Genomic DNA, 72,089 nt, shown 5'->3' on the forward strand with positions numbered 1-72,089 from the left:
ATACTCTTTTTATTCGATCTAATTCTAGCTCCAACTCAAGAATATGGGACATATGAAAAGTTGAGATATCGGGTGTTTCGGATAGGCCGACCTTCGATCATGGCCAAACTGAGGTATCTTCGAGATCGATTTAAGCTGATATTTCGAGAAAGTTTTATGCTTGATATTGTTGTCCAATTTATGCTAGCTAAGAAAATTTCAAAATCCGCATGACAACTTGCTTAAGCAGATAAGGCAAAAAATAATGATGTATCTTTCTAGATAAAGTAGGAAATAACAAAAGTATTTTGGCTAATAAGGTAAGGCTAAAAATTTGATTCTTCAGACTCCTCACGATACTTCTGCCCTCACTTATGAATAGAAGACCAAAAGGAACTCTTGAGGTATGCAATCACTTCTCTCTTTATACTCGCTCTTTCTCTTCTATTCTATAATTTTCTGATTTAAGCATCGGAGGATCTCCATCGGAGTCAATTCTGATGAAGGACTTATTTTGTAGGCCAAACCAACGTTGCTCAATACTAGCCACATCCCTTCTTCGTTCGATATGGCCGCAGTCAGAAAACTAGCGGCAACAGGATGGATATCCATTATCCTCTGGCTCTTTAGCATTAGTTAAGAATCATCATCATCGAAATAAATCCAATTAGTAGTTGCTAAAACAAATTATCTCTTGGTATTCACTTTTAATGTCTAATTTGATTTGCACGTTGGGTAGCTTCACTGGTCAGTGAGATATCATGCATACCATCATGAAATTTATGTAGATTATCTTTTTTTTTGTTTGTTTGTTTATTTGTTTGTTTGTTTGCTCCAATCCAGAAGTAGAAGGTAAAATACTAGATACAACAAATAGATAGATATCCGAAACTCTATTGTATGCGGGCAAAACTTATTCCTTTGGCATCTGTACTAATAGTATGGTTAAAAGCTGCTTGGCTGGATATTTGTGCTATTATAAACTGGTTTTCAAGCCATAAAATCAATCTATAAGGTGATTTCCTAACAGTGGTCACGTGGATTTCTAATCCTGCTCCTTGTAGGTCTTCTAATCTACTACTGTTCCATGACATTCTAGTTTGGAAACAATTGTTCTCAACAAATATTCTCTCGTGTTCCAAAGGAACAAAACAGGATTGCTCATTGGCTCTCCAGGAAGGCACTTTTAGGTGGTAATTTTTCTCGTCTACGGAGGCGGTTCACCTGTAGGTCGCTGCGAACCAGCGAGACCGCGAACCCACGAACCGCACGATGGGCCCGTTGATCAGATCCAACGGCATATTGTGGATTGCATGCGCCGGCGTCGCGCCTCCTCGTCTATTCCATCGAAAAGAGTATATAATTACCTACCTGCCCCTGATCCCGATGCCTCCCCCATTTCTCATCGCCGGTCGGTTCTTTTATTTTCCCTATCGGCTCTTGGAGCACCGTTCTCTTCTTCCCTCGGAGACCCCATCCGAGTTCTAGGGTTTCTGCTTTTCCAATCGATCTCTTGGGTTTCCTAAGACTTCAATCCTTTTACCCATGGCGGAGGTGGTCGACATGCCCACCGAAGCCCTAGATCGCCGGCGGGACCGTCCGCAGGAAAGGCGAGAAGCCCGACTGACGGATCTCCACCCCCGCCACCGCCTCCCTTGAGAAGAAGGGACAGGGATTCGAGGGAGAGAAGGGACGACAGGGACGACCGACCTCCGAACAGGCGGGACGATTACCACGACGTCAGGAACCGGTCGCCTCCACTCCCGCCGCCTCCGGCGCTCGGGCCTTCGAGGGGGGAGAGAGATCGGGAGTACCGGAGGCGCAGCAGCCCCAGCCCGCCGCCTCACGGTCACCGCAGACACTCACCTCCCCGCCGTTCCCCTCCACCTGGGCCCTTTAAGCGGTCCCGGAGGGATGATGGCGGATACGACCGGCGGCGGGGTAGTCCTAGAGGAGGCTATGGCTCAGACGACAGAAGGTGAGTAAAGCAATTGGTTCTCTGAGTATGAAATTGGCGAGTAAGGAAATTGGGTTTTTTAGTATCAAATCACCAATTTCGCTTATAAGATACGTTCTTGTCAGTGGTAATCACTATGGGAGGCTGTTTTCTGTTGCTGATACTCTGCTTTTGCTTGTAGGTATGGCTATGATTATGGTGGAGGGTATGATCGAGGTGGCCCGGGAAGCAGAGGTGGGTATGCTGATGAAAGGCCTTATGGCCGTCACATGAATCGTCCATCAGGTAATTATCGACACAGTTCTATTCACCACATTTTCGCATCAAATGCTGTCACCAATCGCAAAATAATCTTTGCCTCCATCAGCCTCTGTACCTCTGTTGTCCATTGTTAAATCACTTGATAACATACATGTCAGCCGTAATACGTTTTCTTGGTGCACCATATTTAAAATGTAAAACGAAGAATTGAGCAAAACAAGCCTTCACCGAATGTGTTTAAGTAGCTGAACATTGTATTTTGTCCTCCTTCAAATTCCATATGTTTTGGATAAGTTACCTCTTCCAGCCTGTTGTTTGCCTTGCATCTCTGCTCCCTTGCTCCACTCTCCATCACATTCAATCCTGTCTCCCTGTAGATGTGCTTGATCCTGATAACTGCCAGTGTCTTCTACTTATCATTCAGATTTCCCACTCATCATTATCTGCCCATGTCACCATGTCCAGCCAGAGTAGCCATCAACGCATGTATTGGTGGCTGTTAGAAACTTAGAATATACATTGAGGATGCATTTGGTTGCGGGTTGAATGATGGTTGGAATCCTTTAACACTTATTTCATTTTAAGCTGCCCAATGCTAAGCTTCCTATTTATTTGAAAGACGAAATGGACATTTTAAAAGGTTTGCAAGCTACTTTCCATATACTCAGAGTAAAAGTTTGCAAGCTACTTTCCCTATACTCAGAGTAAACTATTTCATCCCATACGATGAAGTAGTTCATTTCTAAGTGGGTTGAGAAAGTAAGTCAATCCATTTAGTCTAGGATACCATATTTTGCAACCAAACACCACCAAAAAGTGACAAAGAAGGGCGAACCTTAATTGAGGTTCTCTTATAGCCTAGTACCTCATCCAAAAAAAGGGCTAGACAAAAGTTATTAATTAGGATCTTTGGCTTTGCTTGCTTACCCAAAACTTGTCTCACGCACATGGCATGGAACGGAACGCATGCTGTAGAACTGAACATATGCTTGATTCTCACATATTTCCTCATTTAAGCTCCGACGACATTGTCAAGGAAAGGGCAATTGTACCTCACCCAAAAAAGGCTAGACAAAAGTTATTAATTAGGGTCATTGGCTTTGCTTCCATACCCAAAACTTGTTCCCATGCACATGACATGGAACTGAATGCATGCTGTAGAACTGAACATATGCTTGGTTCTCATATATTTCCTTATTTAAGCTCCAACAACATTGTCAGGGAAAGGGCAATCATAATTACCATGATTTGCTCTTGGTTAGTTCTAAAAGGGCAATGCTGTGGTATTCCCTAGCCACATAAGTAACAGATTGCGTTGGCTTTGATATCATTTGCGACGACTTAAGACCTGGCCTAAAGAGGTTTAGCTAGAAGTTACTAACTGCGGTCATTGGCCCTGCTTAAGTATATAAGGCCTCTCCAATGTACACTAGATCTAGGGCAAAACACATGCCCACCTAGATCCTCATAGGTTCATACATATTGTGCTCCACATGTTCCTAGCTAATTTATTATAATCATTTCAATCCGATGCTTAACTTGGTGGCTCTCTTCTAGTATACTGGATGATGTCTCAATACTTAAAGCATCTAATAGACTAGGAAGTCCATTCTTAAATGGCTTTCCTACTAAAAGAAGAAAATCAGCCCAGCTATCACCAATCTGGTTCAGAAATTTGATTTTGTTGCCTTTTACATCTTCTTTAGATCCCTTTTTTCTGAATGATGGATTACTCTCACTGTATCTAAACTTTTATTTGATGATGCATTGGCTGTTACCACCCTGAGTGATCTCAAGGACAGAGCACTTATTAATTTCTATTTTTAGAATTAGCAATAAATGGTACATTGAAATCAAGGGTTTTAATTATATCAGCCACCCTGGAAGGCGTCTGGTACCATGATGGACCTATATCTTGGTTTATCTCGGCATTGATAGGAAATTTTAAAAAAATAGGAAAGAAGCGAGTTTTCTAGGATCTCAGCTGATATTATAGGAATCAATATTTCTGAGATTTGAATTAATATGGTAAACTCCCATTAACCTTCATCTTAAGAAAATAATTTGATTGTCTAATAAACTAAATATAAATTTAAGATTCTAAAAGGCATGTTAGGAAATCTCAACCAATACTTTGATATCTAACAGCTAATACATTGGGAATACATTGGGACATGCTAGTATATGACAGCCAGTATAGTCTTGGCCAGGATATAGGTTTTCTTGTCATATTGGTAATTGCCCAATTATGGCGATACAAACTCATATACTGGCTGAGAACTGTCATAGTGAACAATACAAATGAGATGTAAGAAAGTTGAAAGAGCAAGTGGGAAAACAACATTAGCCAAACCCTGGAAATCTTGCTGCCATGTTTTAAAAGGGATCAGGGAATAGGAAAGTAAAGAACTCTTAAATCTGCAAATAGAACAGGTCTAAGAAAACTGTCGTCCTAATTAAAAATGGTTGATTTTTAAAGATGCACATCACATATTTAAAGGGACGAGCACTCATCAACTTCACTCAATTTTTTCTTCAGACAAGTTCTACGAACTGTATTATGGATGCTATTGACTTGGCAAATCATACATTATCAGCTAGCATTTTGGATTAACTGTAAAAAGAAACTAGAAAACCAGAAGGCAAGATTTTTGACTATTAATGTACTTTGTCAATGTTTTCTTCCTCTAGCTGTTATTCCTTAAACCCCTTTCTCTATTGCTTTTGCTGTATTGCATCATGGAATGATGATTTTTTTTCCTAATGTAAATACTTCTACTCAGCTGTGGCTGCTTGTCTTGCATTGAGTATTTATATGAAATTCAGAATTATGATAAAAAAGACATGCCATAATTGGAGATGTAAAGAGCCTTCACTTTTTTCATCCCCTCCAAACCCCCCCCCCCTTTTTTCCATATGAGATTCTCAGTGAAGCAACAGATAACACACACACACACCCAAAACAAAAAGGGGTAAATTTCCCTTGAATCTGCCAGGCACCATTTAGCTTTGCTTGTCATCACTGATAACCCAGATTTTACATGGGGAGACTAGGAAGACTAAATGAATATATGAATTACCTAGAAATATAAACAGTATCAACCTGACAATCCATTAAGCTCATTTCATCGGTAGACTAATGATTCCTTTGGTACTATTCTTCTTATAATCTTATAGCTTTAGCCTTGAAAAGGACAAATGATGAATATTATATTTTTGGATGTCATATAAGGCTGTCTTCAGAATTTGTAATTTGGATTGAAAAATGCTGAAGTTGATTGTGTTGGTGTGTTTTTTCATTTGGAACATCATTTTTATTCTAAACTTACTTTTTTGGCAGCTGCACAGTTATGCACCCACTTCAAAATATTGGAATTACTGTTTTGAAGGTGAATTGAGTTGCTAACCTATACAGATTGATAACAGTTTGAAATATAAATATCACTCATGTATTGAATTACACAGGAAAAAAGAAGTTATACATGCATGCATGGTTGTAGCATTCCTTCATGATTTAGATCTGAAGCTGATAGAACTACTGTATTATGAGGGAGCACACGAACTCAATCAATTATTTTCTTGCCTTATTTTTTAATACACAGGGATTCATATTGTTGAATTGCTCATGCAGAAAATATTTGTTCTTGTGAAAAAGTTGTTTTTACCCATGTTTTTATTGCGCTTGGTCCTTTCTGTATGTCATTCTTTCAATGCTCATTATTGAAAAAAATTATCAGTTTTTAGTCATTTACTGTTATGCTGGTAAAAGTTCCTTTGAAAAATTATAAAATAATGGAAGTAATTGAATATCTCTTTTAAACTTCAGACATGCTCAATGTCAAGGATCATGGCATTCTCTTATTTCTGTTTGTATTGAATGATTTCTTATTCTTATTCTTTTCCTTCTTTGAGTAAATCAATACTCAGATTGGGCTGATTCAGGACGTGGAGGTTTCGGTGATGGAGCAGAGGTCATTCAAAGGTTTGTAACATGCCACGTCTATATCTGGAACCTGGTTTAGCTTCTATCATAGCCCAGTATGAGGGATCTGATTAATGTTTTCTTGTCATTCTGCTAGTTGTTTAATATCTTAGCTATTTGTTTAAATTAATGTTCTTTTTCCTTGTTAGTGGTGCACTGGTTAGTGTTTTTTTTTTTTTTAAAACAGTGAAACTCCTTTCATATGCATTTGTTCATGATTAACGTAACATGTAAGCTCTATAATGGTCTCAAGTGTTAGTTAGTCTATATGCTGAAGAAAGGACATGATTAACTCTTCGCTTTATTGGTTGTATTATTGCTCTGACATTTCTATGCCATCTGAAGGCACTTGCCAAAGCGGTAGTAACTAGGAAGTATGTTGATTATGGAATTCCATACTAGGCCGAACCACCCGGTACATTTTATTTCGCATCATACTGGTAGCATACCGGTACATCGAATACACAGGTGTACCGTACCGTATTGCATACCGATACTATAGTGGGATTTTACTGGTACGGGGTGTGGTATCGAGACGGTGAACCTTGGTGCTGATTAAGTCACTATTTGATCAGATAGCAGGATTAAAATAGGGTGCCACTATGCTTTCTTTTTTTTTTTCTTAGAGGGGGAAAAAACAAATGTTGAGTCTTTGCCTGTATATGCATCTTGACTTTCTATGTGGATTGTTAAAAGTGTTTGTTAATGTACTCTACTTTAAAAGAAAACAAACTTCTCTTGTCATTAATCAATTGGTTTGTCAACTTTTTGTTTCTCCAAGTTTTCAACCTATGTTTCATTTCATAAATCTATTGATGTATACAAGAGGCAATAAACTTGTGGCTTTTATTTTTGGATTTTCTGTTCTGTCCTCCTTCAGCAATAAATTTATAAGCATTTCTATGCCATCTCAAGACACTGGAAGACATAGTAAATAGGAAGCATGCTGATTAAATCATTATTTTATCAGATAGCATGATTCGTTAAAATAGAATTTCATTATGTTTTCTACAAACAAAAAACTTACATTGAGCCTTTAATGTTTTGTTGCGATGGGAGGAATATCATTTTGATGTTCTTAAGAATTCATGATAAAGAGTGCAAGGATCCACTCTTCGTGGAAATGATTCTTTGACATATGCCTGAGATGGCAAGATGAACGAAAGTTGTCATTCTTTGCAAAAGGTGGTGATTGACATGGGATAATCTTGGGTGTCCATTAGGTCGGTGGACATGGATCTTTGGTAATCTGCGATCCACTACAAGCTTTTTATGGCTACATCTAATTGCTTCAATATCGGATATACTGTTGCTAATCAAAACCTGAATTTTACTTATGAAATGATGTTGCATGCTTAATCCTCTTCTTTTAATGTTCTTCCACCTCATTTTTTCAACATCAGTTATATTATTGCTAATCAAAACCTGAATTTTACTCTGGCAATGATGTTCGCACTTTCCATCTTTTTTCTTTCAATCTTCTTCTACCTCATTTTTCTATTTTTGTTCTTTGTTTCCTCTCTTCTTCCTTTATCATTTTTCCTGGAAAGGCGTGGAGCTGGAGCTGATCTGCTGTCTGTTTCTGGGAACCTGTGTCAAAATTAGCATTCCACTCTTTGATATCTTGTTGCTATGGTATCAAATGTGCTTAGGATCATTTAATATTGTCCCTAGATGTCCCAGAACTTTTCCTTCTCTCTTCAGATTTTTGGATGTTGGAACCTCAGTTTTATCTTATTCATGAGTTCTACCTAAGATCACATCAATAACTTGGATCTTTGTTTCCTTGTTTAGAACCCACATTGAACTCTGTTCAAGGATATACATGCACTTCAATCAAAATTCTTTGATGTTATTTTTCCTTTTTGTATCTAATTGCTGTGTTTGGTTTTGTGGAGGTTATTTGGCCTTGTCATTCAAATTTGGTTGAAGGTTGGAATTGACTATGAGTTTTCTTTTGCAATTTTTTTCTTCACCTTGGGCACGTTATGATCAATATAATTTGCTTTTTTATTATTTTTCTCCCAGGGAAGGATTGATGTCCTACAAGCAGTTCATCCAAGAGCTTGAAGATGATATTTTACCTGCTGAAGCTGAGCGCAGGTATCTAAAATAGAGCACAGCTGATATTATCTAATAATTTGATGTATGTCATGCAAGCATTTGGATTTGTGCTCTCATAATTGTTTTAGTTAGTTTATTGATGGTATTGGCTGTTATTCTACATAGTCTGATGATATAAGGCTGCATTATTTTTTATTCACTATATACCCAAAAATTTATCATGGTTGTGTAGGTATGAGGAGTACAGGTCAGAGTACATTTCAACTCAGAAACGTACTTATTTCGACACACACAAGGATGAAGAATGGTACTGTTACCTTTAGTCAATATATATTCCTGATTATGGTTGCAGATTTTTACCTATAGTGCTCATTTTTTCTATCTGAATATCTGTTGAAGTGATGCCTATGTGTCTTGACTCAGGCTGAAAGACAAATATCATCCGACCAACTTAGTGATGGTTATCGAAAGGTTAGTTGTTGGTGTACATGTCTGTGGTATAACCTAGTGCAAGGATTCTTGATCATTTGGAGGACGATTTCTACCCCATGCCATATTGTGTACTGACTTGCATCATTCTTACTGCATTCCATCCTAGTTATGTAATTTTCCTGCTGATCATGCTTCTTGCACACTCTCTTTACAGGCGGAATGAACATGCAAGATCAACTGCAAAGGAATTCTTGCTTGATCTGCAGAGTGGAACATTGGACCTGTAAGATAATTCTCTGCAGTCCTAGTTTTTGGTTGCCCATTCATTTTCTTGGTTTGACCCTTCTCTTCTTATCTCCTATGGCATGCAGGGGCCCAGGATTAACATCCCCGGTGGTAAGCAAATCTGGAAATGGTAGTGATCCAAACTCTGAGGATGAAATGGACTCTAGTGGCAAAAGGAGAAGGCATGCTAGGGGCCCGGCAAAAGAAAATGATCTGGTTTCAGCTGCTCCCAGAGCTCACCCCATTAGTTCTGAACCTCAAAGAATTCAAATTGACATAGAACAAGCTCAGGCACTGGTCCGTAAACTTGACACCGAGAAGGGTATTGTGGACAATGTTTTATCCAGCAGTGATCATGATAAATTGGATGGAGAGAAATCCCATGGTGGATCTATGGGGCCAATTATAATAATACGAGGCCTGACTACTGTCAAGGGTCTTGAGGGTGTTGAGCTGTTGGATACCCTAATTACTTATTTGTGGCGTGTCCATGGCATAGATTACTATGGCATGTCTGAGACAAATGAGGCCAAGGGCCTCCGGCATGTGAGAGCTGACAGTAAGAGCTTTGATGGATCTAATACCAGTGGAGCTGATTGGGAGAAGAAACTTGATTCACTCTGGCAGGAAAGACTGTGTGGCTGGGATCCCCTGGAAGTTTTGACAGCCAAGGATAAAATTGATGCTGCAGCAGTTGAGGCTCTGGATCCTTATGTGAGGAAAATAAGAGATGAAAAATATGGTTGGAAGTATGGCTGTGGAGCCAAGGGCTGCACGAAGCTTTTCCATGCTGCTGAGTTTGTTCATAAGCATCTTAGACTCAAACACCCTGACCTTGTGGTGGAGCTGACCTCAAAAGTGCGGGAAGATCTGTATTTTCAAAATTATATGAAGTATGTTAACTAATTACATCTTGTAAGAAGACTAAAAAGTTATGATTGAATTATTGAAGACAAATATGCTAGTTATTTGTCTCTTTCTCCACTGCAGTGATCCAAATGCACCTGGTGGAACGCCTGTCATGCAGCAATCTGCACCGGTAGGACTCCTTTTGTGAGTAACAATGCTATTTGGGCGTTTGACTCTTTCACGCACAAGCCCTTCACTTGTATGCTTTTTTAGTAATCCTAAATATCTATGCTTTCTGCATTATATTTAATAAGCACTTATTAGTGAGGTGCTTGTACTTTGTTTAGTTGACTCCCAACGGGAAAAATAATCTTAAGGCGCCTTCAGGGAGCCCGTAACAGTGTGAGTTACATTTGCAACTTGACTTCTGGTGCATCTTGTTGTGCGTGGGGCTTTCAAATATATCTTCTTCTAGTTGTTCAAGTTACATTTTAGGTCAATAACAGTAAATTGTTGTTGAATATTTTTCTGAAATATCTTATATTTGTTTGTAACATATTTTAGATTCATGAGATGGTAATCAGAATTTGAGCTGTTTGAACTTTTCTCTGTATTGACTGTCTACAAGCTGTCTGAGGTTACTGCATTTGGAGTTCAGAGACCTCAGCAGTGAAATTTTAAAATTACAGGATTGCATGCTGAAACAAACAATTTACGTTTCCGAAGTAGCGGCTTGTTAGTATATAATGTACTTAAAATTCTGCAGAAATGGAACAGCATTTAGAAGTGTTTAACAATGAGTGGCAGCTGTTATAAAGCACTAGCGAGATGGGATGTATATCTCAAAGGTTCTGTTTGGGAGTTAGGATATTTTATACATCTTCACAATTGGAAATTGCAAGACTGAAGTTCTATATCCTCCTGGTTTTGCCTTTTTTGATTGTTTTGCACTTTTGCTTTATTCTTTGTGATTAGATGCCACATTCTTTTGTTTTAAACTGTCAATTTGTACAGAACATTGTCATTTTATTAGGAGAGAGATGTTGTATTCTTATGGAACTTTATCATCTGGGGAACAGCAGTCCTATATTGTGTGATAGGTAAAATTTTATCAGCTGTGAATTTTCAGTCTTGCGAGATGATTGACAACAGGACATTTCTTTCATTTTGCATTTTCTCAATCCAGTCTGGTGTTTGGACTTTTAGCCCTTTTATTTCTTTTATTTCTTTTCATTTTTATTATCCTATGAAATATAATTCACAGAATTATCTGTGGTTCTGCTTTGTCCTTTAATTATTTCCTCTGTGTGACCTGTATGCACATACATATAAATAAAAAGAAACAACGCTTAGCACTCATGCATGGCATGTACCAAATACCTGTTTCTTGTAATTAACCGTGCCAGGGTACGCTTACTCTTGTCGTATTACTGCACTTTTTTTGCAGAAGGCCAAGGCACCAAGACGCAGATCAGTTTTAGATAACCGTCTTAGAGATGAACGTGGCAACCGTAGGGAGCATGACAGGGCTGATAGGGATGATGACAGGTATGATAGGGCTGATCACTCACCATCCCATGATGCAAATGGTGGTGCGGAAGGGGGGAGTCATGATGAACCAATGTATGATGCATTTGGTGTACAAGGGCTGCATGGAGGTCCTTTTCCTGCCGATATTCCCCCTCCACCAGTATTGATGCCTGTACCTGGTGCTGGGTAAGTCCATAGTTTGTAGAGTTCCATGCGTACCTACCTGATATTTGCTTCACTTCTTATCATCCAGTATCTTTTGTAGTCCATTGGGACCTTTTGTTCCTGCACCACCAGAAGTTGCCATGCGCATGCTGAGGGAGCAGGGTGGTCCATCGTCATTTGAAGCAAATGGTGGCCCTCGTGGTAGGAAAGGATTGCTCGGTCCACAAGCGGGTGGTTCAGCACCAATTCTTGCTGTACCTCCAGCATTTCGGCACGATCCTCGTCGCATTCGAAGGTTATTGTTTGTTTATAAATATATAATGACCTGCACTCATTGATACTCTAATTAACCACTTGCAGACTTCTGGGATGGGTTGATAATGATTCAGACTGCATCTCTTAGGCTTATCTTAGACAAATGAGATTATAGGTTTTGTATGACTGCAACTTGTAGCAGTCAATCCCTAGAAAGCATATGGATGCAATAACAATAATTGTTTATTAATAAAGGTTTGAAGACTAGTTTATAGATATTGGATCATCTAGTTAGGATTATTAGATCTTGTGTAGGTTTTGGTAGGGTAGTGAGCTCCAGATGAACAAATGAATAGAACCTCTGTAGCACATCCATTTCCTGCTGTATGTTTGCAGATTTTAAGGTTGTATTTTGCAAGTATTAGCAACAAAGTGTGGATGTAAAAGCCATTTATTTATTCTTTGTTTATTTGTTTCCAGTCCAAAAAAACTGCAGAGAACCATCTTTGATGGGCATTAATATAGGTAGTAGTTTTACCAATATAATAGACTGTGCTAGTTCTCCAAGTGAACAAGTCTGTCTATATGTTATTTCGACTTTCCTCATGAAGGAAATCTATGAAGGGCTTTATTGAGAATTAGTTTCTTAGAATAATGAGGATTTATAAGAATACTTGTACTCATCAGGTGTGCTTAAGTTACTTCTGGGTGTTTGCTGCTTTCTTTCATGTTGCAAAACTTGGAAATAAGATCATGATGGTTGAAAATTGAAACAATAATTTATCAGGGAAGATTGGAGCAAACATATTGAAACTGAAAAATATTGAGAAAAGATAATAGTTAACTCACAGTCTTCATCAACTCAGATGAGCTTATGGTGGAGCATCAAGAAATGAAGTTTGGTGGGCTCTAGGAGAGATGTGCATGAACAATAAGTTGAAATTATTGAATGTTAGCAGTAACGATGACACAACTAGTGCAATCTTTGTTGTGGGCTTATACTGTGGACTGGCTGCAAACCCATGTCATTTTACGCCAGTTATAGATGGATGAGCTGCTAATATTTGGGAGGATATACCCTGGTGTGTCCTATTTGTAGAGAAGAGGACAAGATCAAATGCTAAATTGGATCCTTAAGGGACGTCTTTGACCACAGGGGCTAAATATTAGTAGAATGATGATAAGAGTATGGGATGCAACTGTAGTGGAAATGGAAATGAAATTGAAGTTCAAGTCAAAATTGATGGACAAAAATCATTGCAGTGTTTGATTTCTTTAGCTAGGACTATTATGCAAAAAGTGTGTTAGATGAAAATGCATGCAACGGAGTGGAGTTGGATTTTCTGGCATTATGTAATCGAAGTGCACCTTGGCAATTTGGGGAAAGATTCTATAAAATGGCAAATGAGATCCACAATATTTTCTGGTTCAGAATGTTGGGCAATAAAGAGGGTAAAAGATGCACAATAGTGTCACAAAAAGCGAGAATAATGCAATCATTTTGTGGTAAATCTGGGATGAATATATTGTGCAGTAACTGAATGAGCAAATTTTGGGAGCTGCATCAATTGTGGGCTAAGTGATGGGAGTAATCATTAAGATGGTATAAGTATGGGCAATGTAGAATTAATGTGGGAGCAAGGAAGAGTAGTAGAATGTGAAGAATCCTTGGAAGATGAACAGTTGTGTGGAGGTGTTTGAGAAAGCTCTCAATAACTTCAGAGGAAGCCTAAGAGTGATGCCAGATGTGGATCGGCAAAGGAGACAGCAAATATGTGGGAAAGGGCTTGATGGGTATGGTCACAAATCACAATTATGCAAGTGGTTGCTAAGTACTGGAACCAACTTTTCTCTCATAATTAGTAGTGGTTGTAATTGGTTTACCTACTGCATGTGTACATCTCTCTCAACCAAAAAAAAAAAAAAAAAAAAAAGAACATGTATTTGTGTTTCATTGCTTGCTATTCATTTGTCGTGTTTTATAGTTGAGATGGTTTGTGTATTCATAGGGGTTTAGTTGAGCCGAGTTGAGTGAAGTCATTAGAGGCTTGAGCTTGACTCGATTCAAAAAATATTTGGGCTCGAAACTTGACTCGAGATCAATTAAGCCTTAATATCCCAAGTTCGAGCTTGACTCGATAAAAAAGGCAATACTCGAAAATGACTCGACTCAAATATCGATTGAGCTATACTCGAGCTCAAGTTTGATTCTTAGCCAATTCATAATGTATATAATATAAATAAAAATAATATTATTAAAAATATATATAAATTTGAATAGGCTCGCGAGCTTTGAGTTGAGTATCTTGCTACTCGAGCTTGATAGTAGCTGAGTCGAGTTGAGTTTGGACTTGAGTTGAGCTTGAGTAGCTTGACTTATTTGTGACCTTGGTATTCAGTAAGGTGAGTCTTGAGCCTGAATAAAAAGGTAGAGGGTTGACGATATATCATATAAGCATGTTAAACCTTGATGTTGAATCAAATTTGGTATTTGTAAATGCCTTGGGGCCTCTGCATCTGGAAGTTATGAGAAGGATATAGAAAAACTTAGGACTCATTAGGTAGACAGGAACAGGAGGGGGGATGTGTGGTCAATGGAAAAATGAAGGAATCCCTCTTGTTTGGTTGGAGTTTTCAAAGGAAAGAGATTAGAAGGTGGCATTCTCATGGGAACAAACTTCCCATATTTTATAGGAAAGAGAAACACATGTGGACATGGGTTTTGGCTTTCCCGTAGGAAAGACATTGGGATTTTTTTTTTTTCTAAAAGTGCCTTTAAAGCTATGAATAGAATAGGGTAAGATATTTTTCTTTATTAAGGATATAATAGGTGCTCTGGAATATAAGTAGATGCTCAACGACATATAAGTTACTCTGGAATTTGTTACTTTCCTGTAGTCAACTAAATATTCCAAAACCACTTCCCCAGGCATTATATTCCTAAGAATAAATTTTTTCCAGGAAAAACATTCTAAAGAGGGAATTTTCTTTCTGCAAACCAAACAAGCCCTTAAGGTAACAATAAAGGGGCCTCAAGGGAAAGCATGGTGGATGTGGATTTATAATGCTGACCAAATAATTGTGATAATGTTAGGTGTTGTGGTTTATCTTGTGTAAGATCTTGCTATATTTGTTTCATGTTTTTGTTGGCAGCAAGTTCTTAACCTGAATCTAAGTTATGTTTAATTAAGGTTTTGGCTTTATATGCATAAGATGCAGCTGTTATTCTAAATTCTGGTTTCTAACTTATTAAATATGTTATTATATTTTTTGTGATAATCTATAATCTATTCAATTATTTATTTTAGTACTTAATTTGAATATAGATGGTTGTCTTCCTAAATACTAGGATGCTTTCATATTTCTGACTAACATCTATCATGTAGTTTTAGCTATTCTTTGTTAACTATTGTTATATTTGCATCAGCTATGTACTTTGAAAGCATTTTTCCAATCCTACGTGCTCTTCGAATACCTGCTTCTTTCTTTATGCATGCTCGTCCGATCCTGTCTTTTGATTGCAGTTACCAAGACCTCGATGCCCCAGAGGATGAAGTTACTGTTATAGATTACAGGAGCTTGTAGACTCTTCATTTGCTGTTATACTTTGGAAGCATATTTGTATCATAATTGAGTAAAAGCTCAAAAGCATGCCTGTAGTCTAATTGCGATTGACTTCCTGTAGTCTAATTGCAATTGACTTCGTTTGATGGATTTATGCACTTTTGTACCATAGCTATGTGAGATCCTTTGGTCATGCTCTTGTATGCTGCAGGAAGAGGTGACATTAATAAATATAATCTGATCAGGATTCTTGATGTGTTTGCATATGGAATACCAAGTATCCACATTGTCAGATCGTATAACTGTTTCTTCTTTTTAAGTCAGTTTCCCATCTTGGCTGTGGCCCAGAACGCTTGAATGCCCTTTTTTTCTAACTAGAAAAAATAGGGCAGTACGATGCACGAACCTCCTAATCATTGCGAGGTCAGGGAAGCATTCTGCGTGTGGAGAGGTTGTTTCCGGATTTTAAACTCCTGACCTTCAAATCACAATGAGGCAATTATATTGTTGCGATTTAGAATCTCGTGATTTAAAACATCTCATAAAAAGCTGTGTTATCATGAAAATAAGGATGGTTCCGGACTGAAGGTTTTGTTAGTTTGTGCAACAGTGTCAGATAGTTTGGTTGCCGGTTGCCCTATGTGTATTTGTGCATATATATCACGAAGTTGATGAGCTGATTTTTTCCTTTTTTTTTTTTTTTTGGTAAAAGAGGACCTGATTCAAGGACCTAAATGAGCAATCTCAGAAGCATGTGGTGTGGGTATGTTCGATTCTTACGTGTATGATTTAAAGTTCTAAAACTAGTTGCATGAAGTTCGGGCACAGGAGGTCAATTCAAGAGCAAAAACTATCAAACTTTACAAAAAAAAAAAAAAAAGAGAGAGAGAGAGAGAGGAAAAGTTAGCCTGCAGCTCGCACGACAGCAAGAGGATTTCCTGTAGACGTGTGAGACGTTTCGCTCTGCCTTGTAAATCCCTTACAGAAATTCAACAAAATTCAAATAATAGGAGTTAATGCATTCATTCCCAATTCAGTTGTTATTTCCACCATGGATTTAAAGAGTTAATCAATGTGATTTTTCAGTGGGCACTGGCGACAGAAGTACAGAGAATCTGCTATGATGAATGCTTCCATCAACCAGCTGGACGCCATGTAAGCCTTCTTGCAGGGTCTCTAGGTTTCCCACAGTTCACCCCAGAACCGAGATATATTTTCTAGGTTTCCCACAGTTCACCCCAGAACCGAGATATATTTTGGACAAACGATCCAAATATCCATATGCATGTATAAATATCAAAATGATTAATAGATGATCAAATTATTTATCTATTAATATAGATCTATAAATAATTTAAATATTTATCTTGTCACGCTTCAAATTCGGACATAAATGATCATGCTATCGAAGGATAGGATCCACGATAACACGAAGCCAAAATTCATTTTCTTAAATATAAAAATAGGTGCATCATAAATAAAAGTAATAATAAAGTTCAATTCAAATATTTAATTAAATCAAAATTGGTTCAGAGCATCTAAATTTAAAAATAAAAAAAAATAATCCAAGCCTCAAAATTCATAATAACTACAATCCATAAACATAAACTGAATTTTCAGTACAAAATTTCCAAGCTTGCTTTGCTGATCTACAAGCCTGAATTCTCTTTTTATCAGTCCTAGCCTTATTTCTCTGTACATGAAAAATAAAATAAAAAGAATATGAGCTACACTAGCTCAGTAGGTAGACTTCCGCTTACTTACCGGATCAAGCATAAATTTTCTATGATAATGCATCATTTAGCAAATAATAATTATTGTAAAAATAAATATTTCATAGAGTATATAATAAAATAAGTTATAAGCTCATCATGCATGCATAAATCATGTATATTTCACAATCATAAATCATAAATCATTTCCGTCGTGTATTCGTGTCATGTTTCAAAAAATTGCTCACAGATGTTCGTGCTAAGGTTACTATTATACTTGTGACAGGGTCATTTTTCTTAATCGACAGAGTTCTTAATTCATTTGCCAACTTTATACCCACTGACAGGGCCATGTTTCATGTGTATGCTAACTCCGGATGTCGACCTTCCCGAAGAGATTCGTTCATAGCTATCTGAGAGCCTTTGAAGTTTTTATATCTTTTTCTTAAAACATACGTATACATAAATGGAAAGAAACAATGAAATTCATACTTCATAATCATGCTATTTTCATAAAATATATTTATGAAATCAATACTCATAATAAAATATAATTTTTGACTTTACATATGCTGATCCTTAATTTATGAAAAATATGATTTCATCTGTAACAATTCTTTGCATAAAATATGATCATTTAAAAATAAATAAGGAGCATAAGATCCACTTACCTCGATCGTCCTAGATCTTTTAATTTTCCTTAAATGAATCAGAGAGTCCTATTTAAAATATTAAATCATCATTAAATTTTATTTTATATATTTAATAAAATTACATAATATAAGAAGATAACTGACTTGATGATCAGTCCAATAAATCTCCTCTTCGGCTCTAAATCGATTCAAGATCATAGGTCCCTAGGAGTGAAAAAGATGGCCTAATAGGAGATCCATAGGACTTCTTAGAGAGAGAAAGGAGGAGAGAGAAAATTTTAGAGAGAGAAAGGAGGAGAGAGAAATTTTAATTTTAGAGAGAGAAATCAATGGTTTAGATTTAAGAGAGAGATGAGAGAAATTTTTTTTTTCTTTCTTTTTCCCATGGCCTTCTTTGGATGAAACAGGGGACCTAAAGGTCCCCTTAACTTTGACTGGCCGATCATGGCCATACCCTGCACGGTGGTGGCCGACGGCGAGGGGCGGTCCTCCCGAGCTCGGAGAGGCCAAGGCCGGCGGTCGGCGGTGATCGTTGGTGCCATAAAAATCAGAGAAAAGAAGAAGCCGAACAGGAGCTTTCTTCTCCGACGAAATCCGATGACACTTATTGCCGGCAGTCGTGCCCACAGGTATGAAAAAGAAGGGAGAGGAGAGAGGAAGAGGAAAGAGGGACTACCTCAAGCTCCAGTGACCATGCCGGCGAAAAATTGCGGTGAGCACGAGTCGAGGGGCCGCGGCTTCAATCGGAGAAATCGGGGAGGAAGAGAGGGAGAAAGATCGGTGAGGGATTCTTAGGAAGGGAGAAGGCCTTTTTATAGAGAGCCCTAGGACCTCTGGTGGTCCTAGGACTCCCGATCCCATCGAGGCTCATCGGAGAAGAAGACTCTTATCGGGAGTCTTCTTCCCGATTTCTCTCTTTTCTTTTCTTTTTTTTTTTGATGGGCTTCTGGGCTGGGCTTAAGGCCCAAAGATCGATTATTACATTCTACCCTCCTTAAAAAAAATTTCGTTCTCGAAACTTAATGTACCTTTATTTTCAAATAAGTGAGGATATCTTGACTTCATATCATCTTCAAGCTCCCATATAGCTTCTCTCTCTTCATGATTACTCCAATGAATCTTCACATATGGAATGATGCACCGTCTTAGAACTTGCTCTTTTCGATCAATAATTTAGAAAAAAAATTCTTCATAGGTTAAGTCTTGATGAACTTGCAATGGCTCATACTTTACCAATTATTTGGATCAGGTATAAACTTTCTCAGTAGTGAAACATGAAAAACATTGTGCACTTTGGATGAATCTAGTGGTAAAGCTAGTTCGTAAGCAACATCTCCTACTCGGCTCAAAATTTCAAAAGGTCCAATATATCGCGGACTCAGCAGGTCATGTCTCCCAAACCTCATGACACCCTTAGTAGGTGATACTTTTAGAAAAACATGCTCACCGACCTAAAATTCTAATTCTCTTCTTTTTCTATTTGTCCAACTCTTCTGTCTATCCTGTGCTGCCTTGAGTCTTCTCTTGATCAGATAAATTTTTTCTCTAGCATCTTGAACTAACTCGGGACCTATTAATTTCTTTTCACCCACTTCATCCCAATACAGAGGAGATCTACACTTTCTTCCATATAGGGCTTCATAGGGTGCTATCCGGATACTAGAATGAAAACTGTTATTATATGCAAATTCAATCAGTGTCACATGATTATCCCAATATCCTCCGAAATCAAAAGTACAAGCTCTTAACATATCCTTAAGAGTTTGAATTGTCCTTTCAGATTAGCCATCGGTCTGAGGATGAAAAGCAGTACTAAGCCTCAATTCTATCCCCAAAGCATCTTGAAAATTTTTTCAAAATCTAGATACGAATCATGGATCTCGATCAGACACAATACTTATTGGAACACCATGCAGACATACAATTCTATCAATATACATCCGGGCTAACTTATCAAGTGGAGTACCAACTCGAAAAGGTAGAAAGTGAGCTGATTTAGTAAGCCGATCAACAATCACCCACAATGCATCATTTTTTCTTACTGTCCTTGGAAGTCCTATAATGAAATCCATCGTGATATGCTTCCATTTTCATTCTAGTATCTCTAATGATTTTAGCAAACCAGCAGGTCTTTGATATTCGACTTTCACTTGCTGGCATACCAAGCATTGAGATACAAATCGAGTTATCTCCTGCTTCATTCCATTCCACCAGAAATATTGTTTTAAATCTCTATACATCTTTGTACTATCGGGATGAAAGGAGAAATAAGATTTGTGGCTTCTTCCAAAATTTTCTTCTTTAGTTCAGGATCTCCTGGTATACATAATCTGTTCCCAAAATAAAGAGTTCCATCTGTATGTAGCCTAAGCTCAGTTCATAACCCTTTCTCCATGTCTTTCTTAAACTGACACAAACGAATATCATTTTGTTGGGCCGCTTTTATCTGTTTGATCAATGCTGATTGTACCATTAAATTGGCTAACACATTCTTAACATCGGTATAAGTTACTTCAATTTGCAAATCTTTAAGATCCCTCAAAATTTATTGCTGAAAAGATAGCAGTCATCACATTTGCTGAAGACTTCCTACTAAGTGCATCTGCCATCACATTGGCTTTTTCAGGATGATATTTAATATTTAGATCATAATCTTTTAATAGTTCAAGCCACCTTCTTTGCCTCATATTCAGCTCTTTTTGCGTAAATAAGTATTTTAAGCTCTTATGATCAGTAAAGATTTCACATGATTTTCCATATAAATAATATCGCCAAATCTTTAAAGCAAAAATAATAGCTGCTAACTTCAAATCATGTGTCGGATAATTCTGCTCATAGATTTTTAGTTGTCGAGAAGCATAAGCTATGACCTTATCGTTCTACATCAATGTACAACCTAATTTCTTCTTGGAAGCATCACTATAAATGACAAATCCTCCATTATTAGATGGTAAAGTAAGAACTGGGGCAGATATCAATCGTTACTTCAGATCTTGAAAACTCGCTCACATTCACTGCTCCATTCAAATTTTATTCATTTCTGAGTCAAGCGGGTTAGAGGAATTGCAATTTAAGAAAATTTCTTGACGAATTTTCTATAATAACCAGTCAAGCCTAAGAAGATTCTAACTTCCGTCACATTAGTCGGACGAGGCTAATTTACCATGGCTTCTATCTTCTTTGGATTGACTGAGATTCCTTCTTTAGATATTACATGGCCGAGGAAGACAACACTATCCAACCAGAACTCACACTTACTAAGCTTGGCGAAGAGCTTCTCTTCTCTCAAGGTCTGAAACACAATCCTCAAATATCTCTTATGTTCCTCTATACTTTTAGAATAAACTAGGATATCATCAATAAAAACAACAACGAATTGATCTAGATACGGCTTGAAAATCTTGTTCATCATATCCATAAAAGTAGCCGGTGTATTGGTTAGTCCAAAAGGCATTACTAAAAATTCATAATGGCCATATCTGGTTCTGAATGCAGTCTTAGGTACATCTTCATCTCTAATTCTTAGTTGATAATAGCTTGATCATAAGTTAATTTTGGAGAAAACTTGTGCACCCTGAAGTTGATCAAATAAGTCATCTATTCGAGGAAGAAGATATTTATTCTTTATGGTTACCTTGTTCAACTCCCGATAGTCAATGCATAAATGCATGCTCCCATCTTTCTTTTTCACAAAGAATATAGGAGCTCCCCAGGGTGATATACTTGATCGAACAAACTTTTTATTCAAAAGTTCTTGCAGTTGATCCTTTAATTCTCATAATTCTACGAGAACCATCCGATAAGGAGGTTTTGATATAGGTTCGATCCCTGGTGTGATATCAATTTTAAATTCAACCTCACGATCTGGAGGCAGCCTGGGTAGTTCATCTGGAAAAATATCAGAAAATTCTTGGCCAATTGGGATATCGTCCAACTTTATCTTTTCCTTCTCGGCATCCACTGCATGGGCCAAAAATGCTTTGCATCCTTTCCTCAAAGCTTTTCTTGTATTTATGATTGAGATAACACTCAAAGATTATTTGGGTTCTGTATTATAAACTTCGCCTTGAAAGAAAAATTATGGTTCATCCAGAATTTAAAATATCACTCTTTTTCTAAAACAATCAATATGAGCATGGTACGAAGATAATCAGTTCATCCCAAGAATAATGTCAAAATCATGCATATTTAACTGAATCAAATCTGCTGCTAATTCTTTTTTTTTCTATTTGGATTATGCAATTCTTAAAAATAATGTTAGCAACAGTAATACTTTTAAGAGGTGTGCTAACATATAATGGTTCATTTAATTTCTCAGGCACACAATTCAAAGAAGTAGCAAACTTGAGAGATATAAAAGAGTGAGAAGAGTCGGAATCGAATAGCACACAAGCATGAATAGAATTGACTGGGATAATACCTGTCACCACTTGATCACTTACGTTGGCCTCCTGTTGGTTTAAAGCAAACACTCGTGCATTCTCTTTCTGTTTTTGATTAACTGGTTTGTTAGGTCTAGAGTCATCTTTTTTCTTATTTAGGCAATCACGAGCCATATGTCCTTTCTCGCCACATAAGAAGTATGCTTCTATCCTCTTGAGATAAGGTCCATTATGATTTTTTTCACAGTATGAGCAGGATATAGATTCTTTCTTCTTATCAGAGTTATTATTTTCAAAATTTTTCTGCTGATCCTTTAGATTTTCTACTGATCTCGATCTCTTCCTATCTCCTCTTTCTAGATCTGATCTTTTCAATTCAGACTCCACTTTCAAAGCTCGCTCCAGTACGTCTTTGTAGTTGTTGAAAATATGAGAAGACAGACGGGATCGAATTCCATATCTTAGATCTTGTTCGAATCTGTTAGCTTTACTCCTTTCGAACTCCATAAGCTGGGGGCAGAAGTGGCCTAGCTCATTAAATTTGTTAGCATATTCTAACACTGTCATATTATCCTTTTGCTTTAAGGCTAGAAACTCTTTTTTTTTACCAATCTCATTGTCCCAAAAAAGTACTGATCATAAAATATCTCTTTGAACTCTTCCCAAGTGAGTTGATCATTATTATGCCCATAGACAGCTTTTATTGCAGTCCACCAAAACTCAGCATTCCCTTTTAACATAGGAATGGCTAATCTGACCTTCACATTCTCAGGATACTGCAGGACATTAAACATCTTCTCCATCTCTCGAATCCATGTCTCTGCAGTCATAAAATCAGATCCACCCTCAAATAGAGGTGGGTTGAGCCTTCTGAATCTCTCATAGTATGACTCCATAGATAATGTAGGTCGAGGAGCAGCTTGTGCCTGCTGCTGGATAAGCTGAGCCACCACTTGACATACACCAGCAATATCTGTCTGAGTGGCTGGTGCATCAGGAGCCCGCTCAACTGGTTGATTGGCAGCTCCCCGTGACGTCAATCTTGCTCCCTTGTCCTAGCAACCATATTTACCAAGATCTCGTCCTCCCTGTCGCTCATCGCTTCCTAGTCAAATGCTAACATTATTACATTTTTTATAACAGAGCTGTAGTATGGTTAATAAATTTTTTTTATCCTTCTTTATTCATTTAAGTCAGAGTCTAACTATACGTAACCTAACTACCCACTGTTAGGTTTTAAGTTCTACCCATGATTAAACCTATCACTCTGATACCATAAAATGTCATGTCCCAAATTCGGGACATAACACGGCCATGCTACCGAGGGATGGAGCCCACGATAACACGAAGTCAAAATTCATCTTCTTAAATATAATAATAGGTGCATCATAAATAAAAATAATAATAAAGTTCAATTCAAATATTTAATTAAACCAAAACTGGTTCAGAGCATCTAAATCCAAAGGTAAAAAAAAAATAATCCAAGCATCAAAATCCATAATAGCTACAATCCATAAACATAAACTGAATTTTTAGTATAAAATTTCCAAGCTTGCTTTGCTGATCTCCAAGCCTGGATTCCCTTTTCACCAGTCCTAGCCTTATTTCTCTGTACATAAAAAAGAACACAAAAAGAATATGAGCTACACTAGCTCAGTAAGTAGACTTTCGCTTCCTTACCGGATCAAGCATAAATTTTCTATGATAATACATCATTTAGCAAATAATAATTATTATAAAAATAAATATTTAATAGTGCATATAATAAAATAAGTTATAAGCTCATCATGCATACATAAATCATGTATATTTCACAATCATGAATCATAAATCATTTCTGTCATGTATTCGTGTCATGTTTCAAAAAATTACTCACAGATATTCATGCTAAGATCACTATTATACCTATGATAGGATCATGTTTCTTAATCGACAGAGTTCTTAATTCATGTGCTAACTTTATACCCATTGGCAGGGTCATGTTTCGTGTGGATGCTAGCTCCGGATGTCGACCTTCCTGAAGAGATTCGTTCATAGCTATCCGAGAGCCTTTGAAATTCTTATATCTTTTTTTTAAAATATACGTATACATAGATGGAAAGAAACAATGAAATTTATGCTTCATAATCATACTATTTTCATAAAATGCATTCATGAAATCAATGCTCATAATAAAATATGATTTTTGACTTTACATATGCTGATCCTTAATTTATGAAAATATGATTTCATCTATAACAATTCTTTGCATGAAAATATGATCATTTAAAAATAAATAAGGAGCATAAGATCCACTTATCTCGATCGTCCTAGACCTTTTAATCTTTCTTAAATGAATCAGACAGTCCTATTTAAAATATTAAATTATCATTAAATTTTATTTCATATATTTAATAAAATTACATAATATAAGAAGATGACTGACTTGATGATCAATTCAATAAATCCCCCCTTTGGCTCTAAATTGATTCAAAGTCATAGGTCCCTAGGAGTGAAAAAGATGGCCTAATAAGAGATCCATAGGGCTTCTTAGAGAGAGAAAAGAGAAGAGAGAAAATTTTTAGACAGAGAAAGTTCAATTCTAGAGAGAGAAATAATGGTTTAGACTTAAGAGAGAGAGAGATGAGAAAAACTTTCTCTCATATATATTTTTTTCTCTTTTTTTTTTTTTTTTTTCTTTTCTTTTTCCCGTGGCCTTCTTTGGTCGAAACAGGGGACCTAGAGGTCCCCTTGCCTTTGACCGGCCGATCACGGCCATACCCTACATGACGGTGGTGGGCGGCGAGGGGCGGCCCTCCTGAGCTCGGAGAGGCCAAGGACGGCAGTTGGCGGTGACCGTCAGTGCCATAAAAATCAGAAAAAAGAAAAGGCCAAACAGGAGCTTTCTTCTCCGATGAAATCCGACGACACCTGTCGCCGGCAGTCGTGCCCACAGACATGAGAAAGAAGGGAGAGGAGAGAGGAAGAGAAAAAGGAAGGAGGGACTACCTCGAGCTCCGGTGACCACACCGGCGAGAAATCACGGTGAACACGAGTTGAGGGGCCGCGGCTTCAATCAGAGAAATCGGAGAGGAAGAGAGGGAGGAAGACTGGTGAGGGGTTCTTAGGAAGGAGAAAGGCTTTTTTATAGAGAGCCCTAGGACCTCTGATGGTTTTAGAACTCCCGATCCCATCGAGGCTTATCAGAGAAGAAGACTCCTATCGGGAGTCTTCTTCCCGATTTCTCTCTTCTCTTTTTTTTTTTTTTGATGGGCTTCTGGGCTGGGCTTAAGGCCCAAAGATCGATTTTTACACATCTATCTGCATAGGTCACAAAATAACCGCATGAATAATCCGAATATTTATTTATCTATATAGATCTTAAAATAATCTTATGAATAATCTGAATATTTATTTAAAATAATCCATTCATCTGCTAGCTTTGAATATTCATTCGGGACAATCTAAAATTTATCTTTCCACACACACTTAAAATAGTAATATCTACCATTTGAATTATTCAACCATTGTGCAGATCTTAAAATTAGAATAGACTAAAAGATGAAGTAGATACTTCCGTCAATTCAAGTGGTAGATAAACGTCGTTTGCTGATTTTTTCCAAAGGATTAGTTTAGAACAATTTACAGTTTGCAAACTTTAAAATTTTTAAAGTTGATAGGTGTTTTAAAATTGGCCCAAAATTGAGCGTAATATATATATATATATATATATATATATATATATATATATATATATATATATATATATATATATATATATATATATATTGACCTGTTCTGATGCTAGATAATGTCCATGGATTTTTTGTAAATTTGTCGAACTTCCAGTGCCCTAATCTTTACATCACGCACCCTTGAACATCGGGGAAACCATACAATTAACGATATTAATTATACGTTAAATAATGACTTCAGAAGTGACGTCTGACCGCAGGGCAGTCATGATCTTTGAAAACCTCAGCATCCGAATCCATCCCTGAGCCCTTCGTTTTCTTCCTCTCCCATTCTTCACCCGCCCTCCCGACGAAAGGACGAAGCCTAGCAGTACATCATAGTCCGGTTTCGCCCCTCCGGATTCCAATCCAAAAAGCTCCTCACGGGAGAGAAGTCTCATTTCCTGTAAGCCAGAGTCCTCCTTGACTCATGATCAATGTTGTTGGGATATACCGACCGACCCTGATGCCGACTCACCGACGGGTTACGACGCCGATCCATCCTCGTCGTCGACTCACCGACGGGTCCCGATGCCAACCCATCCTCGAGGATGGACCGACCGATTTTGCCCGTCTGACGACAGGCAACGCTAACGGTAACTACTGATCATGCCCGGTCGGAACGTGTCGGCCTAACAGGCCAACACTGCCTCCAATCGCCTGAAAGCCGATCTCACATCACCGACTCCCTGTCGGCTTGGACAACCAGCTTCCGACCTCTACAGGCCTTTCTGGATGCCGAACGAGCGGCGTGGACTGCAGTCCTATCAAGGACATGCCGTGCAATCGTCAGGGGGCGTTGTCCTACAGAAACCTAGGACGCTGTCCTGCCAAGGATGCGAATTAATGTCTAGGACCTGTCAGCTCGTCAACGACGTGACAACCCCCGACGATTTGACAACTCTTCAGTTGTCTACATCACCGATGGCGGGACCATACCACCTTCTACTATAAAATGAGGTAAGACAGCAGCTTGAGGGGGGTTTTCCCCCTCTCGCTCTCTCCACCGCTGAGTCCCCTGATTCCTCTCTACTGTTGCCTAGTCTCCTCTCTGACTTAATCGTCGGAGGGTCCCCACCGGAGGCATCTCCGGTCAGTGTGGACTTTCCTCTGCAGGTGCTCGTTCCGATGACCAGGCGACGAGGGGATTGGTCGCAACAGGTTTGGCACGCCAGGAAGGGAGGGTACGATCGGCGTACGACCTCCATAGAGTTCGAAGAACCTTTTCGAGATGATGAGGACAAGGGCTCAGTGGTCGAGAGCCACCGGATCGGCGAGATGCTCTTCCCGTCGGGGAGAGGCTTCTCCACCACTCCCCGCCGCAGAGCCTAGCTCTCCCCATCCTGCGGTGACCACGGAGACGCAGATCGCAGCGATCGTGCGGCAGATGACCGTGTTGACGGACGTGGTCAAAAGCCTTCAACCCACCCGGTTGCCGCGCTCGCCGATGGAGCAATCAGCGGCGCGTCCGATGCCCTCCAGAAGCAGTCGCCGATGCCTGCATCGGTCTCCGTCTCCTCCTCGGGAGTGGCTGTTGCAGTGCTCCCACTGAGAGGAAGAGAGGCGACCACGGCATGATGCCCGCGATCTCGACGACTGACCCCTTCCCAGCTGGAATGAGCAAGGAAGGAGAAGCGGCTGCGAACACTGTCCGCCTCCCTCTCGGATTCATCAGGAGACTCCACCCCCGGGGTCTCTCAGCATCGATGGGCCGACGACTACGAACGTAGGTTTGAAGAAATCGACCGTCAGCTTGCCCAGTTGCAGGTGGACGGACAGAAGTCCTCGAACGACGTCGACTTTCAGACCGCCCAACCTCTCTCCCGACTCATCCTCGACAAACCGATCTCCGGTCGGTTCAAGATGCCACACGTGGAGCCTTACGACGGCTCCACCGACCCAATTGACCATCTGGAGAGCTACAAGGCTCTTATGACAATCCAAGGGGCAACCGATACTCTTCTTTGCGTTGGCTTTCCCGCCACACTTCGCAAAGCAGCTAGGACTTGGCACTCCGGCCTTCGTCCGAAAAGTATCCACTTTTTTGGGCAGCTCGAGCACTCCTTCGTGGCCCACTTCAGCACCAGCCGGAAGCCACCACGAACTTCGGACAGCCTTTTCTCCCTCAAACAGGGAGAAAATGAGATGCTCCGATACTTCATGGTATGATTTAACACGGCCACGCTTGAGGTCGGGACCTCAATGAAGACATGGCCATCTCGGCCATGAAGCGGGGGCTGAGGGCATCCCGATTCACATACTCCTTGGATAAGATCCTCCCCCGGACGTACGCCGAACTGCTGGAGCACGCGTACAAATACATGCGCGCAGATGAAGAAGCTTCCGACCGGCACCTGACCGAGTCCAAGGGCCCGAAGGAGAAGTGAAAGAAGGGTCGGGCGCCTGCCGAGCCTAGCAGGCCCCCGACCGACAGTCGGGTCTCACCCCCGCAACGAAACCAGAGGTCGCCTCGACGGTGGAGTCCAAGGCTGACGCACCCCAGGTATGACTCCTATACTCCTCTCTCTGCTCCTCGTGCATAGATTTTGATGGAGATCGAAGGAGAGGAATATCTGCGACGGCCTCCACCTTTGGAGGCAAAGGGCCTCGACCGACGAAAGTACTGCCGATTCCACCGGGGCCATGGCCACACCACCGAGCAGTGCATCCAACTCAAGGATGAGATCGAGGCCCTCATACGCCGGAGATATCTCGGCAAATTTTGGAAGAACCCGCCGACTCGGCCCGTCACCGACCGACGACCCCAGCCGACTGAAGAAGCAACGACTAACCAGCCTACGGCCGGGGTCATCAATATGATCTCCAAATGACTGGGCCCGGGGACGACTGCTGGAGGGGAGCCGACGAAGAAGCTGCGCCCGGATGATGTAATTACTTTTACAGATGAAGATGTTCGGGGTATCCAAACCCCCCATGACGACGCTGTTGTTGTCTCGACAACAATAGCAAATTATGATGTAAAAAGAATCTTTGTAGATAATGAAAGTTCAACGAACGTTTTATTTTACTCGACTTTCTTCCGGATGTGACTGTCGGCCGATCAGCTCAAGAGAGTCTCTACGCCCCTGATAGGCTTTGCTGGAGATGCTGTCACAGTGGAAGGGGAAGTTACCTTGCCCGTGACGGCTGGAACCGAACCACGATAAAGCACAGTCCACTTGACCTTTGCGGTCGTCCAAGTGCCCTCGGCTTACAATGCCATACTTGGAAGGCCCGGACTGAACGCCCTCAAGGCGATAGTTTCAACGTATCATCTCCTGGTTCGGTTCCCGACCAAAAATGGAGTCGGGGAGATGCGCGGGGATCAGCAGCTCGCCCGGCGATGCTTTTAGATCTTTGCTCAAAGCGACGAACCAAAGAGCTCCCTGACGGTCGACAAGTTGGACCAACGGGAAGAAGAAGAACGGGGTGAACCGGCCGAACAGCTCGTTCCCATCTCGATAACGGAGAATCCCGAATGAAAGGTATGGGTCGGATCTCAATTACTCGACCCCGAGCGATGACAGTTGGGAGAGCTACTGAAGACCAATGCCGACGTATTCGCTTGGTCGACAGCGGATATGTCGGGCATCCCCCCAGAGACAATGACACACCGACTCAACATCGACCCAGCAATAAGGCCGGTGAGGCAGAAGAAGCGGTCTTTTGCTCCTGAAAGACAGAAGGCCATTGACGAGGAAGTGGATAAGCTACTCGAGGCGGGCTTCATTAGAGAAACTACCTATCCCGACTGGCTCGCCAATGTCGTTATGGTGAAGAAAGCCAATGGGAAGTGGAGATCTGCATCGACTACACCGACTTGAATCGGCCTATCCAAAGGACAGCTTCCCACTTTCGAAGATCGACCAGCTGATGGATGCGACGTCCGGTTATCGACTGCTCAGCTTCATGGACGCTTTCATCGGGTACAACCAGATTTGGATGGCGCCTGAGGCCGAGGAGCATACGGCTTTCGTGACCGATAAGGGCCTTTACTGTTACAGGGTAATGGCCCTTCGGTCTGAAGAACGTCGGGGCTACTTACCAGCGACTTGTCAACAAGGTCTTCAAAGATCAAATCGGATGCAACATGGAGGTGTACGTGGATGACATGCTAGTGAAGAGTGTGCAAACTTTGGATCACGTGCAAGATCTTGAAGAAACCTTCCACACTCTACGATGACATCGGATGAAGCTGAACCCGACTAAGTGCGCCTTCAGAGTGACCTCGGAGAAGTTCCTCAGATTCCTTATTTCGCAACGAGAAATCGAGGCCAACCCCGAGAAGATCAAAGCAATCGTCGACATGCGACATCCGGACACCAAAAAGGAGGTGCAGCAACTTAACGGAAGGATCATCGCGCTCAGCCGATTCATTTCTCGATCGGCTGAGAGATGCCTCCCATTCTTCAAAACCCTGAGACAGGCAAAGCACTTCTCTTGGCTGGACGAGTGCCGACGAGCCTTCGAAGAACTAAAAAAATATCTGGCTTCTCCACCCCTACTTGTGAGGCCGGAGGTCGGAGAGGTATTGTATCTTTACTTGGCCACCTCCCCAGAGGCAGTTAGCTCGGTACTCGTCCGAGAGAGCAAGAACTGAGTTCACCAACTGATATATTACGTCAGCAAAGTGCTTCACGAAGCCGAGACTCGGTACTCGAAGGCGGAGAAAATGATATTTGCTCTGGTCATTTCGGCACAGCGGCTCCGTCCATACTTTCAGGCACACACTATCGTGGTCCTCACCGACCAACCCTTAAGAGCAATCCTGCACCGCCCTGACACATCAGGACGGCTGGCGAAGTGGGCTGTGAGACTGAGTGAGTTCGACATTCAATACCGACCGCGACCTGCTCTGAAAGCCCAGGTCCTGGCCGACTTTATCGCGGAATGCTCGACGACCGATCGAGCGTCGGGAGAGGGAAGCCCCGAAGAGGTTGGGACCTCCGAATGTGACCCCGATTCAACCTGGGTGTTGCACATCGACGGAGCCTCCAATGCTCGAGGGAGCGGGGCCGGGTTCCTGCTCACCAACTCGGAGGGAGTGGTTACCAAGCACGCCCTCCGGTTCGACTTCAAGGCCTCCAACAACCAAGCCGAATGTGAGGCACTCGTCGCAAGCTTGAGGTTGGCACTGGAGCTCGGGGTCGACCGCCTCAAAGTCTTCTCCGACTCTCAACTGATCGTCGGACAGGTCAAAGGCGAGTTCGAAGCACGGGATCTGACCATGGTCAAATATCACCAAAAAGTAAAAGATCTCGTAGCACCCTTCGAGTACTTTGAGATCTTCCACATCCTCAGGATGGAAAATGCTCGGGCCGACGCACTCTCCAGGCTCGCGACATCCGACTACGGCACCTTGGGCCGGACATTCATAGAAAGTCTTGAACAACCGAGCGTCGACAAGATCGAAGCGGTGCTGCAATTGACGACAGAGCCGAATTGGATGGATCCGATTGCTCAGTACTTGACCGACGGAACTAGCCCTAAAGACCCTGCGGAAGCCAAACGACTCCAGTGGGCGGCTTCCCAATATGTGATGGTGGACGGCCGACTATACAAAAGATCGTTTTCTCTTCTCTTGTTGAAGTGCCTGGGGCTGACCGACGTGGATTATGCCCTCAGAGAAGTACATGAAGGGATCTGCGGTAATCACTTGGGGGGCAAATCCTTGGCTTACAAAGTCCTGCGACAGGGTTACTACTGGCCCACTATGAAGAAGGACGCGGCTGAATTGGTTCGGAGGTGCGAACCGTGCCAAAGGTATGCCAACATACAACATCGACCCGCCAGCCAGCTTACTCCAGTCGTCGCCCCGTGGCCCTTCACCCAGTGGAGAATCGACATACTCGGACCTTTTCCTTCGGCATCCGGTCAACGAAAGTTCATAGTCGTCGCGATCGACTACTTCACCAAGTGGGTGGAAGCCGAACCTCTGGCGTAAATTACTGAGCGAAAGATGGAGGACTTCGTCCAGAAGTCCGTCATCTTTAGGTTCGGATTGCCGCACATCATTATCACCGATAATGGACGGCAATTCGACAATCAGGACTTCAGAGACTTCTGTGCGAGGTTTCGAATCACGCACCGACTGACCTCGGTCGGGCATCCACAGTCCAACGGTGAGGTCGAGGTGACCAACCAGACCATTCTGTATGGACTAAAGACCCGACTAAATGAAGCCAAAGGCCTATGGGTCGAAGAATTGAACTCTGTCCTATGGGCGTACCGGACGACGCCCCATGTCCCAACTGGAGAATCTTCCTTCAACTTAGCCTATGAAACGGAAGCCATGATCCTGCTGGAGATCGGGTTACCATCATCCAGAGTCGAGCAGTATCGCGAGCCAGACAACTCCGAGTGTCGGAGAGCCGACTTAGACCTCTTGTCCGAACTCCGATGCGAGGCGCAACTCTGTATAGCTTCCTATCGATAAAAGGTGACCCGATATTATAACGCCAAGGTCAAACCAAAGCTTTTCAGGCCTGGAGATCTAGTCCTAAGAAAGACAGAAGTCTCGAAGCCTCTAGATCGAGGGAAGCTAGCTCCGAACTGGGAAGGACCCTACAAGGTGGCGGACGCCTACGGGCCGAAAGCTTACCGACTGGAGACTCTAGAAGAGAATGCCCTTCTCCGGACTTGAAATGCCGACAACCTAAAGTTGTACTACCAATGAACTTTGTATCCCCTCACTTGGAATACAAATTCAATTTCAAAACCTCAGAGTCTGGAATCTCGACTCTTCGACTGTGGGTCGGCGCTTGCCAAGAAGTACGAGCCCCGACATCCCGACTTGAGCCTAACGTTCTACTGGGGACCAACGGCCCGATCGTCGATGATGCATCGGATGCTTAAAAGGGCCGATATATCCATGACGACGGGAGTTACACTCCTTCTACAGTTAAAGCGATCAGGCAAAATGATCGGCTGACTTGCCGACTCGACCCCAGTCGAGAAAGGCAAAGCGCCAACGCGACCAACGTCGCGTTCGTAACTTACCGACTAGGTCACGACCGGTCGAAGGATATTCGGCTTACCATCGTTTATCACACGACGTGACGTAAGTACCCGACCTAGGTTTGGGTAGCGGGAACTCGACTTGTCATCGTTCCCCCGACTAAACGCGTCAGACGCCATCCGACTGATCACATCAGACGACATTCGACCCTACGCAATGATCGGGTCATCGGGGAGTGCCCGAAGGTCGGTCGGCCTTCGACTCAACGAACGTGCCCGACTCAACGAACGTGCCCGACTCATGTCGGGATGACGCACATTCGACTTTAACCTTCGACTCACGATCGGGCGACGGACGTTTGGCTCAGGCCCCCGCGGGCGCACACCACGACCGCCAGACGGACGGTCTGTAATCGAAATTTACTTTGCCTTTTCCATGACGTGCGTTACCGACTATCACGACTAATGACTTGGGGTATTACCGAGTGACCTAACATGGAATGTCGGGTCTACGACTCTATGACTCTAAGTCAGAGCGCATCTAAACATACGAAGGGAAGAAGTTGAAAATACTTAATTTCATCAAGTCTACAAAATTGGGCCGAAGCCCGATTACAAGTATGTAAAGCGAAGCAAAAAGTGACAGGGCTCCGATCATTCTTCGGAGTCGACCTCTTCGATCGGGAGGAGCTCGGGGACGGCCAGTGTATCCACTCTGGTCGGCGTTGGGTCGGAGGTCGAAGCTGGGTCGGAGGTCGGAGCCGTCTCCTCTTCGGCGATTCGCTCTGGGACGGTTTCCTCCACCGCAGTAGCGTCTCCCGACGATGGGTCGGCCACCTCTTCTGTGGCTTGGTCCTCGGGTCCCGAGGGGACAATGCCGCTGAGGTCGAGCTCCGGGTTCAAGGCCTGGACTGCGTCCCGAGCGTCTTCGTACCCCATCCGGTACGATGCGAAGCCGCTTTCCAGGAGTTCCTCCCAATATGTGTCGGAGCCGCGAAAGTCTTCCACTGCCCGATCCAATGACTCCTTTGCCGACCTCGCCTCTGCCTCCGCCCGATCGAATGACTCCTTCGCCGACTCCGCCTCCGCCTTCGCTATGTCGGCGTTGGCTTGGGCGATTGACAAGTCCTCCTCGGCCTTGGCGAGATTCTCCAGGTTGACCCGAAGCTGCTCGCATTCGGCCTCGAGTTCGGCGACGACGCCGTCCCGCTCACGCCGCAGTCGGTGAGTGGTCCGACCCTTGCGCTTGGCTTCCCCGCGGGCTGACTTAAGTTCGGCCCCGAGACGAGAGATCTCGTCTTCAAGCCTCGCCTCCCGGTCGGTCGACAGCTTCAACTGCTCGACCAGTACCGCTTTTTCGGCTTCGATGGTCGTCGCCCTATCCTTCCAGGCTGTCCGGACGTCCCCGAACCTCCGGTATCCGGCCTCTAGTTCGGACATAGTGTAAATCAACTGCAAACGGGAACTGACCGTCAGAAAGACAAAATAATAAAGATAGTAATGGAGGAAGGAGGCAGGGCAGAACTTATCCCGATCATGGTCGGGTAAAAAGAAGACAGCATCTCGGTCACCTATCGAGCCTTCAGACCCTCCACGTCAGCTGGGAGGAGGGTCCCCTGACATAGTCTCCTGGCCAAGTTATGGTCGGTCAGGACTGACGCTCCCTCGGGGACCCGGGCGCCAGACGACGTGGCGCGACCCCCCGACCTTGGGTCGTCAGCGGGGGCCATCGGGGCCTTTCCTCGATCGGTCGCCCAGGCCCGCAGATCGGGGAAGGAAGGGATGCTCGAGCTTGATTGAGCGCCCCCCGAGGCAGCAGCAGGCACCGACGGAGGACGTTCGGATTTCCGAACGATATCCTGCGCCTCCTCCATCGGCGAAACCGCCGACGCTCCTTCGGTCATTCCCTCCACCGGCTGCTCCTCCGGTAGCGCTGTCGGGGTCGAAAGTGCGATGACCGGCTCTGACTGATCGGCCGCGATGCGGTGGCGGTCGCGCTGCTGTCGAGGGTTTCTTCGGCGGTCGTGAGGGCCGACCCCGGACGCCGACCTCTTCCTCGCCGCATATTGTCAAATTTTGACGTCGGTCGGCCTCATCATCGGCGGCGTACCTACAATTTCAATAAGAGAATCAGTACATGTTCGGGGACAAACGCGAAACAAAAAGACAACCGATGGATCGGGCAGTACCTAGACGGGGGACCAGGCTCAGGCTAGCATCATAGAGGGCTTGTTCGGTAACAAGCTCCCTCTGCTTCGGTATCGATATGTCTTTGAGTCGGTAGAAATCCTCCCGATCGTCCGCCTCCACTCGACTGTTCTCATTCGCCTCGGTCCGAGGCTCGCCCCAGCGGGAAGGAAAACCCCAAGGAGAAGAAGAGAAAACGAAGAAGAACTGATTCTTCCATCTATGAATGGACGATGGAAGATCAGTGATGAAAGAAAGACCCTTCCGGGGATTGAAGAGCCACCACCCTCGGGCCTTAGGGTGGGGTCGGAGGACAAAGAATACCCGGAAGAGAGAGATCTGAGGGTTGGTCGGCAAGAGCTGACACAACAGGGCGAAGCTGATTATTAACCGAACTGAGTTCGATGCCAGTTGCACCAGACAAAGTCCGTAATAATCTAGGAGATTTCGAACAAACTCCGAAATCGAAAGCCGAAGACCAGCCCGAAGGTCCTCGACATACAGGGCCACCTGGCCTGCGGGCGGGTTGTTGACTCGTCCCCCGGCCCCAGGGGCGAAGAGTCAGAACTGCTCCGGGATACAATATTGATCCCGAAGTGGATCGACATTCGGCTCCGAAAGTGAGGAGACCTCCACTTCCGGGGTCGACCGAAGATCATCGGTCGGATTCTCCGACCGAGCTTTCCGAGGAGAAGTCCTGGCCATGATGCCAGAACCAAGAAGAAGGAAAAGACAAAGATGAAGAAGGAGAAAGGATTTCAAAAGAAGCAAGAACAAGGCGAATGGAACAAGGCGAATGGAAACATAAGTCTCGGACGGACCTTCCGAAGAATAAAGGTGGAAGCAGCTACCTGGGACGGAGGGGAGACCACTCGGGCAGAGTCTCCGCAGCAAAATCATGAAAAGTGAGGTTTTGGAAGCAAGTGGCCCCATATATATAGGGCCTTTCGACGGCTGGGATGTGGGTGCGTCGACAAGAACCTCTCGGATGATCGACACGTGGTGACATTCGGGCCCTCCTCCGGCCCGATGGTTCGACGCACCCATCCTAGATCGGGCCACGTCACCTTCATTTGCACAAAATGACTCCGACCCAACGACCTCCCGACATGTGGCAGAAAAACCGCACCTCAGAATTAATTCGCTGACCGCGATCCGCGTTCCCGATGGGACGCCTGACGGCGGCCCACGCTCTCAAGGGAGCACCAGGCGGCGGTTTGTGTTCCCCAGAAGCTGCCTGACACTGGATCGTCTGACACCAGATCGTCTGACACCGGATCGTCTGACACCAGATCGTCCGACACTGGATCGTCTGACACCAGATCGTCCGACACTAGATCGCCTGACACCGGATCGTCTGACATCGAATCATCGAACATCAGGTCGTCAGGCACCGATTTGTCCAGATCGTCCGCTGGTGAGATCGGCAGAATCAAGGCATGACACAGTGAAGAATCCACTCCTTTCGCCCGACGCCCCTCCTGCGTGGAAACGTGGGCCAACGTGCTCAGGAGTGGGGGGCAACTGTTGGGATATACTGACCGACCTTGATGCCGACTCACCGACGGATTACGACGCCGACCCATCCTCGTCACCGACTCACCGACGGATCCCGATGCCGACCCATCCTCGAGGATGGACCGACCGACTTTGCCCGTCTGACGACGGGCAACGCTAACGGTAACTACTGATCATGTCCGGCCGGAACGTGTCGGCCTAACAGGCCAACATTGCCTCCGATCGCCTGAAAGCCGATCTCACATCACCGACTCCTTGTCGGCTTGGACAACCGACTTCCGACCTCTACAGGCCTTTCTGGATGCCGAACGAGCGGCGTGGGCTGCAGTCCTATCAAGGACATGCCGTGCAACCGTCAGGGGGCGTTGTCCTGCCAGAAAATCTGGGACGCTGTCCTGTCAAGGACGCGAATTAATTCCTAGGACCTGTCAGCTCGTCAACGACGTGACAACCCCCGACGATTTGATAACTCTTCAGTTGTCTACATCACCGACGGCGGGACCATACCACCTCCTACTATAAAATGAGGTAAGGCAGCAGCTTGAGGGGGGTTTTTCTCCCTCTCGCTCTCTCCACCGCTGAGTCCCTGATTCCTCTCTATTGTTGCCTAGTCTCCTCTCTGACTTGACCGTCGGAGGGTCTCCGCCGGAGGCATCTCCGATCAGTGTGGACTTTTTTCTGCAGGTGCTCGTTCCCGGCGACCAGGCGATGAGGGGATTGGCTGCAACAAATGTCAAACTAATCGCGGTGAACACGACTTGAGGGGCCGTGGCTTCAATCAGAGAAATCGGGGAGGAAGAGAGGGAGGAAGACCGATGAAGGGTTCTTAGGAAGGAGAAAGGCTTTTTTATAGAGAGCCCTAGGACCTTTGATGGTTTTAGGATTCCCGATCCCATCGAGGCTTATCGGAGAAGAAGACTCCTATCGGGAGTCTTCTTCCCGATTTCTCTCTTCTCTTTTTTTTTTTTTTTTGATGGCCTTCTGGGCTGGGCTTAAGGCCCAAAGATCGATTATTACACATCTATCTGCATAGATCACAAAACAAGCGCATGAATAATCCGAATATTTATTTATCTATATAGATCTTAAAATAATCTTATAAATAATCTAAATATTTATTTAAAATAATCCATTCATCTGCTAGTTTTGAATATTCATTCGAAACAATCTAAATATTTATCTTTCCACACACAGTTTAAAATAACAATATCTACCATTTGAATTATTTATTCATTGCGTAGATCTTAAAATTAGAATAGACTAAAAGATGAAGTAGATACTTCCGTCAATACAAGGGGTAGATAAACGTCGTTTGCTGATTTTTTCCAAAAGATTAGTTTAGAACAATTTACGGTTTGCAAACTTTGAAATTTTTAAAGTTGATAGGTGTTTTTAAATTGGCCCAAAATTAAGCGTAATATATATATATATATATATATATATATATATATTATATATATATATATATATATTGACCTGTCCTGATGCTAGATAATGTCCATGGATTTTCTGTAAATTTGTCGAACTTCCAGTGCCCTAATCTTTACATCACGCACCCTTGAACATCGGGGAAACCATACAATTAACGATATTAATTATACGTCAAATAATGACTTCAGAAGTGACGTCTGACCGCAGGGCAGTCATGATCTTTGAAAACCTCAACATCCGAATCCATCCCTGGGCCCTTCGTTTTCTTCTTCTCCCATTCTTCACCCACCCTCCCGACGAAAGGACGAAGCCTAGCAGTACATCATAGTCCGGTTTCGCCCCTCCGGATTCCCATCCAAAAAGCTCCTCACGGGAGAGAAGTCTCATTCCCTGTAAGCCAGAGTCCTCCTTGACTCATGATCAATGCCAAACTAATGATGCCGTCCCTCCATCACCAAGAATCCTCTGCTGTTGTCTTTTCCTTCGTTTTGGGTTCTTCTTGCCCCACCTTTTACCATAAGAAAAAAAAAAAATCCCTTCGTCTTCCCAGTTATAGCTATTCTTGGACTGTCTTTTTAATTAAATTAAAGTTTGGGGATTGTTGCAGATTATTCTCTTAGGGTTGCAAATGTTAAAGAGGCCGAATTTGATGACACCAGGTCACGCCATAAACTTGCATTTCTTTTCTTTCACCATCATCCTTTCCTTGAAAAAGAATTAGCTGTGTGGAAATCGTTCTTTTTTGCCAATCTGATTGCCTCATTTCCCTGCGCGTGGATCTTTTATTTTGTGCACCCACCATATAATCAGAACGCGGCCTTTTAAAAAGACAGTGCCTCACTAAAAGAAAAGGGTGACGAAGAATATCATTGCTTGACACATAAAACTTGGGTAAAGGAGAATAGAATACGAAGTAGCCCGTAATATGGGTATCATAGTGTTCTGCATAACACTTTTTTTTGCCCCAAAAAAGATCAAATTATATTTGTCTATCATAATTTCACAAACTTGGACGAAACAATGGGACCATCAAAAGTTCTGAGTGATACAACATATCTGTTTGCAACTTTTCTATGTCATATCTTTCAGTCCATAATATCTTTGTTTATATGAAGTTATGGTTTGTAGCGCGTATACATGCATCAGGGTATCTCCTGTTACTCGGCTAACTGGTAATGGGGAATGCTTATTTCAGCCAACGAGCAGTTACAACTGCATTATGGTGCAACTTTCTTGTCTTCTCTCTGAAGTTTGGAGTGTGGCTTGCAACTTCTAGCCATGTTATGTTAGCTGAGATGGTGCACTCAGTTGCAGATTTTGCAAACCAGGTATGTTTCACTTTTGACATGGTGTCAGTGTCTTTATTCTTTCTCTTCTTTATGTTTTGATCACTTGCAACCATTTTCTAAGCACGCTTTCTAAGCAAAACTTTCTTTTAACTTATGCTCTTGAGAATTCAGGTCAAAGAACTGACTCCTGTTGTGCTACGGGCCCTTCTTGCTCATGGTTTGAATAGCTTGGGGCGTGCTCCAGATGCTCTGCACCTGTAGGTTTAACCCATCTTCATACTATACACAGTCAGGTTTGCTATTTCGGTCATTTGATAACCCCACAATCAAAATCTGCATTAAAGCATTGCTAATACTGAACAGCAATGAAAGGCATTAGATTTGCTTTTCCCGGGCTATTTATTTTTTGGATTGATGATTAGCAACAGATTAACTGAGCTAAATGTACAGGAATTTTCATCATTAAATATTTCGAGCCATTGAATTTTTTTTTTTTGTAAATAAACTCGTCTGTTCTTCTGCAGTTATGGTTATTCAAAGGAAAGATTTGTCTGGTCATTGATATCTGCTGTCGGCATCTTTTGCCTGGGTTATGGTGCAACCATTGTGCATGGATTTCAGAATCTGTGTAGCTCTCATATATTTCATGTTTATCTGTCTCAGATGATTGCATAAGTTTAAACCTTTGTGATGCTCTTATTTTGATTAAGATTGCTCTGCCAAAATTTCAAACATATTCAGTCATTTACGAGCGTGGATTTCTTGAACAGCCTCCTGAAAATATTCATTATGCTGCTTTAGTGATTGGTGATCATTCCTGCTGGAAGTTGTCTCAGCACATTCAAACTTTTGTTTTCTCGTTTGGTCTAGGAATATAATTTTGATGACTTTTCCAGGTGCTTCTCTGCTTGTTGCCATTAATGCTGTCAAGAAAGGTGTGGTTGCAGAAGGAATGGAAATATGGGACCATATTTGGCGTGGTCATGAACCAACATCAGTTGCTGTTATGACAGAGGTGATTCTGTGTTCGAAATAGCTGCAAAATATTTATTATTTTCAAGTATACATATTTTCGACAAAATTCTAGTTACTGCAGCCATTTTTTGCTTGCAATTTGACAACTCATATCATTCTGATATGGCTAAGATATTTAGTGTTCGCTTATTGTTTGTTCTTTATGCCTTTGTCCATGATATGTTCATTCTGCAGTTCATCTTTTGGTCTTTCAACTAACCCTTGGTATGCAGGATGGTGCTGCAGTAACAGGTCTGGCCATTGCTGCAGCTTCATTGGTGGCTGTTAACACATCAGGAAATGCAATTTATGACTCAATTGGTTCCATGATATTGGTTATTTACTTGGAAAGGTATGTTGTTTTTCTTAGCCTCAATGTCTGACTCTTGACAATTATTTTTAGGTTAATTAATATACTTGTGAATGCTAGCAATTGAAAACTATTTATGTACAAATGACTTTTTTTTCATCTATTTGGATTTATATAGCACCTATTTACATTTTATCTCCAGTAACATACTTTTTGGTTTCTAAATGCAAACACTTAAGATGGTTAGTATGCAGGAAAATTGCTATTGTGAAGGCGAAGGTTTTACGTCTCGACAAGATAGGGGGTGTCCCAGCTGTCCCATCCCGTTTCTGTGAAAAAATGAGATGAGGATGGGTTTAGAACATCAAAATCTATCCACTCAAGGAGAGAAGAAGAAAGAGAAGAAGGAAGAAACGATGAAGAAACATAAAAAGTGAAAGGAAACAAAGACAAATGAAAAGAAAAAGAAAAAAACGAAGAAGGAAAGGAAAGAAAAGGAAAGGAAGGGAAGGTAGAAGAAAACAAACAAAAGAAGGAAAGAAAGGAAAAAAAAAGAAGAAAGAAAGAAAAAAGGGGAGAGAGATTGGAGGATATCTACTAAAATACATGATCGGAATTATTGTCGGGACAGGACGGGATGGGACGACAGGCTGTCCCGTTCTATGAAGAAATTGGGTCATCTCCTGCCCACAAGATTTGAAACCTTGGTGAAGGCAACTGTTTGAAGTATTAGAAGAATATTTATATGATGACCGGAGAAGTAAAGCAATATGCTAAAATTTATCCTTTTCTCTTTATGGCTAGACTTCATTATTCCTAGCTCATAGGTCAGGGGTTTAAAACTGGTTTGCTTTGGTTGTGCTAACAGAGCTTACTGATATATTGATGTTGGTACTTCTTGTTTGGTTCATTTCCATCCAATTTTATTTGTTTACATCGTAGGGCAACGTGACTATGATTTGATATGGAGCTGGTACACCAAATTTGGATTTAAAGGATAAGCTATAATATGACATCTAGCTTGTTTCTATTTGAAGTCAATCTATGATAATAAGTGAACCATGGGCTAGTTGTAGGGGAAGCTGACAGAAATTTGTTATGGGTTCAAATACTGGTGCTAGGTGTCATGCTGGCAGGTGATGCATAGGATGTGGTGTAACAACTGGATAGTGTGCCAATAAGTTTACTGTGAACCTGATTTGAGAGTGCTGAAAGCTTTGTAGGGTGTATCGAGAGGTAAATATGGAAGAGAAATCAAGAAAATCAAATGGAAAAGGGCAACTAGCAATAGCAGAGTGTCTTTGGTTGTTTTGTGCATGCTGCATGCTTTTAGACTAGAGTAGGATTGATTTCTACAGGACAATGTAGAGGTCCTCAGAGTTGTATGGACTGGAATGTTGGACTATACTAAGCTAAAAGGATGCACATGGTTTAGAATGCAACTGGCTGTGTGGTCATAACTGTCATGGGTGGTAGGGATATGGAGGAAGCCTCGACGTTCCACCAAGATAAAATGGCAAAAAACCATTATAACATGGACATGTAGAAAAAGGATAGGATGCATGTCAAGGAGAGAGTCATAAGGCCCTATAAAAGAGTCATGAAAGAGGGGGGGGATAACCTACAATAATCTTAAAATAACTTATGACATATGAGAGTGGGATGGTGCTTTGCAGCAGTTATGATTTCATTATTTTAGGAGCTATATGTCATCTAATATCTGGATTTATTTTCTAATAATGATAACGACACCGAACCCATATGCTTCGTATGTCTGTACTTGTACATTGTTGTTCAACAATGCTCAGATTTTGCGGCAACTATCCATGGCTGCACTCTCTATTAAGTGATGTGTTTGGATGCTTCTAAGTTACATTTGTTAGCATGTTGGATAAATTAGGTCTGAAAATGAGCATATGAAAATATTTTTTTGGCACTTATCTTCATTATGCCCAACTTCTATTTTAATTTAACAAATCGAAATTTCTCTAAGCTTATATCATGAGCAACTCCTCCCCCTTTATTTCTTTCTTTTTTCTTTTTTTTGGCATGGCCATGTTGTTCTGATATAATGGCCATTCTTCTCTCTCTCCGATTTTAGTTAGAGTGGCCTTATTGTAAACACCTATTATAGATGAAACTAAGGAACCATCATCAGTGCAGCAATGTTTTAAAAGGTGGCTGCAGTATGCAGGGGTCAAGGGACTGCACAGTGCATATTATATTGTGTGGCCGCATATATGGGCACATACACTGTTATTATTTTAAATATTTAAATTAATAAAATATGTTTAATCATTTTTATAATAATAATAATGTTAATAATAATAATTAAATTTGCAGCTAGTGCTTACTATTTACTTGATTCTTAATAGCAATAATTGACATATTGACATGGTTGATATACATGTATTTGGCCAACTAGAAACCCACATCCCATCCGACCATTAGCTTAAGCCTGCCTCGTTCGGATGAACCTGCATAATATATGTGGTCATGCAATGCTGAAAGGCCATGCACATAGTTGCATACTGATAAGTTGTATATGGGTGGATGCGTATGCAGCCTTACGCACCACATTTTAAAACAGTCTAATTCAAAGATTGTGGTTGATTGAAGCATATTTTCTTTTAAAACTTTACCCATTCATAAGTGGGAGAGGCAAGATTCTGTCCTCATGTGTCTGTATGTGATTTTTTTAAGGAAAACCCTGTTAGAATAAATACCAGAGGGGCAAAAAGTGTGCTTGAGGTAGCAATTTCCAATTGGTTTTCATGCTGGTTTCACTTTTGAGTACATGGTAATTTGTTTGCTTTTATCGGAATAAACTAGTCAGCAATGCATGCCGTTTGGCAAGATAATGCAGACTATTCGCATACAGAAAGATCTTGTTCATTTGTTATGAATAATATTGCAAGAAAGGACAACCAAAAGTATTGTCCACAGTTCTGCTGTGGCCACATATTCCGTGTGCCGATCTTTTGTTATCTGAATATCTATTTGTTAAGTTTATTTATTTTTCTTTCAATTTTTTTTTTTTATCCATCCGGATGATTATTGTTGCGGCCAATCACCTCGTCGCCTGATCGCCGGGGAACGAGCGCCTGCAAAAAGGGAAGTCCACACTGACCGGAGGCGGCTCCGGCGGGGACCCTCCGACGGTCAAGTCAGAGAGGTGACTGGGCAACAGTGAAATGAAGACAGAGAGCTCAATCGAGAGAGAGAGGGGAGCAAACCTGTGATTTCGAAGTCGAAATGGAGGTCCCCTGTACTGTTGCCTTCCCCGATTTATATAGTGGAGCATGGTATGGCGCCGCCATTAATGGCGCGGACAATTGAGGAATTGTCAACTCACTGTAGACTGTCAGAGTCGCCGTAAAAGTATCATATCACCGTGGGGCTGCCAAATCACTAGAGTTGACAATGCCCTAGGCGGGATAATACCCCTAGGTGGCAGTGCCGCATGTTGCTGTCAGGACTGACAAGCTCTGGCGGCTGTACGGCGATCGGAGGAGTCGACCGACCCTAGGTCGATGGCCAGCTGTGTGGCGTCGGGTGGAGATTCGGGCCCCTTTGTTGGTCAGCGAGTCTTACGTGAGTCGGCCATCAGACTCCCCGGTTCAGTCGGTTATGGGCCATTAATTGGCCGGTGATGGCGCCCGTCGATCGATCGGTCGGCTGAACGACGGTCGGTCGGTCGCTCCGGCTGTCGGTCGGTCGATCGGTCGGTCCCTCCGGCTGTCGGTCGGTCGATCGGTCGGTCGGTCGGTCCCTCCGGTCGTCGGTCGGTCGGTCGGTGGGTATTCCCCAACAGTTGCCCCCCTCCACTCTTGAGTCGGACGGTGAGCTGGCCGATACCATTGCTCGGACAGCGATGCCGGGCGAAAAGGAGTGGATTCGTCGTGTGCCAAATTCCGACCGTACCGCGGGTCGACACGATGTCAGGCGTCTCATAAATGCCGAGCGATTTGCTGGCGTCAGACGTCTAGTCGGTGTCAGATGTCGCATCGGCGTCAGGTGTCACGTCGGCGTCAGGTGTCACGTCGGCGTCAGGTGTCACGTCGGCGTCAGGTGTCAGACGATCGGATGTCCGGCGCCTCCTGGGGAAAGCAAACCGTCACCCAGCGCCGATTCTGGGAGCGCGGGGCGCTGTCAGGCGTCCCATCGGGAACGCGAATCGCCGCGGGCGCTTTAATTCGGAACCGTGGCCTCTTTCGCCACGTGTCGGAGGTGGTTGGGCTGGCGCCCCTCGCATTAAATGAGGGCGGTGCGGCCGTCCCAGGATGGGCGCGCCAAATCATCGGGCCGAAGGGAGGGCCCGGAGGCCGCCACATGTCGCACATCCGTGAGGCCTCGGTCGGCACGGGGGCATCTCGGCCGTCGGGCGGCCCTATATATATAGGATCATCCGCACTTAAGACCCCATTCTTGACGTTTTTGCTGCAGAGACTCTGTCCGGGCGATTTCTCCGTCGTCGCCGGCAGTCGTCTCTCCTCCCGCTCCCCAAAGGGCCCATTTCCGGTTGGTGATCCCCTCTTCTTCCTTCCTCTTCTTCTTTGCTTCCTCTCCTTCTTTGCTTTTTCTGCGGTTCTGGTGCAATGGCCGGAAATCCATCTCGGGGAGCTCGGTCAGGAAATCCGACCGATGACTCCCGGTCGACTCCGGAAGTTGAGGTTTCCTCGCTTTCGGGACCGAACGTTGATCGGCTTCGGGAGCAGTATCGCATCCCGGAGCAGTTTCAACTCTCCGCCCCAGGGGCCGGCGGTCGGGTTAACAACCCTCCGCCGGGCCAACTGGCGCTATATGTCGAAGATCTCCGCGCGGATCTTTGGCTTCCGATTTCGGAGTTCGTCTGGAATCTGTTAGATTATTATGGACTCTGTCCGGCGCAATTGGCGCCGAACTCCGTCCGACTGATAATCAGCTTCGCGCTGTTGTGTCAGCTTCTGCCGACCAACCCTCGTATCTCGCTCTTCCGGGCATTTTTTGTGCTCCGACCCCACCCTAAGACCCGAGGGTGGTGGCTCTTCAACCCTCGGAAGGGTCTTTCCTTTATCACTGGTCTTCCATCGTCCATCCACGGGTGGAAGAACCAATTTTTCTTCATCTCATCTCCTTCTCCTTGGGGCTTCCCTTCTCACTGGGGCGTGCCCCGAACCGAAGCAAACGACAACAGCCGGGTGGAGGCGGACGACCGGGAGGACTTCCACCGACTCAAAGACATGTCGGTTCCGAAGCAGAGGGAGCTTGTTACCGAACAAGCTCTCTATGACGCCGGCCTGAGCTTGGTCCCCCGACTAGGTATCGCCCGATCCCCCGATCTTCTTCTCATTCGGCCCTTTGTCCGATTTTTAGATTAACATATCTGTCGGTATCGTAGGGACACCTCCAAGGATGCGGCCGACCGACGCCGAGATCCGGCAGCACGCAGCAAGGAAGAGGCCAGTATCGGGGGCAGGACCTTCGCGTCCTCCGAAGAAGCCCACTCCAGCGGCGCCGACCGTCGAAGCGTCGGCGACCGATCAATCGGAGCCGGTGATAGTGCTCGCGGCTCCGACAGCGCATCCGGAGGAGAGGCCGACGGAAGAAGCGGCCGAAGGAACATCGGCGGCCTCGCCGGCGGGGGTGGCGCTAGATGACGTTCGGGAAGCCGAACACCATCCGGCGGCATCTGTGGCCGCAACGGGGGGTGCCGGTTCAAACTCGAGCATCCCCTCCCTGCCGGTTCCATCGGTCGGGGCGGCCGATCGAGGGAAGGCCCCGATGGACCCACCGGACGACACAAGGTCGGGGAGTCGCACCGTGCCGCCCAGCGCACAGTTCCCCGAAGGGGCGTCGGCGTTGGCCGACCACAACCTGGCCAGGAGGCTGTGCCAGGAAATCCTCCTCCCGACCGACGTGGAGGCGTTAAGGTCTCGGCAAGTGACCGAGATGTTGTCTTCATTCTACCCGACCATGGTCGAGGTAAATCCTGTTTCGCCTCCTTTTTCCTTAGTATTTTCGTTACTTTGTTTTCCTGACAAAACGCTTGCGTCGGCAGCTGATCTACACCATGTCGGAGCTGGAAGCCGGATACCGGAGGTTCGGGGACGTCCGGGCGGCTTGGAAAGAAAGGTCGGCGGCGGCCGAAGCCGACCGGGCAATGTTGGTCGACCACCTAAAGCAGTCGGCCGACCGGAAGGCCAAGTTGGTGAACGAAGTCTCCCACCTCGGGTCCGAGCTAAGGTCGGCCAAAAAAGAAACCAAACGCAATAGCCGAACTGTGCACCGTCTGCGGCGCGAGCGCGACGGTGTTATCACCGAACTCGAGGGTGAGCGCGAGCAGCTTCGAGTCAGCCTGGAAAAACTTGTCAAGGCTGAGGAGGACCTGTCAATCGCCCAGGCCGACGCCGATATATCGAAGGCAGAGGCAGAGTCGGCAAGGGACTCGCTCGGCCGGGCGGAAGCGAAAGTGAGGTCGACGAAGGAGTCGGCTAGTCGGGCGGTGGAGGACTTTCGCGCCACCGACCAGTACCGGGAGGAAATGCTGGAGTCCGGCTTCATGTCATACCGGGTGGGGTACGAGGACGGTCGGAACGCGGTCCATGCCTTGTACTTGGAGCTGGACCTCAGCAGCATCATCCCGCCGGGGGTCGAGGAGCAAGTCACTGAGGAGATGGCCGACCAGCCATCGGGAGGCGTCGTCGTGGCGGGGGAGGTCATCCAGGAACAAGTGGCCGAAGGAGAGACGGCCGCGACTCGTGTCTCGACGCCGACTGCCAGCTCCCCACCGACCGACGATCCTGCTTCGGCCGTCGACCCAGCGTCGATCATGGTGGATACGTCGGTCATCCTCGATCTTCCGTCGGTCGAGGAGATCGACTCGGAAGGATGACCGCGGTCTCGTCGGTTTTTATCTTTTTTTTGTTTTACTTCTCAGAACTATTGTAATTGGGCTTCGGCCCGATTTTGTAAACTCCTTTTGATCTTGAATGAAATCAGTCCTTTACTTTTTTCTCTGCTTGTTCTTCTTTTTTTCTTGTGTATTGTTGAATGCCTTCGTAAGTCGCTAACTCATATAGGTCGGTTAGGACGTTCGGCAACTCGTGCCGCCACGCAGTAGGACAAGTCCCGACTTTTAATCGGCCTTTGACAGTCAAGGTCGTCAGTCGGGTGTCATTTCCCCGACCGTGAGTCGGGCGCATCCGTTGAGTCGGGGGCCGACCGACCGTGGTAAAGGTTCGGTAGTCGGGTCCCTTCCGACGCGTTCAGTCGAATGTCATCCGGCGCTTTCAATCGAGGGAGCACCGATAAGTCAGACCCGGATACCCTTGTGTCGGGTATCCGTGCTGCGCCTCACGATATACGGTGGTAAGCCGAATATCTTCCGACCGGTCGTAGCCCGATCGGTGAATTATGAATGCGATTGAGGTCGCATTGTGTGATAGACGGTGGCAAGCCGAATATCCTTCGACCGGCCGCAGCTCGGTCGGAAATCGCGACGGCTGTCGCGTAGGCATTCCACCTTTCTTTGGTCGGGGCCCGATCGGCGTGTTAGCCGATGGTCTGGCCCGAAAGTTCGACCGTAGAAGGAGTGTCAACTCCCGTCAATATGGTGTATCGGTCCTCGTAAAAGTCTGATGTATCGTCGACCGTCGAAGAAGTGTCAACTCCCGTCGATATAAGTGTATCGGTCCTCGTAAGAGTCCGATGTATCGTCGGCTATGGAGCCGTCGGTTTCGCGCGGATACCAAGTCTGAATTGGCACGTCGGGGCTCGACATTGGCGAGAGCCGATCGTCAGTCGAAGAGTTAAAACTCCGAGATCTCAGACTGGATTCGTATTCCTACTGGACAAGTACAAAATTCATTGGTGATACAACTTCAGGTAATCGGCGTTCCACGTTCGGAGAATGGGCTTCCCTTCCAGAGTCTCCAGTCGGTAGGCTCTCGGACCATAGGTTTCTGCTACCGTGTAGGGCCCTTCCCATTTTGGAGCCAACTTCCCTTGGTCCAGGGGCTTCGAGACCTCTGCCTTTCTCAGGACCAAGTCACTAGGCCTGAAGAGCTTCGGTCTGACTTTGGCATTGTAATACCGAGCTACCTTCTGTTGGTACGAAGCCATACAAATTTGAGCCTCGTTTCGCAGTTCGGGGAGGAGGTCTAGGTCGGCCCTCCGATAATCGGAGTTGTCCGGCTCTTGATACCGCTCGACCCTTGAAGACGGCAGTCCAACCTCGAGTGGGATCATCGCCTCCGTCCCGTAGGCCAAGCTGAAAGGCGACTCCCCGGTTGGAACGCGGGGGGTCGTTCGGTATGCCCACAGGATGGAGCCTAGCTCGTCGACCCAGAGGCCTTTGGCTTCATTTAGTCGGGTTTTGAGTCCGTGGAGTAAGGTCCGGTTGGTCACCTCGACTTCGCCGTTGGACTGTGGGTGCCCGACTGAAGTCAGTCGGTGCGTGATGTGGAACCTTGCGCAGAAATCTCTGAAGTCTTGGTTGTCGAATTGTCGTCCATTGTCGATGATGATAGTGTGCGGCAACCCGAACCTGAAGATGATTGATTTTTGGACAAAGTCCTCCATCTTCCGCTCGGTGATCTGCGTCAGGGGTTCGGCCTCCACCCATTTGGTGAAGTAGTCGATGGCGACAACTATGAACTTTCTTTGACCCGATGCTGGAGGAAAAGGATCGAGAATGTCGACCCCCCACTGGGCGAAGGGCCATGGAGCAACAATAGGAGCGATTTGGCTGGTCGGTCGGTGTTGAACGTTGGCGTACTTCTGGCAAGGTTCGCACCTCCGGACCAACTCGGCCGCGTCCTTCCTCATGGTAGGCCAGTAGTAACCCTGTCGCAGGACCTTGTAGGCCAGAGACTTGCCCCCCAAGTGATTTCCGCAAATCTCTTCGTGCACTTCTCGGAGATCATAGTCTGCGTCGGTCGGTCCCAAGCACCTAAGCAGTGGAAGGGAGAACGACCTTTTGTAGAGTCGGCCGTCCATGATTACATATTGGGAGGCCGACCATCGGAGCCGCTTGGCCTCCGTGGGATCCTCGGGGCCGATCCCGTCAGTCAGGAACCGGACGATCGGATCCATCCAGCTTGGTTCAGCTGCCAGCTGCTGTACTTCTTCGATCCGGTTGATGCTCAGCTGCTCGAGGTTTTCCACGAACGTCCGACCCAAAGAGTTGAAGGCCGAAGTCGCCAGTCTGGAGAGTGCGTCGGCACGGGCGTTCTCTGACCTAGGGATGTGGGAAATTTCAAAATACCCGAGGCGCGCCACGAGGTCCTTCACTTTCTGGAGATATTTGGCCATGATCGGATCTCGCGCCTCAAATTCACCTTTGACCTGCCCCACGATCAGCTGAGAATCGGAGAATGCCCGGAGGCTATCGACGCCCAGCTCCCTTGCCATCCTCAAGCCGGCGAGGAGGGCCTCGTACTCGGCTTGGTTATTGGAGGCCTTGAAGTCGAATCGGAGGGCGTACTCGATGATTACCCCATCCGAATTTGTGAGCAGGAGCCCTGCCCCACTCCCCTAAGCATTTGAAGCTCCGTCGATGTGCAGTACCCAGGTAGAGACCGGGTCTGGCTCAGAGACCGCGTCTCATCCTGGGTCCGCAGCTCTCGACCCTAGGTCGGTGGTCGGGCATTCGACGATGAAGTCGGCCAGGACCTGAGCCTTCAGGGCAGGCCGTGGCCGGTACTGAATGTCGAACTCGCTGAGCTTCATCGCCCACTTTGCCAGTCGTCCCGATGTGTCCGGTCGGCGCAATATCGCCCTCAGGGGCTGGTTGGTGAGAACCACTATGGCATGAGCCTGGAAGTATGGACGGAGTCGCTGTGCGGAGACGGTCAGGGTGAAAATCATCTTTTCCGTCTCCGAATATCGGGCTTCGGCGCCGTGGAGTACCTTGCTGGTATAGTAGATAGGCTGATGGGTTCGGCTCTCGTTTTCTCGGACGAGCACCGAACTGACTGCCTCAGAGGATGTGGTCAAGTAGAGATACAAGGTCTCCCCGACCTGCGGCTTTACGAGCAGCGGCGGGGAAGCCAAGTACTTCTTCAAATCTTCAAAGGCCCGTTGGCACTCATCCGACCAAGAAAAACCATTTGCCTGCCGTAAAGTTTTGAAAAACGGGAGGCACCTTTCAGCTGATCGAGAAATGAACCGGCTGAGAGCGATGATTTTTCCGTTCAGCTGTTGGACCTCCTTCTTGGTGTTCGGATGACGCATGTCGATGATCGCCTTAATTTTCTCAGGGTTTGCCTCGATCCCCCTTTGAGAAACGAGGAATCCGAGGAACTTCCCCGAGGTTACTCCAAAAGCGCACTTGGTCGGATTAAACTTCATTCGATGTCGTCGTAGAGTGCGGAAGGTCTCCTCGAGATCCCAAACATGATTCGGGATCTGCGCACTTTTCACCAACATATCGTCCACGTATACCTCCATATTGCGCCCGATCTGGTCTTTAAAGACCTTATTGACAAGTCGCTGGTAGGTGACGCCGGCGTTCTTCAGCCCGAAGGGCATCACCCGATAACAGTAGAGGCCCTTGGGGTTCACGAAGGCAGTGTGCTCCTCGTCTTCAGGCGCCATCCGGATCTGGTTGTATCCGGCGAAGGCATCCATGAAGCTGAGCAGTCGAAATCCGGACGTCGCGTCCACCAGCTGGTCGATCTTTGGAAGTGGAAAGCTATCTTTTGGGCAGGCTCGATTCAGGTCGGTATAGTCGATGCAAATCCTCCACTTTCCGCTGGCTTTTTTAACCATGACAACATTGGCGAGCCAATCGGGATACGTGGATTCTCTGATGAAGCCCACCTCGAGCAGCTTGTCCACTTCTTCGTCGATGGCCCTCTGTCTTTCTGGAGCGAAGGACCTCTTCTTCTGCCTCACCGGCCTCATCGTCGGGTCGACGTTGAGTCGGTGGGTTATTGTCTCCGGGGGGATGCCCGACATATCTGCTGCCGACCAAGCAAATACGTCGGCATTGGCTGTCAGCAGCTCCGTCAATCGTCGTCGTTCGGGGTCGGGCAATTGAGACCCGACCCATACCTTCCGGTCAGGATTTTCCGCTATCGGGATCGACACGAGCTGCTCGACCGACGAACCCCGTTCTTCCTTCTCCCGTTGGTCCAGTTTGTCGATCGTCAGGGAGCCCCTCAACTCGTCGTTTTGAGCGGAGATCTGGAAGCATCGTCGGGCGAGCTGTTGATCCCCGCGCATCTCCCCGACCCTGTTTTTGGTCGGGAACTGAATGAGGAGATGGTACATCGAGACGATTGCCTTGAGGGCGTTTAGTCCGGGTCGTCCAAGTATGGCGTTGTAGGCCGAAGGCACTTGGACGACCGCAAAAGCTAAGGTGATCGTGCTTTGTCGCGGTTCGGTGCCGGTCGTCACAGGCAGGGTAATTTCTCCTTCCATCGCGACAGCGTCCCCAGCGAAGCCGATCAAGGGCATAGAGACCCTCTTAAGTCGGTCGGTTGACAGTTGCATCCGGGAGAAGGTCGAGAAAAATAAAATATTTGTCGAACTTCCATTATCAACAAAATTTTTTTTTACATCATAGTTTGCTATTGTTGCCGAAACAACAACAGCATCGTCGTGGGGAGTTTGGATGCCCCGAACGTCCTCCTCTGTAAAAGTGATTACGTTGTCCGGGCGCATTTTCTTCGTCGGCTCCCCTCCCGCACTCGTCCTCGGGCCCAGCCGCTTGGAGATCATATTGATGACCCCGGCCGTCGGCTGATTAGTCGTCGCTTCTTCAGTCGGCTGGGGTCGTCGGTCGGCAACTGGTTGGGTCGGCGGGTTCTTCCAAAATTTATCGAGATACCCCCGGTGAATGAGGGCTTCGATCTCATCCTTAAGCTGGATGCATTGCTCGATGTTGTGGCCGTGGCCTCGATAAAATCGGCAGTACTTCCGACGGTCGAGGCCTTTTGCCTTCAGAGGCGGAGGCCGTCGCAGGTATTCTTTCCCCTCGATCTCCATTAGAATCTGCGCACGAAGAGTGGAGAGAGGAGTGTAGGAATCATACCTGGGGCATGTCGGCCTTGGAGTCTGTTGTCGGGGTGACTTTTGGTTTCGTCGGGGTGGCGAGACCCGACTATCGGTCGGGGGCCTGCTGGGTTCGGCGGGTTCCCGACCCTTCCTCCGCTTCTCCTTCGGGCCTCTGGGTTCGGCCAAGCGTCGGTCGGAAGCTCCTTCATCTGTGCGTATGTACTTGTATGCGCGCTCCAGCAGCTCGACGTACGTCCGGGGGAGGGTCTTGTCCAGAGAGTAGGTAAATCGGGATGCCCTCAGCCTCCGTTTCATGGTTGAGATAGCCATGTCTTCGTTGAGGTCCCGGACCTCAAGCGTGGCCATGTTGAATCGCGCCACGAAGTGTCGGAGCGTCTCATTCTCCCCCTGTTTGAGGGAGAAAAGGCTGTTCGACGTTCGCGGTGGCTTCCGGCTGGTGCTGAAGTGAGCCACGAAAGAGTGCTCGAGCTGCCCGAAGGAGTGGATACTTTCCGATCGAAGATCGGAGTACCAGGCCCTGGCAGTCTTGCGGAGTGTGGCGGGGAAGCCGATGCAAAAGAGAGCGTCGGTTGCCCCTTGGATCGTCATGAGAGCTTTGTAGCTCTCAAGGTGGTCGATTGGGTCGGTGGAGCCGTCGTATGGCTCCACGTGCGGCATCTTGAACCGACTGGGGATCGGTTCGTCGAGAACTAGTCGGGAGAGAGGTTGGGCGGTCTGGAAGTCGACGTCGTTCGAAGACTTCTGGCCGTCCATCTGCAACTGCGCAAGCCGACGGTCGATTTCCTCGAACCTGCGCTCGTAGTCGTCCGTCCGTCGGTGCTGGGAGACCCCAGGAGTGGAGTCTCCGGAAGATTCCGAGAGGGAGGCGGACGGCGTTCGCGGTCGCTTCTCCTTCCTCGCCCATTCCAGCAGGGAAGGAGAGAGCTGCTGGGACTGTCGGTCATCGCGCCATGGCCGTCCCTCCTCCTCTCCGTGGGAGCGCTGTTGCGGGCGCTCATGCGGAGGCGACGGAGATCGACGCTGGCGTCGGCGGCTGCTCCTGGAGGGCATCGGACGGACCGCCGGTTGTTGCTGGAGGCTCTTGACCGCGTCCGTCAGTATGGTCATCTGCCGTACGATGGCCGTGATTTGCGCCTCCGTGGTCACCGCGGGGTGTGGAGAGCTGGGCTCCGCCGCTGAGGGTGGCGGGGAGGCCTTTTCCCGACGGGAAGAGCGCCTCACCGACCCGGTGATCCTCGATCGCTGGGCTCTTGTCTTCGTCATCAGTATCTCCTGCTTGGGGAGGCTTGGTGCCGTATAGCTTGCTTCCCCCTTCCTGGCGCGCCAATTTGTTGCGGCCAATCGCCTCGTCGCCTGATCGCCGGGGAACGAGCGCCTGCAAAAAGGGAAGTCCACACTGACCGGAGGCGGCTCCGGTGGGGACCCTCCGACGGTCAAGTCAGAGAGGTGACTGGGCAACAGTGAAATGAAGACAGAGAGCTCAATCGAGAGAGAGAGAGAGGGAGAGGGGAGCAAGCCTGTGGTTTTGAAGTCGAAATGGAGGTCCCCTGCACTGTTGCCTTCCCCGGTTTATATAGTGGAGCATGGTATGGCGCCGCCATTAATGGCGCGGACAATTGAGGAATTGTCAACTCACTGTAGACTGTCAGAGTCGCCGTAAAAGTGTCATATCGTCGTGGGGCTGCCAAATCACTAGAGTTGACAATGCCCTAGGCGGGATAATGCCCCTAGGTGGCAGTGCCGCATGTTGCTGTCAGGACTGACAAGCTCTGGCGGCTGTACGGCGATCGGAGGAGTCGACCGACCCTAGGTCGGTGGCCAGCTGTGTGGCGTCGGGTGGAGATTCGGGCCCCTTTGTTGGTCAGCGAGTCTTACGTGAGTCGGCCATCAGACTCCCCGGTTCAGTCGGTTATGGGCCATTAATTGGCCGGTGATGGCGCCCGTCGATCGATCGGTCGGCGATCGATCGGCTGAACGGCGGTCGGTCGGTCGCTCCGGCTGTCGGTCGGTCGGTCCCTCCGACCGTCGGTCAGTCGGTCGGTCGGTCCCTCCGGCCGTCGGTCGGTCGGTCGGTCGGTGGGTATTTCCTAACAATTATATTATTCTAATATGAGTACAGTCCAAAAAAATAGGATCCAAATGTCATGTAATGCTCTCGGGCATACATCTCCATGATGCTAAATCCAGATACCAGTGTGTTTTGTAATAAAAAAGATAACTTTTGCTCGTCTTTCGATAGACATGATATATTATAATTTTATTGGAATGGCAAAAAAATTTAAGATTTTGAACCTTATTCCTGGCAGGCAGTGAAAATGCATAGATATGCAAAATAATAGGCTGCTGTCCAGCATTTAATCATTAAGATGCCGCCTGCCTTCTAAATTTGCTGCCATGTTGTTTTTCTTGTCAGCATCTCATTCTTCTAAATTAGTCTGATCAGATTTACCACGGACCACTAATAATTTAAACCATTTTCTTCTTTCTTCATTTCATATGTAATAACAACATCAACACGTGCTACCATGTATTTAATTTTTTTTCCCCTCTTCTTTCCACTAATAAACCATTAGTGAAGAATAGGCTTGGTCAAAGAAGAGGCACGTGCGTGTCATGTGCTGCTAGCCCACGTCTTTTTTCCCATATTCCACTTGACGCAATGAGCCTCTTCTCGACTGTGGTCGGCCCCAGCACTCGCCGCCGGATTCGGTCGGCGGAGCCTGGCGGCGGCCGCCATGCTGACTTCCATTTGGTCTCGATTTCCGGCGTCAGCATGGTGGATGACTTATGGCATGGCTTCTTCCAAACGCTAGATTCTTCTGGACTGTGAGGCTACGGCTAACTGGAAAGAGTCAATTCTTTTATATCATAAACCAAGCCTGAAACTATAGTTTATTATTTGTTATTATAACGTGAAACTTGATAATCTCAAAACTCTTATCATACGTTATGCATGCAATGCAAGTGCATCATGGATAATTTACTGTCTTAATCTATCCATATAACTATTTTTTTCAAAAGTAAACAACTACTTTTTTTTTTTTTTTTTTCTCCCAAAAAAAAAAGAAAAAAAAAAAAAAAACCTTCTCCGAAACCTCTCGAGGCTTCAAAAGTGGGTGGTTAGTGACACACCCTCCCACCCCCACTCAAAACAATCAAAAAGTGGCGGGGTCAAAAAGGGAAGTCAGAATAAAGAATGAGTGAAATCCGGGGGCAGTGATTAAATTTTATTACCATGTGCCACCAGAAATTCGTAATAATGTTTGAAATCAAATAATTTTAATAAATGACTCTACAAAATTAAGTCTTCATAATTTTTTTAAAACATTAATACTTATGGATGTAAGCCCTATATCTAGTAATTTTTGAATTTAATGTTTTGAAACTAAAATGTACTCAAGTTTTCGTATTTTTTTAAAATTTTAATTTATGATTGAAATCAACAGGTTTCTTACCCTGAGAACGGCAGACTTTTATCGGGTCGTATGTAACATGTACACGGAACGTCCGGAAAAACAGTAAGGCGGTTACAACGGTCCACATGACCACACCCTTAGCCCCTGCAGCAACCAATTCGTTCCCTCCGGAAGGTTTCAGTCGCTTTCACAAAGGATATCCCAAAACCGCGACAAATACAGCGAAACCCGACAAAAATCACCGGCGAAATCCACGAACCGATGACGTATACAAGGCCAGGAGAGAAAACTTTACATATAATTTAATAATAATTAATAAAATTTGAATTAATAACTAATTAAAAAATAAAAAATAAGTGAATTTATTTGATAAATTTAATTTGTGTTCGGTTAGATTGAGAAAAAAAATTTATCTGATCGAATTCAATTAGGTTGAAGAAAATTCAATCTGCTGTCGATCGTTTATCATGTATGGATCATTTGAGATCGAAGTGAATGGTTTGTAGTAGGTTCAGATAGATTATGTCGGTTTGGATTTCAATGTTGATTCAATATTGATTTTAAATTTAATATTATATAAAATAAAATAAAAAAATATTTATTAATCTGAAAGTAATTACATCTGAAATTTTTTTTAGAATTACTTTAAATTGATATGCTTCTATCAATAATTTAATATTAATATTTTTATGAATCTAAATGGATGATGCAGTGTTTTTTAGAATGAAGTATTGAAGTCTAAATGATATAATTTTAAAATAAAAATAAATTTATGAAATATATCAATTGAGTTTAATTTTAAATAAATTAAAAATATAATAATAAAATTTGATTATAAATAATTAATTTTTTATAAATTTTAATCTAATTTTATTTATTTATATCTTTCAATCGGTCGGAATAGATATTTATTAGGTTGGATTAGATAAATTTTTTTAAATTTTGATTATTTGTTCAGTGCTGTCTGCGATGTATAAAATTAATAAAAAAATACTACGGCATTTTGAACTAGAAAAATTGTGCCAACCCGTCCACATAATATGATTTTTTTATTAGTTTTATCCGGATTAAGTCTGTCCAAATTCTTTTAAAAACAAAAACGGACAAAACCAACACGCCACCGCTCTCCACCCACGCGGTCCCAAGAAGAGTCGCGGAAGCTTCCTCTGCCTTTTTTTTTTTTTTTTTTGTTATTGGCACCAATATCAACCCTCTTGCGCCGTAGGATTCCGCAAGCTTCCCCTGTTTCTATCTTCTATATAAACCCGGGGCCCGCACGGGTTCAAGGCTAGCTAGCAAGAGGAAAGAGGGGGGGGAGGAATGTGCTTGGTGTTCGGGTGCAAGGAGGAAGAGAAGGTGTTGGGAAGCCAGCAGGCGCCGGGGAGCTGCCCCTACTGCGGTGGAAAGGTGATGTCCACCGACGTCGAGAGCGCGTGGACGCTCTGCTTCCTTCCGCTCCGCTTCAAGGTCAAGAGAAGTTCCACTGCACTCTTTGCGAGCGACGTTTGTCTCCTATCCTTGGGATTCTATAGGAGCACTGGAAGCTTGAGAGTGATGAAAGGATTATATATCCCAAGAAAGAATCACCATCTCAGTTATAAGCAAGCATGGGGTCTGTGAATACCTTAATTCTCTACTTGGTTGGTTGTAATATGTGATCATGATTTCCTTCTGAATGGTAGAGGTAGGGCGACAGAAAAGTGTGTGTGTGTTTGTGTTTTTTTTTTTTCCCTTTCATTTGTTTTTGATTTTATTTTTCCTCTGTTGAAGGATATCGCAAGGGGAGGGCTCTGGAGACGCACACCTCTCTCTCTCTCTCTCTCTCTAAAGACTACTTTGGTGTGAGCTCTCATCGCAAGAAAGAATGAAAGGAATGAGATCTCTGATAGTTAGATTGATTTCTCTATTCCGTTTTTAGTTCGAGTTGATCTTGTAGGATGGCGAAGAGGCTCTTGAATTTGATGTGCTTGCAAGTTGCAACAGATAGAGAGGCGATGAGCGACGAAAAGCTGTTGCTTTTTTTTTTTTTTTTGGTCATAATAGCTTTTTATTTGGCGCTTTTAAAGTACTCTCTCTTGTCATTATTCGATATCGATACTCATGGGAAGTGGGCCATGCTGGTTTAAGATGAGGATGAACAAATCATTAGAGGAATTTCTCATTGTCCCTGTTAGCATCTGTGACAACAATTGCGCTCTCTTCTCCTTTTTTTTTTTTTTAATTTAAATTGTGATTCTACAAGTGAAATCATGATCAAATCACGCGATATACTGCTACTTAGGGGTTAAATCTCCGAGCTAAATTGATGTGGCAAGAGGTAGCTTTTATTCGTCGTTGGTGGTAGAGCTGCACTCCAGTCTCCAGCCCAATCCAAATCCCCTAGGTGTATATATATATATATATATATAAAACTAAAGTAACCCAACCTGATTTGTCCAATCTGTCCTATTTAATGCTATTGCTCCCAGCTCATCCCGTATCCATTGTGCCGCACGTTAGGTTAAAGTATGAAACAGGTAGGGTAATAATGGCCTATTGGATCTATATCTGATCTGTTTGCCATATTTAGTGCTCAGAGAGGATATTATGGAGTTGTTGAATAAAACATGAACAAGGTGCTTGCCTTAGCTCATCTCCTGGTCAGTGGTTCCATACCTCAACTTGCGTTCTGCGGTTAAGCTATAGGCATCTTGATATACGGACACGCCTGCTGTAGGATTGATGAAGAAATAAAAACAAATGGATAAGGTATATCAATGATACTGTCTTAAAGAGTGTTTTCCCCACTATGATCGACTTTTGTTAGTGAAAAAAAAAAAAAAAAAAAAACAAACAAACAAACGATGAAAGCACTATGAAATAGGAAAGAATAGATATCTCTTATGTTTCTGTATTAGATTAAAAGAGACATGTCCTTTGGGAAGCTACATTTTTTGGTGGAGAGACTAAATGAAAAGAAAAAATAAAAAAAGCTTTAGTTGGGATTAAAAGAAGTGCAAGCTCTAATAACTGTCCAAAAGAAAGCCACCAAAGTAAAAACTCCCAATGGTTTATATGCCCCTGAAGTCTTTATACGCATGGAATTCAGCGGGGTGTAAACCAATGAAAATAAAAAGCGTCGACGTCTTTTAACCACGGAATAAAGGAAGCTGTTTGTCACCAAACCTCCATTTTTTTTTCTTACTTTAAAGGAAGAGAACAACAGTCATCTGCTATTTTCTAAAAATAAAAAAAAACAAATAAAGAAGTAAAGAGATAAAATAAAAAAAGCTATCTGTACAATGCATGGTCATAAGTAGATATCTTTGAACCTATGGTTAAACAAAGTCTAAAGTGAATGATAGGATAAAATCTTGATCTTACACAAGACCCTAGATTTGTTCACATTGTATAAAGATTCATTAGTTCTTTTGAGGTAACATGTTATTAGTTATGTGTATATCTCAACTTAGCAAGAGCTTTAGAACTTTACCATGGTTCATGAGAAACGATCCTGACTTCTGTACCAGTAAAGGCAAATCTCATAAAAAGTGTTTGCAACCTCTTTATTACTTTCCCAAAGCTATGGGTTTGATACCGGTTCTACCTTTCTTTGTTGCGAATTAAAAGTGCACATATTTAGAGAGAGAATTTCTTTCTTTTGAAACTATAATATAAATCACTAGTTACAAATTCATGCACTGGAATTGTAACTTTATTGTTATCATTTTGAACTCAAAGTTTTAAATATGGACTATGCTACAATAAGTTGACCTCAATCAGTTGATAATAATCCCATCCTCCTCGCAGCTTTAATAATTTTTCTTGCATCGATGGCTTAATAAATGAATCTGCCAAGATAAATTCAATTGGATACTACAACCACTTTACCTTTTTCAATATTCTCCTAATATGATAATATTTCATAGCAATATGCCTAGTTCTTTTAGATATTTTATTACATTTAACAATATTTATTGCTGCTGTACTATCATATACCTAATAGTAGGTTGTGTTGGCATATTGATAAAAGAAGTTTATCTTAAAAATATCTTAACCCATACTATTTCCTCACTGATTAAAGACATAGTAATGTACTTAGATTCCATTGAAGATAGAGCAATGCAAGTTTGTTTTTTGGAAGATAAGTTATAGCACCACCTCCTATGATGAATATCCACCTACTAGTAGATTTAGAATCAGATTTTTTTTGAAGCTTAATCTTAACAATCTTTTAATCTCTCCCATGATTTGTACTAAGATTAGAAGTGAATCTACTCAATTTTCTCATAGCATATGTTATATCAGATCTTGTACAATTCGTGAGATATACGAGACTTCCAATAATTCTAATATATTTCTCTTGCTCAATGGGATCATCTTCGTTTTTCATTAATAATAAGGTACTCAAAGATACCTTGTTAGATTTGTAGCCAAAATAGTTAAAATGATCTAACACCTTTTCAATATAACGTGATTGGATCAAAATTATTTTACTATCTTATCAAATAATTTTTATACCCCAAATCAAATTCTTTGGACATTTTTAATATCAAAACTTTGTTTAGAAAACTTTTATCTACTTCAATGATTTTTAAATTTGAACCAAATCTAAATAAATTATCTACATAAAGTGTAATTACTTTACCATCATCAGCTACTTTTGAAAAACATAATTTTCAACTTTGTTATTTTTGAAACTTAATTTTTTAACCACTTCTTTAAATTTTTTATCCCATTGTCTATGTGTTTATTTAAGACTACATAAAAAATTATTTAATTTACAAACTTTATTTTCTTAACCAACCTCAATAAGAAAAGCTATATCTGCATCCATTTGATATATATTTAAATTATGTATAGAAGCTGTGGCCATTATTATTCTTATTATAGTCAGTCTTATTACAGACGAATATGCATCAAAATCATCCAATCTTTTTTTTTAGCTATTTCCTTTGGCCACTAATCTGACCTTATATTTATCTATAATACCATTAAACTTCAATTTCTTTCTCAACTTGCACTTGTGGTTTATAGTTTTAATATGAAGAGGAAGATTAATTAAAGATTAAGTGCTATTTCTTTTTATAGATTTTATCTCATTATCTAATGCATTTTTCATATAAGTGCATCCAGATCCATAGCCTCATAATAATTCTTAGAGTCAACTTCTAAATGATATGTATAAGTATACACTCTGGATCCCAAGTCTTTTTCAACTCTTTTCCTTTTGCTTCTTCTTAATTCTAGTTCCCCATTTTTAGAAATTTTTTTTTCTAATTTAGAATTTTGAGAAAAATTTTGTTCACTTAAAGCCTGATTTCTGCATTTGAAACATCTAATTCTTTTGCAATTTTTTTTCTAACTCTAATGAACTAGCATCTTTAATAGCCAAACATTCAAAAAATTTAGCGTCAATAGCTTCAAATAAAATATTAGACTTTAGGCTTAAAAATCTATATACTTTACTATTTTATGCATAATCAAGAAAAAATGGATTTAATACTTTCAGAACTAAGGTTTGGTCTTTTATGAGAAGAGTCCAACACACAAGCAATGCAACCCCAGACTTAAAAATAACTTATATTAGCTTCCAACATTCATATGCTATTTTATCTATGTTTTTATGTAATATTTTATTACTAATATAGCATGCTGTATATAGTGCTTCATCCTAAAACATAAAGATAAATTAGCACTTAATAACATTGCACTTACCATTTTTATAATTTTTTCATTTCTTCTTTCCACCATATCATTTTAGTTTGGATGGTAAAGAGCAATTCTTTCATGTATAACACCATGATTTTTAACAAAAAGAATCAAATTCAATCGCAAAATATTCACCTCCTCTGTCACTTCTTATTTTTTGATTTTTTTCCTAACTCTTTATCTATTTCTGCCCTGTATATATTAAACTTCATCTTTATTTTTAATAAGAAAATATAGGTGTACTTAAAAAAATCATCAATAAATATAATAAAATATCTTTCTTCTTATCTAGTTAAGTGTCTATTATTATTACATATATCAGTATATATTAACTTTACCATAGTAGATCTAATTATAAATTTAGTAGGCTGTTTCAAATTTTAGCTTGAACACAACATTCGTGTTTTTCATTTAATATAGATCTATCTATTTTAGGCACTAATTCATAATGTATCATTTCTATCCATAGTTCTTTTACCTACACACATGATATAAGATGCCATATATTATGCGTATTACATTAAGAAGTAAAATTAATATCCAAGATGCATTATTATTTATTAAATTGAGTAAATACATCCTATCTTTAGCATAGCCCTTTTCAATAAAATTCCTTGTTTTAATAAGGATGATCTTGTTGGACCCAAATATTGCACGAAAGCTATGAAGGCCAAATAAATATAATACTTTTTCTAAGTCTAAGAATATAATACACATTTGTAAAGATAAGAATTTTCCTAGAAGATATAAGAAGATACACTATTCTAAAATGCCCGCAACTACACTAGGGACGGAATTTCCATCGTAGGTGTTAACTTCATTCTCCATAGCTTTGTAGGTGATAAAGATATTTTTATAGATAGTTACATAACGAGTAGCACTTAAACACAGCCATCAACTATCATCCAAATCAACCATAAAAGTTGATAGGTGGTAAAGATATTTTTATAGGTAGTCACATGACAAGTAGCACATAAGGCTGGCCATCAACCATTATCCAATTTAACTATAAAGGTTGAAAGGACTGCAATACAATGATTAATATTATTAACAAGTTTAGTTTACTATATTGTTGACCCTTCCTATGATAGCACTCTTGCAATATGTTTAGATTTTCTGCATATAAAACATTAATCTATCTATCTTCTTATGTTCTCTATTTATGTAGCCACTTATTCTTTTTTTTTTTCAAATATCTTTTGTGGCTGACTATTTGACATAGACCTTTTACACTCAACAACATGTATTTTCTCATTGTTTTCATTTCCTTCAAGTAGATCCCTTTTATGAGCTTGTTTCTCAATTTGAATGTGCTAAATTAATTTTTCCATAGAATAAAATTCTTTCTTATGTTTCAATATAGTATAATATTCTTTCCAAAAAGGTGGTAATTTGCCAATTATTGTTGAAACTTGAAATTCTCACTCATAGGCTTACTAATTGTGGTAGTATTTTGAGCAATTTACTGTATCTCATCAAATTTGAGTAACAATAGTACGATACTCAATATATTTATTGATTAAACTAAAAAAATGATTTCCAACATGATTGGAAACGTATCCGGCTTGAATAGCATTCAATAATTCCAATGCCTTGTTCTAATGCTGAAGTAAATCAAAAAGTAGATCACCTTATATTATGTAGCCTCATTATTTTCTTAAGAAGATAATTTTGACGAAGAGTCGATTGCTGGATCTATGCTTTCCATATTATTACTTCAACTATTTCTTAAGAAGATGATCTTGATGAAGAGTTGATCCTTGGAACCTCACCCTATATATTATTATTTTTTATTGAAATATTATCTTGACTATTAACTGGGTTTTCATTGGGATCGATATGGAACTTGAAGAATATGGACCACCTGATTAATAGTAAAATAATAGGGTATCTTCAATATTTATCAAATTGGAAAGATGCTCTTTCTATCCATTGAAATTTCTCCCTATTGGTTGCAATCTTCACTACTTGATTTGCATTGAAAATCATTGTTTTTATCTTGTTATAGAATTGATGAAGAAATAAAAATAAATAGATGAGGTGTATCAATGATACTGTTTTGAAAACAGTGCTTTCCCTTCTAGTATTATAATCCACAAATATGCAGACTATTAATTGGAAAAACTTACCTTTAAGATACAATGCTCGACTTTAATCTTTTTCCTTTAAGTCAATGTACTTAAAAAAAAGAAAAAAAATCAATTAGAACCTTTGATAACCAAAAGAATACGGTGGAAGCATAACAAAACAAGAAAGAATGGATGCCTCTCATATTTCTATATCACACGGTATACAATAATCCAAAGAAAACTTTAAAGAGTTTTGGGGAGTCCTTTTCCTAAATAATATAAAAAAAATTATTTATCTAAATAATATAAATCCTAATTTATTTACGAAAGTAATGCAAAAGAGAAAAAATATCATTTTGAATGGTATTTTCTCCAAGCCACATCACCCACATTTTTTACGTAAGCGTCGTCCCAAAAAAAACTAGAAAACACCATTTCAAGTGGCATTTTTAAAAATGCTATTTTGAATGACGTTTTTAAAAACACCATTCAAAATGGTGTTTTCTAATTTTTCTCCCAAAAAAAAAAAAAAGAATGGAAAAAAAAATAAATTTTTAAAATTTTAATTTATAAATAAATAAAAAATTTAATTTTGAATGAAATTTAAAATATAAAAATTTAAATTTTTAATTTGAATAAAAAAGATAATTTTAGATGATTTTTTTCTTTTCAAATTAATTTTTTTAAAAAATATCTAAACAAAAATCTTAAAAATTTAAAAAATTAAAAATATCATAGAAAAAGAAAAAAAAGAGAAAGAAATGTGAAAGAAATAAAAATTATAAATTTAAATTTAAAAAATAAAAATTTTAAATTTAATTCAAAAACATCATTTCAAATTCTTTCCAAAAATGTTTAAAAAAATAAAAAATTAAAAAAATAAAAAGTACCATTAAAAAATCAAAAATTTAAAAAAATCTGAAAAAATAAGAATTATAATATTAAATTTAAAATAAATAAAAATTTTAAAATTAATTAAAATAAAAAATATTATTTCAAATCACTTTTCCAATTTTAAATTAATTTATTTAAAAAATATTTCAAACAAATAAAAAAATAGCCTAAAAAAATTTCATAAAAACAAAAAAAATGAAGAAAATAGAAAAATTATATAATTATAAGTTTGAATTAAAAAAATTAAAATTTTAATTTAAATTAAATTTTGAGAAAAAAATAAATGCCATAAAAAAGTGAAAAAAAGAGGAAAAAATGTGAAAAAAAAAGAAATTTGTAAATTAAAATTTAAAAAAAATAAGAATTTTAACTTTAATTCAAATAAAAAATATCATTTGAAATTACGTTATCCATTTCAAATTATTTTTAAAAAAAATTATCTGAAGAAAAGAAAAAAGATGTTGTAAAAAAATAAAAAATACCATAAAAAAATAAAAAAAAGGAAAAAAATAGAATTGAAAAAAATAAGAATTGTAATTATAATTAAAAAACAAAATTTATAATTTTAAATTTTAAGAAATAAAAATTTTAATTATAATTGAAATAAAAAATATCATTTTAAATAACTAAATTAATTTAAATTTAATTATTTAAAAATATTTTAAATAAAGGAAAAAAATATGTAATAGAATGCCAAAAAGATAAAAATGGAAGAAAACTAAAATTATAATTTAAAATTATAAAAAATTTAAATTAAATTTCAAAAAAATGTCATAAAAGAAGTGAATAAAAGAGAAAAAAATGATAATAAAATAGAAATTATAATTATAAATTTAAAAAAATTTTAACTTTAATTTAAATTAAAAAATATCATTCAAATTACTATCTCCATTTTTAATTAATTTTATTTATTAAAAAATCATAAAAAAATAATTAAAGAAATAAAAAAAATTAAAAAAAATTAAAAAAAAGAAAAAGAGAAAATGTTAAAGGGAATGGCGTTTTTTCCTTTCCCCCCTTCTTCTCTTCTTCTCCCTTCTCCCTCTTCTCCCTTCTCCCTCTTCTCCGGTATCTCTCCGGCAGCACGACGGCACGACGGCGAGCTCCCGATGGTGGTGAGCTACCTCCTCTCTCTCTCTCTTCCTCTCTCTCTCTTTCCCTTTTTTTCGTTGGCCGCCGGCGTCAGAGGGCCGACGGCGGGCCTCGGCCCCCTCCTCTCCCTCTTCCTCTCTCTCTCTCTCTTTCTCTCTCTCTCCCTCTTTTTCTTTGGTCGCCGGCGACAGACGGCCGACGGCGGGCCCCCGCGGCGGCCCCGGCGGTCCCCTTCCCTTGGCCGACCCCTCCTTTCTCTCTTCCTCTCTCCGTCTCCTTGGCCGTCGGTGTCAGAGGGCCGGCGGCGGGCCCCGAGCCCCGACGGCGAGCCTCCTCCTCTCCCTCTTCCTCTCTCTCCCTTTTTCTTGGCCGTTGGTCGACTGACGGCCGGCGGCGGGCCCCGACGGTCCCCTTCCTTTGGCCAGCCCCTCCTCTTCCTCTTTCTCTCTCTCTCCCTCTTTTTCCTTGGCCGTCGACGACAGACGGCCGGCGGCGTCCCGACGGCAGCCCCTGCGGCGGCCCCCCGTGGTGGGCCCCTTCCCTTGGCCGGCCCCTCCTCTCCCTCTCTCTCCCTCTCTTCCTCTCTCTCTCTCCCTCTTTTTCCTTGGCCGCTGGCGATAGACGGCCGGCGACGGCCCGACGGCAGCCCGGCGCGGTGGGCCCCAGCGGTCCCCTTCCTTGGCCGGCCCCTCCTCTTCCTCTTCCTCTCTCTCTCTCTTCCTCTCTCTGCCCCTCTTTTTCCTTGGCCACCGGCGACAGACGGCCGACGGCGGCCCATGCGGCACGGTGGCGGGCCCCGACGATGGCGGCGGCGGTGAGCCCCGACGGTGGTGGCCCATGTGGTCGCGGGCGAGCCCGCGTGGGTCGGGCGGTGGGCCCCGTCGGGAGGTGGGGCTGCAGGCCCCACCGGGGCCCAACGGCGGCCCCCTGTGGCGGGCCCCGACCCTCCCCTTCTCCGACGGCGGGCCCAGATGGGGCCGGGCGGCGGGCCCCGTCGGGGGGCAGGGTGGCGGGCCCCACCGTGGCGCGGCGGCGGCCCCCTGTGGCGGGCCCCGACCCTCCCCTTCTCCTGCGATGGGCCCGACGGTGGGATACGGTAGGTCCCATGCGATGGGCCGCAATGGCGGCGGGCCCCATCGGGCTCCGACAGTCGCTCCGTGATGGCCCCCGATGGCGGCTCCGCGCGGCCCCCGCGGCGGGCCGTCTATTTCAATCTTTTTATTTTTTCTTTTTATCTCATTATTTTTTATTTTTATCTCATTAAATTCAGATTTTTTTTAAAATTCAATTCGATCGTATTTTAAAAATTTTAAAATATATTATATTTCATGAAAACGTAGACCCGTCAATTGACCAATGTAGAATATTCTATGATATTCATATAAAATATATATTCAAATATATATTTTTGTATGGATACCGTAAAATATATACATTGGTCAATTGATTGTCCAGTTTGGACAGTTTGAGAATTGTATTTAATTCTATAGATAATTATATTATTCGAATGATATGCAGAGGGTTCGAAAAAAATTTCGGACAGTATTTTTCTTTAGTTCTCCTCATACATTTTGAGTCGTGTGGGGAGAACTAAGGAGAAATACTACCGAAATTTCTTTCGGTCCTTTTTGCGTATCGTTTGATTAATGTAATTAATCTATAGAATTAATGCAATTCCTGAATGGGATAGGATATATCTGTACCTATTTATTGATGATATGATGCATGTATCATATAAATCTTTTGAAACGATAAAATAATTAAAAATATTAAATATTTTGATTTTGATTTTATCGTAGGTTTCTCTGAGAAAATGGCCAGTACTCGAGTTCGTGTACTATTGTATTATGATGGCATGATACAGAATGATGAAACTGGTGTGCAGTACAGTCATCCTGCAAATTGGATGATTAGAGTATCTTCATCATTATCACGTCAAGAATTATTGGATCATTTATACAGCAGTATTCCTGTAGATAAAGAAAAATATGAAATAAAATTGAAATGAAAATCTCCTAATCTATCGGGACAGTTAATGCAGAGCAAATATATCTTGGTTTCAATTATGATGATGAAGATGTCGAAGAAATGCTGACCTTTCCTTTGAAATATTCAGAATGTCGATTTTTAGAATTATATATTGAAAAGGAAGATGTACCAAATTTTGGATACCATAGTCGGCTTTTAACTCAAGCGGACAATAATGTTGGGCCTTCCTCACCTTTCGTAACTCCTATGGTGGAAACCGATAGTGTTGAGACCGTTTTTGCAGAATAATATTTCACTACTGCCGGTCCTAGTTGTTCAATTATTTTCAATCCTATGGTGACTTCTCCTGTGTCTTCTGCTATGGTGACTTCTCCTTTGCTAGAAGTAGTGGTAAGTGTGGGAGGCGACACTCATATAGAAAATGATGACTGGATAGTCGGTGGAATAAATTCTGATAGTCTAGACTTTGAGTCAAATGAAAGTAGAGATGAAGACTGTTGGATGGATGAGGATAGTAGCAGTAATGATGATGATGGTGAAGATGACAATGATAATGAAGATGTTCAGGCTAATATTAATGTGGAAGAACCTCAACCTCATTTGCATGAACCTCCACAATATTTTAACGATATAAATTTAGATGATGGTAGTTGTGTTAGTGCTGGTCGAAGATTGAACTCTGATAATCAATTTTGGGACTCTTCGATGACTGAATTTTCTAAAGATCTAATGTTTGAGAGTAAAAATTATGTAAGGAGAGCTGTTGATCTTTATCACATTATGAAGCATCGGACATACAATGTAGTTCAGTCGCATTCGAAATTATGGTCCGTACGATGCGCATCATCAGATAATATTCAAAATTGTAAATGGAGGCTTCGTGCTGCATTGTTGAAAAAATATGGATATTTTCAAATCATAAAATATGAGGGTCCTCACACTTGTTTGTTTATAGGATTGAGTCGAGACCACAAACATGTCAGTGGAATGATGATTAGCACATTAGTCTGACATATTATTGAGAAAGATCCCGATGTTAAAGTTGAAGCTATTGTGGCAATCGTTAATGATCAATTTCAATATACAGTGTCATACAGGAAAGCATGGTGTGGAAAGCAGAAGGCATTGGTTGATATTTATGGAGAATGGTAGCCGTCTTATGCTAAATTACCCTATTATATGGCTACACTTCAACATGCAAATTTTGGTACAGTTGTTTCATAGAATTTTTTTCAAACTGTGAATTCCAATGTTCGAGTTTTAAATTATATTTTCTGGACTTTCAAACTGTCTATCCAGGATTTTACGCACTGCCGTCCTGTAATCAGCATTGATGGCACGCACTTGTATGGAAAGTTTAAAGGTAAGATGTTAATTGCAACAGGAATTGATGCAGAGAATGGGATATTTTCATTAGCATATGCAATTATGGATGAGGAGACAACTGCAAGTTGGAGTTGGTTTCTTTTCCACCTCAGAACACATATCGTTAAAAATAAAAATGAAATATACTTAATTTCTGACAGGCATCCAGGTATATTAAATACCATCGCAAATGAGTCTATTGGATGGAGTTCACCATGTGCTTATCACCGATACTGTTTAAGACATATTTGCAGTAATTTCAACACTTATTTTAAAAATGTGCAGTTGAAAAGAGCAGTATGGCAAGCAGGAAGCGCTCATCAAGTTTGCAAGTTCAACTTTATCATGGGTAGGATCAGAACATTGAATGAAGAGGCTTGGAGCTGATTGTCCGAGATAGAAAAGGAGAAGTGGACGTTGGCACATGATGATGGCCTGCGCTATGGTGTCTTAACTACAAATTTATCGGAGATTTTTAACAGTATTTTATGAGGAGCTAAAAATATGCCAATTACAGCTTATGTTCAAATGATATTTTATCGTCTTGTGAAATACTTCAATACGAGGCATGCCCAAGCCTTGAGATATGTAGAGGAGAATTCAAATAATCTTTTTACTCCTCATATTGCAATTAAGATTGCTGAAGATCAAGTTAAAGCTAACCAGCACCGAGTAACAGCATTCAATCTTCAAAGAGGTATATATGAAGTGCTTACGAGGAGAGCAAGCACAGGGTTACGAGATGGAGGAAATTCTCATACTGTTACTTTAGCTGAAAAAAATATTCTTGTGGAAAGTAGAGCATGTACAAATATCCATGTTCACATGTTTTAGCTGTGTGTCAAGAAATTACTGTATATTTTAGTGATTTTGTAGATGATGCATATACAATTATAGCATATATGAATGCTTGGAGTGGTGACTTTAATCCATTACCATATGAAGATTATTGACTGCATACACATATGTTCAAATATATTCCTGATCATCATCGTTTGAGATCCAAGCAGAAAGGTAAACCAAAGTCAACAAGACTACGAAATGAGATGGATGATAGGCAAATAAGAAGTAAGAATCACTGTGGCATTTGTAGGAAACAGGGTCATGACCGCCGTCGCTGTCCTAGGATACTTCAACATACTTTAACTTCAAGCAGTGGAAGAAATTAAAGGCTCCGAAGACTTATTTTAGTCATTGTTTTATATATTTCTGTGAGATTGTATTTGAATTTACGTGTTTAATATCCTAAGATGAACTGAATTTTATGTTTAAGTTGTATTGTGTGACAATATTGTGTTTAAAATATATTTTTTTAAATATATTGTATCTTATTTTTTAATACACCCGTGATAATATCGTTATTTTAGATTCATTAGCGTATTATGGCTTACGATCCGCGGTATCCCGATCTTTGAGACAGCAGTATTCTTATATTACAGGAGCACCATCGATCACAGACTATTTTAGATGGCGGCGTAAGCATTCCAATCCTATTTACTATTTAAATTTTTATTTTAAAAGTCATATACGTTATCTAATTATTATATTTTATTGTAGGAGTCCAGACACCTTCGTCTACAATGATCCGATCTTGACTTCTGGAGGATAGAGGATATCCCACATAAAGTGTTAGATTATTTACGATATCTGAGATTTTATGGAGTATATCGAATTGGTCGTATACAGATGGACGTTGGTCTTATTACTGCTTTGCTTGAGAGATGGCGTCCAGAGACACACATTTCATCTTCCATTTGATGAGGCGACCATCACTTTACAGGATGTCAGCATCCTTAATGGACTACCAGTTGATGACGATCCAGTTATCGAGTTGATCTCACGCTTATCATTCTGGAGTGGCAGGCTTTGTGCTTGCAATTGCTAGATTTGAGCCCGACGTATATTTTTTCGATCATTCACGACTTAGGATTGAGTGTTTGGATGATCGTTATCGAATTTTCATATTACGGATGATGCACCAGAGGAGATGGTGCAGCAGTATGTTAGGGGTCAGGTCTGCGATTGTTAGGTGGTGTCCTTTTATCTGATACTTCATCGAATAAGATGAAGTTGATATTTTTGTCATTATTAGAGGATTTAGACTTTGCTCGTCGACTCAGTTGGGGCAGTGCAGTACTAGCTTGCCTATACAGAACTATGTGTCGGGGTTCTTATACTGATCAGAGTGAGATTGATGGTTATCTTGTATTATTACAGGTATGTAAATTAAAAATTTTTATTTTTAATATTCAATTATATTTTACATTGGGTATATCATGTATGATTTTTTTGAAATTTGCAGATTTGGGTATGGAGCGTATGCCGACTATCAGTCCATTACGACATAGTTGCTCGAGATGCCATCAGAGCAGCAGGATCCTGATGTTCCATTCAGACTAGACGGACCATTGGGATATAGGTATCAAAATATTATTTTTTTTATTTCAAATTTACTATTTTAAATTTGATAAAATTTATTTAACATGAGTACATTGTGAAACAGATGGAACGTTGCATTCAACGTTTATCACGTATCGACGAGAGTGGCACGATTTATAGGTCCAGTTGGATACATTAGTTGATAATATAGACGGATAAATTTTAAATTTTTTACAAATATCATTTTACAGTATTCATAATCTATTAAAATTTTAGCTTACTAATTTTTTTTATTTTAACTCTATCAGTTTTTGTGGGAGCCATATACAGATGAGATATTGGCTATACTGCCGCAGATGTGTACAGTTGGACACGACATATGGACTGCTAGGGTCCACTTATTTATTTTGATTGGTAGAGTGGCATCTTTTCGATCGTATCCTGCGATAGTTTGGTCAGATTCAGGGCATCCCAGAGTAGTTTGATACCAGCCAGAGACTTCATCGTATTGATCGATGAGGGAGAGCTCGTATTGACTGACGTATCAGACATGTAGAGTACATCGATATTTGGGATGCACGTCGAGATCACATTGTTCATGGTGATCCTATTTTGAGAGGCCGTTCATATACCGATGACTATATGGCTTGATTTTTTAGCATTACGGTGCGAGTCATTGGACGGTCTCGGTATGCAGTTCCT

General features: G+C 42.5%; 2 protein-coding genes across 2 annotated transcripts; both read left to right on the top strand.

The window, feature by feature from the left end:
- Positions 1–1,391: 1,391 nt before the first annotated feature.
- Positions 1,392–15,577, top strand: LOC105049333 (serrate RNA effector molecule). The gene is given in 13 exon segments (XM_010928957.4): positions 1,392–1,594; positions 1,597–1,957; positions 2,118–2,221; positions 6,125–6,179; positions 8,208–8,282; positions 8,476–8,550; positions 8,667–8,714; positions 8,890–8,958; positions 9,047–9,853; positions 9,951–9,999; positions 11,257–11,525; positions 11,605–11,799; positions 15,284–15,577. Coding segments are annotated over 13 exon segments (2,238 nt in total). The 5' UTR covers positions 1,392–1,524; the 3' UTR covers positions 15,345–15,577.
- Positions 15,578–38,136: 22,559 nt separating this feature from the next.
- On the top strand, positions 38,137–40,628 carry LOC105049361 (metal tolerance protein C4). The gene is made up of 5 exons (XM_073261129.1): positions 38,137–38,268; positions 39,072–39,204; positions 39,337–39,458; positions 40,062–40,180; positions 40,413–40,628. The coding sequence occupies exons 3-5, from the start codon at positions 39,410–39,412 to the stop codon at positions 40,560–40,562; spliced, it is 318 nt and encodes a 105-aa protein (XP_073117230.1). The 5' UTR covers positions 38,137–38,268; positions 39,072–39,204; positions 39,337–39,409; the 3' UTR covers positions 40,563–40,628.
- Positions 40,629–72,089: the final 31,461 nt, after the last annotated feature.

Source organism: Elaeis guineensis, chromosome 7 (genome assembly GCF_000442705.2).
Source record: "Elaeis guineensis isolate ETL-2024a chromosome 7, EG11, whole genome shotgun sequence".
Lineage (NCBI taxonomy): Eukaryota > Viridiplantae > Streptophyta > Magnoliopsida > Arecales > Arecaceae > Elaeis > Elaeis guineensis.

Excerpts from the sequence above, each read along its gene's own strand:
- LOC105049361 (XM_073261129.1), top strand. The coding sequence starts at position 39,410 with ATGCTCTGCACCTGTAGGTTTAACCCATCTTCATACTATACACAGTCA. Across the intron at positions 39,459-40,061 it reads TTCATACTATACACAGTCAG|GTGCTTCTCTGCTTGTTGCC; the intron begins GTTTGCTATTTC and ends TGACTTTTCCAG. Across the intron at positions 40,181-40,412 it reads CAGTTGCTGTTATGACAGAG|GATGGTGCTGCAGTAACAGG; the intron begins GTGATTCTGTGT and ends CTTGGTATGCAG.